Source organism: Malaclemys terrapin, chromosome 12 (assembly GCF_027887155.1).
Source record: "Malaclemys terrapin pileata isolate rMalTer1 chromosome 12, rMalTer1.hap1, whole genome shotgun sequence".
Lineage (NCBI taxonomy): Eukaryota > Metazoa > Chordata > Testudines > Emydidae > Malaclemys > Malaclemys terrapin.
Genome location: NC_071516.1, coordinates 35,832,133 through 35,904,221, shown reverse-complemented (window position 1 = coordinate 35,904,221; position 72,089 = coordinate 35,832,133). Strand labels below are relative to the sequence as shown.

The 72,089-nt window shown below is 42.4% G+C and overlaps 3 protein-coding genes and 1 pseudogene across 3 annotated transcripts; 1 reads left to right on the top strand and 3 right to left on the bottom strand.

Moving 5' to 3' along the window:
• Positions 1-3,061: 3,061 nt before the first annotated feature.
• On the bottom strand, positions 3,062-3,967 carry LOC128846803 (olfactory receptor 14A16-like; the record flags this gene model as incomplete). Its single annotated transcript, XM_054046039.1, has 1 exon — positions 3,062-3,967. A coding segment is annotated over exon 1 (906 nt), but the record flags the coding sequence as incomplete, so codon positions are not given.
• Positions 3,968-36,648: 32,681 nt separating this feature from the next.
• LOC128846635 (olfactory receptor 10A7-like) lies at positions 36,649-37,608 on the bottom strand. Its single transcript, XM_054045869.1, has one exon. It carries the CDS (start codon positions 37,606-37,608, stop codon positions 36,649-36,651), a length of 960 nt encoding a protein of 319 aa, XP_053901844.1.
• Positions 37,609-48,006: 10,398 nt separating this feature from the next.
• Positions 48,007-48,929, top strand: LOC128846834 (olfactory receptor 10A7-like; annotated as a pseudogene).
• A 16,582-nt stretch (positions 48,930-65,511) lies between these two features.
• LOC128846802 (olfactory receptor 6C74-like) lies at positions 65,512-66,465 on the bottom strand. Its single transcript, XM_054046038.1, has one exon. It carries the CDS (start codon positions 66,463-66,465, stop codon positions 65,512-65,514), a length of 954 nt encoding a protein of 317 aa, XP_053902013.1.
• Between the last annotated feature and the right edge of the window lie 5,624 nt (positions 66,466-72,089).

Below are 72,089 nucleotides of genomic sequence, written 5' to 3'. Positions count from 1 at the left end.
GTCTGTAGACCTTTGAAGCTGCTGTGGTTTGTAAAACTCTGTAGATGTCACCTCTAAGGATTTTGGAGCATAAGTCAACCTGCAGCCCCTACTCATTTTCTACTCACCCGAAACATGCATTATCTTCTATGGGAGTTTCGCCTGGGGAGTAATGCATAGCTGCACCCTGGTACACAGATAATGGACTGACAGTTGCGGTTAATGAAGCTGATAGAGGAACTTGAATGGCCATCTGATGCCTGGGCTTTTCAAAGAGACCTATGAGAGCTGAGTCCTCAGCTCCTATTATCTTCACTGGGAACTTACCCTCCAACTAAGTCCCTGTAGGAATCTTTGAAAATTCTATCCTAGAGCAATGAACTTTCCCCTCTATTCTTCTTTTTCTCCCCTTCTCTCCTCCTCCTCCTCACCATTTCCACAGTGAAATTAAATTCAAAGTACTGTTTCCCTTTCTTCTGACACCAGTGTCTAATACTACCATTTCCCATCCACCCCGCTGCTGCCAAGTGGTTGTAGGTGCCTGGAGCTTTACAAATTGGTTTCCAGTGGGGGAGAAACTAGTGATATATTCTCAGTGTGATTTACTTTTACACATATGCTCAAGTCCTGAAATAAGAGGGCCAACGAGCATGCAGGGGAATCTCCTTTTCCAGGAATCTCATCCCAACTCAAATGCCCATTTCCCAGGGAGAAAATTTGTCTCAAGCACTGACAATCAGAACCCAAGGCAAGACAGCAAACACTCCTGCAGCATTTTCCCCTAAAACAAATGGTATGCAAAGCTGAGTGGGATGAATAATTCACTCCCTTTACTCTCTGCCAAACTTTAGACTGTTTCTTCTTCCCAGGGTCACAGCCACTTCTGAGGATGTAGTAAAATAAGGGCAACAACTCTAGTGAAGTGGGGATGTTGATGTATGACAATCTATCTGACAAACAACTAAATTAAAACTTTTTCTTGCTCTCTTTTTAATTTGTTTTTGTTTGTTTTGTTTTTTTGAAAGGTGCTGGGTTGACAGCCCTGGAGAATGAACATGCTCTCAGTATCCACGCATCAGATGTAACACAGACCATGGCAGCTCCACCAGATGACCCTGCCTAAGACCACCAAACTCCCTTATGGAGACATCACTTCCAGTGCTGAAAGAGAGATATAGTCTCTTCCAGGGCAGTCTGTCCTGCACTGTGTGGTGTTTGAGTTTCTAGAAAAATGACTGGTAAAGGCCAGCCAGTATGGCTGATTGGCCATCATTTTCATTTCTATGAGAATACCTCCTGAGTTCATATCAGGGCTGAGACATCAGACCCATTGAACTGCTCTCAGATGGAAATTACTTAGGGCCATATTTTTAAGTCTTTAGGTGCCTAGTGGGATTTCCAAAAATATCTAAGCATCTAACTGCAATTTAAATCAATGGGAATTAGGCGTCTAAATGCTCTTAAATGTCCCACTCGGTTCCTAAATACCGGCAACTATCTAGCCTTTAGTGCTTAGTTATCCCATGGTAACAGACTGGAGCCACTTGGGTTACTCCATACAAGCTATATCTTTCTTTATCCTTTCTTAGAGAGACAAGGTGGGTGAGGCAATATCATTTATTGGACCTACTTCTACTGGTGAAAGACTAGCTTTTGAGTTTACACAGAGCTCTTCTTCCTGTTAATCCTGATCCATGCTCACTGCACTGTGAAATATGAAAAATTAATCCTATCCTCCTAGGAAAGATGGCACCCAAAGAAACACTAGGAGTCCTGAAATCTCCTCATGGAGACAATTAGAGTCAATAGATGTTGCGAGAACTAGGGTAGGTTTGGACAGAAAAGACCCATATTTTGAATTCCAAGAAGAAATTGAATTCCAAGTTAAAGACCTCACGGGGGCGGGGGGGGCAGGTAAGGTCAGAACTAGCCCAGGCAGTCCAGGAATTTGGCAGTATTTTCTATAAAGACAACCTCAGTTGTGGACTCACTGTGGTCCACATTGTAGATATCCTCTGTCTTCCCATGACATCATACAAGAGATTATAGAGTCTCTCTCTGAATCATTATCTGGGAATGTAATTCTACTTGTAACTCTTCCATGTGGCCTCTCCCAAAGTCTACAGGCAATTGCCATCTCACTGTTGGTTATTCTTACACTGTTCACTAAATCTCTTTTTTCTGAACCTGTGGCTCCTCAAACTAAGATGGGCTTAGTTCCCAAGAATCAGAGGGGTAGCCGTGTTAGTCTGAATCTGTAAAAAAGCAACAGAGGATCCTGTGGCACCTTTAAGACTAACAGAAGTATTGGGAGCATAAGCTTTCGTCGATAAGAACCTCACTTCTTCTTCTTGCATCTGAAGAAGTGAGGTTCTTACCCATGAAAGCTTATGCTCCCAATACTTCTGTTAGTCTTAAAGGTGCCACAGGACCCTCTGTTGCTTTTAGTTCCCAAGAGTTATTAAAAATAATCTTGTCTTCATGTCTCCTATTTTCCTTAGAGCCTCTTTAATTTCCTTAAAAAGAAGAACAGGAGTACTTGTGGCACCTTAGAGACTAACAAATTTATTAGAGCATAAGCTTTCGTGGACTACAGCCCACTTCTTCGGATGCATATAGAATGGAACATATAATGAGGAGATATATATACACACATACAGAGAGCATAAACAGGTGGGAGTTGTCTTACTAACTCTGAGAGGCCAATTAATTAAGAGAAAAAAAAAAAAAAAAAAAAAAAAACTTTTGAAGTGATAATCAAGCTAGCCGAGTACAGACACTGTCTGTACTCGGCTAGCTTGATTATCACTTCAAAAGTTTTTTTTTTTTTTTTTTTTTTTTTCTCTTAATTAATTGGCCTCTCAGAGTTAGTAAGACAACTCCCACCTGTTTATGCTCTCTGTATGTGTGTATATATATCTCCTCATTATATGTTCCATTCTATATGCATCCGAAGAAGTGGGCTGTAGTCCACGAAAGCTTATGCTCTAATAAATTTGTTAGTCTCTAAGGTGCCACAAGTACTCCTGTTCTTCTTTTTGCGGATACAGACTAACACGGCTGTTACTCTGAAACTTTTAATTTCCTTGTTTCTCAGGCTGTAGATGAGAGGGTCCATGGCCGGAGGAAGCACTGTATAGAGAATAGTGGCGAGCAGCTCATAGTATGTAGAAGATCCTGAGTTTGGTTTCATGTATGTAAACATTCCAGTGCCAAGAAACAAACCAACTACAGTCATGTGGGGCAGACAGGTTGAGAAGGCTTTAGACTTACCCTGCGCTGAGGGGATCATTAGCATAGTGGAGAAGATGCGAGTGTAAGACACGATAACTAAACCAAAGCAAATGAAACACAAGAATATAACACAGGCAAGAAGCAAAGTTTCATTAGGGTGAGTATCGGCGCAAGAGATCTTCAGTAACTGTGGGATATCACAGAAGGACTGATCAATTGCATTGGACTGGCAAAAGGGCAACCTAAAGGTGTTACCAGTGTGAAAGGCAGCATAGATCGCACTGCCAATCCAAGAACCAGCTGCCATCTGGACACAGGTGCCTGTATTCATGATGACCCTGTAATGAAGAGGATGGCAGATTGCAATGTACCAGTTGTATGCTATGATCAGGAGCAGTGTCATCTCAGTAATAACAAAGGTGACCATCAAGAAGACTTGGGCAACACATCCAGAGAAAGAGATTTGTCTGTCATTGGTTAGGGAATTGGCCATGGACTTGGGGACGGTGACGGAGATGTAGCAGAGGTCTAGGTCTAGGAAGGATAAGTTGCCCAAGAAGAAGTACATGGGGGTGTGCAGGTGGCAGTCCACAGCTACAGCTATGAGGATGAGAAGATTCCCAATCAGAGCTGTCAGATAAATCACTAGAAACACCACAAAATGTAAAATCTGCAACTCTCGGATGTCGGAGAAACCCAGGAGAAGGAACTCAGTCAGGATGGTTTGGTTGGCTGTTTCCTGTCTCAGGTACATTCTGCGGTGGGAAGAACAAGGCGAATGGCAAGGTAAATGGTTACAAAGAAGAGGGAAACTGGTGTGGAGAGAGTCAATAAGGAAGTGTTATTTACTCCTTCCCATAACACAAGAACTAGGGGTCACCAAATGAAATTATTAGGCAGCAGATTTAAAACAAACAAAAGGAAGTATTTCTTCTCACAATGCACAGTCAACCTGGGGAAATCTTTGCCAGAGGATGTTGTGAAAACCAAGACTATAACAAGGTTCAAGAATAATGAGATATATTAATGGAGGATAGGTCCATCAATGCTTATTAGCCAGGATGGGCAGGAATGGTGTCCCTAGTCTTTGTTTGCCAGAAGCTGTGAATGGGCAACAGGGGATGGATCACTTAATAATTACCTGTTCTATTCATTCCCTCTGAAGCATCTAGCATTGGCCACTGCTGGAAAACAAGATACTGGGTTAGATGGACTTTTGGTCTGACCCAGTATGGTTATTCTTATGTTCTTTTACTTTTATCTGCCTCAGAAAAGACACTGGAACTTTACAAAGCCAAAGTGGCCACCATCTTTCTACACCTAGATACAAGTTGTCTTTAATTTCTGCACTATCATGAGCACAATCCTGTTGTCTCTATTTCAAGTTTCATTGCACTGTGCGTCCCCAGCTCCTTCTCACCCTGCCCTCAGTGACACCTGTACAGCCCTGTTTTCTTCATCTTCTGCCCCTGGACTAAGTTCAGAGAAGAGCAATGAAAATTTTATTCAAAGGCTGGATTTGTTGACTATTAAAGAGAGATTTGAAGAGTAAATTATGTTGTTTGGTTTAACAGTAACATATGTGCTCAATGTGAACACCAAATGTATAGCTGAAGTATTTAACATAAAGAAAGGAGATACAACTAATGCTGCTGAAGTGGGATAATGACAGAAAAATGTACCTGTAATATCAGAAAATGTTCCTGATATTGAGCTTGATGAGCCTGTTTAATAGACTTAGAGCATCACTTGCCATATGCAAAGCCTCAGTAGAATAACTGCTAGTAAATATACAGTATAATTCAATATGTACGTCACATAGTGCCTACATTGTATATGGAAATATAGAGATACTTTGGTTATCTGGGCATTGCTGTAGATAGAATAATAAACAAAATATTTGATTTTGGAAGACTGCATTGATTTATCTTGTTGTTTGGAGTAAGTGCTTACTAAACAGTTCCATTAAATATAATTGTTCAATATTGGTCACAATTTAAGTATTGCTAGAGCATCTGTGTAAATTTAATTAGTCATTTTTGGTGGTCTTAATGCTTCACACTCACAAAAATACTGCTCTAAAAATGTGTTTATGGTTTCTTTGTTACATTAATTATTGGAGATAATTAGACTTAAGGGGAAAGTCTAACCTGTACCTTCATGCAACCCCCCACCCCCAAATTATTCCCTGTGAATGTGACACTGTGTTGTACCTCAACACATCCCTATGCCCTTCATTTCGCAGAGTTACAGCCAAACACAATTCTGTGCATATTCATTTAATTGATGTTGCAAAACAAGTCCTTCTCTTCAAGCTAAGCCTTAGCAATGTGTGTTCTTGGAAACAGGCAGAGCTGAGTTTGTGAGGGGAGATGTGAAAATCTGCCAGGGAAAAGAGGAGGTGGGAGTTAATTATGGGGAAAAGACAGCTTGGAGATGTCCTGCTTTCCATTCCCCATACTGTGTCTGATCACTGGAGCCAGAACAGGGCAGATGAACTGTGATGAGCTACAGCTGAGACACTACTTGGTATTTGAGAAGTGGGTGATTTTTTTTTTGAGCAGTTATTATTTAGTGTGGCTCAATGTCTTATACTTCAAATCTCCTGTGGAAATGTGATTGGCGTTGTGCATTCTAGGGGTAGGGACAGACTTTGAAAGGCATTAAGATGCCTAGTGGGATTTTCAAAAACATCTCGTCACCAAAACTCATTGACTTAATTGTGAGTTAGGAACTCAGATGCTTTGGGAAATCCCACTAGGTGCCCAAATGCCTTTTGAAATCTGGCCCTAATTAGTGTCTTAGATAATCACATGGACACAAGAGACAGAGAGAGACATAACCCTGGTGGGCTGAAAACCTTTGCTATGTTTTTTTTTTTTTTTTTTTTTTTACCACTGCAGCAAAGACACAGAATTTGAGGGCAACCTGTTTGTCATCCCTAACCTGTTTAAGCTTTGTAGAGAGTAACAAATGAGTCCATAAGTTAAAAAAAAATAAAAGAATGATCACAACATTTCAAATATGTTCTAGTTTCAATAGTTTCATGATGAATTCAAAGGAAATATGACTGAACAGTAAAATCAAGTTGTTTGTAAAATGGAGACCTGTAGGCTGGATTAGTGATGAGAAGGAAAAGCTTAAATTTGGAAGATAAATGCACTTGCTCCACATACAGAACAGAGACTGGGTTTGTTTATTCCATTAGAGATTTATCATTCTCCATTCTTGCGAAGTGTCTCTGAGTTCTCATCACTCTAAGCACAAGTGGCTCAATTTTTCCCATTTATTGTTTCCTGTTTCCCACATTGTATTTACAAAATCCCAATAAACTGACTGCAAACCCAGTAATGTTTCTGTTGATATAGCAGTCTTGCTCCCAGGATATGAAGGAGACAATCATCTCCTCCACCTTATCTTTTATGATCCAGCCTCGGTTGGTGGAAAGTTTGTCTCTGTCTCTTCCAACAGCAGCAGTTGCACCAATAAAATATTATCTCATCTACCTTGTTTCTCAGTGGAATTTACCCACAATTAGCATGTACATTACTTTTCCCAATGGCAGTCTTCAGTATCATATTGGGACTATATTCTAAAACCCTTCATCATACTGAGTAGTAACTTATTCTGCAAATAGTTCCAATAGGGTTCTTCAGAGTAAACCAGTACTTTTTGTGAGTAAATGTGTCAGAACTTTTTATTTTTTATTATTATTCTAGCAGTGCCTAGGAGCCCTAGTCAAGGACCAGGACCCCGTTGTGCTAGGCACTGTGCAAACACAGAATGAAAAGACAGCACTTGCTCTAAAGAGCTTGCAATCTAAGTATAAGACAAGAGACAACAGACGGATACAGACATGGTAGGTTTCAGAGTAGCAGCCATGTTAGTCTGTATCCACAAAAAGAACAGGAGTACTTGTGGCACCTTAGAGACTAACAAATTTATTAGAGCTACAGCCCACTTCTTTGGATGCATATAGAGTGGAACATATATTGAGGAGATATATATACACACATACAGAGAGCATGAACAGGTGGGAGTTGTCTTACCAACTCTGAGGGGCCAATTAAGTAAGAGAAAAAAACTTTTGAAGTGATAATCAAGATAGACCAGTACAGACAGTTTGATAAGAAGTATGAGAATACTTACAAGGGGAGATAGATTCAATGTTTGTAATGGCTCAGCCATTCCCAGTCCTTATTCAATCCTGAATTGATCGTATCTAGTTTGCATATCAATTCCAGCTCAGCAGTCTCTGTCTGGCCATTCAATGACAGACCTGTGGGTGGCTATCTTACAACAGAAAAACTTCAGAAACAGACTCCAACGAAAGACTGCTGAGCTGGAATTGATATGCAAACTTTGCTAGGGCCTGGAAAGGCTGCAAATAGGATTACCTTCTGGCCATTATTTGATCGGCCTGCCCAATTTTTTATGGATTTGCCAGTTGCCAGAAAAATAATTTAATCTGCTAGGTTTTTTTATGTGGGTCTAAAGATTTGCATTATTATCACAAAAAGCAACAGAGAGTCCTGTGGCATCTTTAAGACTACAGATGTATTGGAGCATAAACTTTCATGGGTGAATACCCACTTCGTCAAACGCATGTCATTATTATCACACTTCACTTGGACAGCTAACTTTTAAAGTTTCTGTGTCCAGCTAAAGATGCTGCAGTGTTCCAACTTCCACAATTTAAGTGATAACAGATAAAAACTATTGAAAATACAGCAGCTGTCTGCCCACCAACACACAAGTTGCACCGTGTGTGTGTCTGTGTGTGTGTGTGTGTGTGAGAGAGAGAGAGAGAGAGAGAGAGAGAGAGAGAGAGTTTGACCATGCAAGAGTGAGGAATTGTGGGATGTTATGAATCTTATTTATGTGTTAGCTCTCTAGATACTATAAGTGACTGTTGAAGGGGAAGGGTTCCAGAGTTGCCTTGTGGTTGGGGGTTGGGGTTGTGGCAGGCTTGTTTTGTGGTGGGGGTTCATTTCAAATGTGGTAATGCTAGATGCAGACCCTGATTAGCCTATATAATGGTTGCATGCCTTATTAGGCCTTAGAATGGATGCAGGCCTGGTTAGGTATCAGAATAGCTGCAGGCTTTGGTTAGGCCTTGGATTGGGTATAGGCCATAGTTAGAACTTGGAAGGCTATAGACACTGATTAGGCTTTGAAATGGCTATAGATCTTGGCTGGGTCTTGAATTTTATGCCAGCCCTGGTAAGGCCTTGGAACAGCTGCAGACATTGATTAGGCCTTAGATTGGCTTAGTTATACCTTGGGATGGCTGTAGGCTTTGGTTAGGCTTTGAAATGGCTGCAGGCATTAATTAGCCCATGGAATAGTTGTATGTCCTGGTTAGGTCTTGGAATAGCTGCAGGCCTTGATAGGCCATGGACTGGCTGCAGGTGTTGGATCAACTTTGCAGTCATAGATTGAGCCTTCGAATGGCTGCCAGACAAACAAACAAGCTCCCTCCCCCCACAATTTTCAGCTAAAACTCAAACTTTCAGCTGAAAATGTAAATGTCTATATGGAAATGCCACTGTGGTATCTCATGGCCACATTTTCCCCCGTGGTTAGGCTTGAAAAGATTAGATTTTTATCAATAGGTGTCAGTAAATGTCAATTTCGGACGACACACACGCGCAAACCAAAGAAAAATATTTCAATTGACAATCATCAACATTTATGGAAAGGCAAAGTAAGAAAAACGCTTGTTGAAAACTTGTTAGAATTTGATTTATGGGTATTTACTGTGTATGTGCGTTTTGATATGTTATGTTTACAATTTCTGTTTTAATAGTTATAAAGTTTTTAACTTTTTACATTTCAGTGGCTACTGTCATTAAACTGCTTTGTCAGAACTGCCCTTTATCTTAAGTTCCCATAATTTTGGGCAACTGTGAAAATTTAAATCAATAAAAATAGAAAATCATTTAAAAATAATAAGCATTGATATTATCCATTGAAATTATTAAAATATTAAAATCAAATTCAGCCAAGCCTATCTATAGGACAGACTCCCTTACCGGACAACATCTGCACCATGGGGTTCCTTCTTCCTAAGCAACTGCGGTGCATCATGGGAGTCCTATGGCTGCAGTGCATCGGGGGGATGTAGTCTGGATAGGGAGTCCAGCCTGTAGAGGAGAATGGGACCATGAGGGAAAGCAGACAGGTTTTCAAAAAACCAACCAACCATGCATTTAGTCAAGAAACAGAATTTGGTTTCGCTGGTTCCTGCACCAGTAATCACAGCAAACGGCAAACAGTCCATCCCGGCTGGCACTACTTGTCCCATTTGGGCAGGCTCAGCTTTGAACTCTATGAGCCACTTTCAAAGTGGGCAGGGGAATTCATATGCCAGGTCCTATTCACTCCTGGCCTCTCTGTGGACTCTGCTAAGGGGTCATTAGCCAGTTAAAGTGATTTTAGTAGAGATGGGTCATATCCACATACCCAGACCCATAGCACCCATGGAAAAAAAAATAGTGTGTGCTCAGCACCCACCAGCTCCCCACCAATCAGATCCTTCCCCTCCCCACCAACGCTTCCTGCTCACTGTCGATCAGCTGTTAGGTGGTGGGCAGGAGGCACTTGAAAGAGGGAGAGGATCAGGGGTGGGAAGAGCCTCGTGGGCGGGGGTGGGAAGAGGTGGTGTGAGGGTCGGGCTTTGAGGGAGGGGGTTGGAGTTGGGGTGGGGCCGAGCGGGGGTGGAGCACCCCTGGAGAAAGCTGAAAGTCAGCACCTGTGCCCAGACCCTCATTTATCCCTCTCGCCCCATCATCTCCTGATATTAGGGGAAGTTAGACTCCTAATGCAGATTGAGATCTTGACTCTAATGTCTTGGTCTGGGCTGATCACTGCTGTGTGGATGCATTCCAGTCAGGAATATCCGTCTTACTTAAGTTTGTCCATGTCCATCTCTAACCAGGAAGGTGCCACTTGAGTCAAAGGGCAAATTCCCAGTAACTTCAGTGGGACCAGGATAAGATCCAAAGGAACTAACTCCCTTGGTTACCTTTGAAAATCTTAGCCCAAACATAGTCTGTTTTGTATGAGTTTGCTTGTGAATTTACGTTACTCAGCGGTGGGGGAGGGCGAGTGAGCATGCACATTATTATATGCAGGTGTCTTTGTTAGTTATTGTAATTTTTCTATTTGACAAAGACTTTGCTGTCGCTTTAGGCTAGTGAAATTGCAGAAAAATGAGAGGTGGCATTACATTTTTGCTTCTGGATGTTAAGCACTTAGAATAGGAGTTAGGGACATTGATTTCTAGTGTGTTAGGCACCAAGTTGCTTTTGAAAATCCCACTAGGCACATAAATACCTTTTAAAAATCCGGCCCTTGGGTGCTTTTTAAAATTCCACTAGGTGTCTATCTGCACCTCTATCCACTTCAATACCTGTGAAAATCTGGCCCTGAACCTAGCACTGCTAAATGGAGCAATGCAGCCATACCTTCGAAAATCTGGGCCTAAGAGTGTGTGCACACATTACTAGAAGCGTATTTGTTAATGTGTATTATGGCATGTGAACAGATTAAGATGAGTGTGCTGGTGCCATCTGTTAATGTCTATGTGTGTGTGTGTGTGTGTCTATGTGTGTGTATGCGTACACGTGTGCGTGCGTGCACTTTTGGAAATTCAGGGCTCCTCGCAGAGTACAATGGCTGTTAACTAACTTCAAGCCAGTGTCTACAAAGGTCCCAAATCTTGTTCTGAGTGAGGCAGGTGAGCCCAGTTCAGGGAAAGAGACTGTCTGCAAATGGATGGAGTTTCACATATGGTTAAAAAGAGCTTTGCTGAAAGGAAACACTGGGATTCGCGATCCTGCATTAGCAAGAGGCTGCTGTACGTGTCCCTACTTTGGCTGAGCCGCAGGAATGAGACCTAGGAGAGGGGCCCGGGGATAGCAGCTACCTCATTATTGTGATGAAGTACAGGTTCATGCATATGTCTCCATTCCCCATCCCCAACCAACCCCTTCTTGGTGAGGGATGTCGGGGGCTTGACTGTCTGTGACCTGGACTCACTTTAAATCAGGAATGAGCACAGAATATAACTTAAATATTAGTAAATAGTAAATATGGCCGGTGACCAGCTTGTCTTAAGAGTGAAATCCTTGCTGATCTTAAACACAAAAAAGCTTACAAGAAGTGGAAGATTGGACAAATGACCAGGGAGGAGTATAAAAATATTGCTCAGGCATGCAGGCGTGAAATCAGGAAGGCCAAATCACACTTGGAGTTGCAGCTAGCAAGGAATGCTAAGAGTAACAAGAAGGGTTTCTACAGATATATTAGCAACAAGAAGAAGGTCAGGGAAAGTGTGGGCCCTGTGGAAGCTGAGAAAGAAGATAGGGTTTAAGTGCAGCCATTTAACAGGAGAGACAGAACAACTGTTGAGCTAAGTCTTAGCCTAATATCGCGAGACCTGTAGAAGCAGGGCCCAAGTCAGAAGTGAGTGAAAAACAGCAGAATAGTCAGAGTGACCTAGCCTTGAGATAAAAATATTTAGAGAAGAGAAAGTGAAAAAATACTGGAATAGATAGCACATAGTCTAAATAAATTGCAGATGTTTTAATTAGGGCATGTCACAAGGGGTATAAATGCTTGTGTGATTTTGTTCGTACTTTGGAGAAACTGAGGCAGAGATGCTCTCTGCCAGCTGTATTCTTCCCTTACAATTGCTTGAATAAAGCTGTCTCTGATTTTGTTGCTTCCAACTTGAGAGTGGATATTGTTTCTTCCACAATGCTTGGTGCGTGTGACTCGGATGGCTATGCCTGGCTGAAACAGTAACCGCTACAGACCGTACCCCTTCGAATCCCAGGCGCCAACTCAGAGGTAAGAGACCTTTTGAAATCTCTATTGGCTTATCAGAGGAGGACTGACCATTTGGGCTCACGCCATGCAAACTTTTGTTTATGCAATAGGATCAGACACAGAGTGGTGTTGGGGAACTGGTTGCCCCATGTAAGGTTAGTTGTATGCGTACACAGGGCTGGGAAATGTGTTGTTGTCCCAGGGTAAGCCAATGTGTGGCTTAGGTCAGACCTATTGAGTTGAGGGGTTGTGGTAACGCCCTCAGAGAAGAACACAAGTGTGTTCAGTCTGGACAGAGGGGTTATGGTGACACCGTCAGGTTAAAAAAAAAAGTAATGGGGAAAAAAAGGTGAGAAAAAGGAAAAAAGATGCATTGTGGTATGAAGGAATAAAGGCCTTGGTGTGTGTGTGTGTGCCAATGTGAATGAGGGTCATTGAAAGACGCTCAGAGCTCCCTGTGAAGCCAAAGGCTCGTGACCGGGGATATCGCTAATGCAAGCTCGGTGCCTGCACCAAGTGGTAAAGAAAAAAAAAAGACCCAATTGAGCTGTCGCTGAAGTGCCACCGAAGACGAAGAAAGGGAGTGAAGGACCTGCCACCAAATTGCCTTCGAAGACTGAAGTGGAATGATTAGGTTGCCGCTGCCGAATTGCTGCCACAGACCCGGACATGCCGCCCCAACAATGGATGGACTGCCGCCCCTTTCTATTGGCCGCCCCAGGTACTTGCTTCCTTCGCTGGTGCCTTGAGCTGGCCCTGTGCCTGGATCTAGGGCTGTGTGCCCCCGTTGTGTACCTCTATCTTTTTTTTTCTTTTCTTTTCTCCCCCTCTCCTCCCCGTTTGAGCCACTGACTGGTCTAATCACCTTACCGGAGGCAATTAGAGTACGCGGCACCATCTCTCTGAGACTAGCCGACACTCTTTGCTAGAAGGAGGGTGTAGGAGGGTCGTGGACATCCCCGATAAATCTTTCCTGTGTGAGTGCCTGAGGAGCGGTGTGGTAATTTTAGCTTTATGAGCCGCTGATTCAGCAGACAGGATAGAAATGTGTTTTAGATTTATGAGCTGCTGCAGCAGACAGGGCACCCCCACACATGTAGAGAATGGGTGGAAAACAGTCCAAGATTACTCCCGCTCCGCCGAAGGGCATGCCAGCTCATTTTATGTATGTGCATTATAGTCCTGGGAATTGTAAGTACTTAGAGAATTTGGAATTTTTACACATGTGATGATTTATCTAAACAATTGCCTCTAGAAGGTTCCTTCGATTTAAATAAGCTTATCCACCTCAGAGGCGCTCTTGTGTCACCTAAAGTCCCTGATGGGCAGTGGGAACAGTTTGTTTATTAGTGGTAGGAAGCTACCAAGAGGCTCCATGAGTCTTGGGTGCGAAGTTTAAAACATTCCCAGGAGAAATTAAAAACTCAGATGCAGGAGTTAAAAACCAGGTGTAAGGCATCTGGTGCTTTCCAGCCAGAGCAATCTCATTACCTCCCTCAGCTCCTTTGTATCCCCAATTAGTTAAGACTGAGGCTAGGTCGACACTAGGAGGGATTGATTTAAGATATGCAAATTCAGCTACGCCAATAGCGTAGCTGAATTCAACGTATCCGAGTCGACTTACCCCGCTGTGAGGACGGCAGCAAATCGACCGCCGTGGCTCCCCCGTTGACGACGCTTACTCCTACCTGCGCTGGTGGAGTACGCACATTGATTCAGGGATCGATTGTTGCGTCCCGATGAGCCGCGATAATTCGATCCCTGAGAGATCGATTTCTACCCACCGATCCAGGCGGGTAGTAAAGACACGCCCTGAGAGTGAAGAGGAAGCAGCTGAAGACATTGTTGACTTTTTCAGTGTTGCTCGGCAGCCTGCAGTGTCGCCCCCCCGTTCCTCCCCCTTTACAGGCTGTGCCACTTGGTAATTTTCCAGCAGCAGCAGCAGACTCACCAGTAAATATGTCTGCTGCAGAGATCATTCCTATTAAAGAGGAAACCCATCCACTATCCTATCTTCTTCAACGGTCGGGGGTTGTTCCTGATTCCACCAGCACCTCATTTGGTTCTGAGAATACTAGCCCGCCATCCAAACATACTAGGAGCCATAAGTCATTAGTATTCCAGGCTCCCTGAAGACAATTGCCTGGTCAAGGAGATAATTTGGTCACAGTGCATGCCCCTTGGACACCAGGGGATCTTAGAAATCTGGTAAAGGAGTTCCTGAATATTAGAGAGGAGCCAGAGAAGTTTAGAGAAGAACTCCAGACAGTGATTCAGTGTTATAATTCATCATGGGCTGACATTAACCAACTTTTGTGAGCAGTTATACCATCTGAAGTACAACAGCGATTAATTGCTAAAACCCAGTGGCCCCCTACCAATCCAGGACAGGGGAAGCCCTGACTCAAGCTAGAGAACATCTAGAGACTGCCATTCCAGAAATTTGTCCTAGAAAGACAAATTGGACAAACATTAACAACTGTAAACAGAATAAGGGCGAGTCCCCTGCCGATTATTTAGACAGACTAACAAAGGGGTTTGAACAGCATTCGGGAATTGCTCGACCAGTTGATAATGCTAAGGAAGGAGTGGGAGCTGTTTATGTACAAGGACTCTTGCCAAAGGTTCAGCAGCAGTTAAAATTAATTTGCATTGGCTGCCAAACTAAGCCTCTTTCTGAATTGGCTGCCAACCACTGTACTGCCTGTATAGAACAGAAAAAGGAAAACTCTCAAACAAAACTTTTGGCTCTACAGCTGCAAACTCATCAGCCTAGAGGCTGTGGGAAACTGAGGGGTGGGCAAGGATGAGGAAGCAGAAGAGGGAGAGATCACTCATATCTTCCCCCATCTTCCACTGCATGCCACTTCTGTGGGCAGGAGGGGCATTGGAGAAATGAATCCCTTAACTGACCACTCCTGTGGTCTCAGGAGGCAGAACAAGCCTTCATAAATATTAAACAAGCTTTATCTCATGTGCCTGCTCTGGGACTCCCTGATTATGCTAAACCATTTCTTCTTTTTTGTCATGAACGGAATGGATTTGCTTTAGCTGTGCTAACACAGAAACATGGAGATAAACACCGTCCGCTGGCTTATTATAGCACTGCATTGGATCCAGTAGCAACTGGCTTTCCACCATGCCTTCGGGCAGTAGCAGCAGCCACGTTGGCTGTACAATTATCCGAATCTATTGTTTTAGGTTCACCTTTAACTGTTTCAGTACCTTATGCTGTACCAAATCTTTCACGCAAATCTAGAACACAGCATTTGTCTACCTCTCGACTTACCAAATATGAGCTTATTCTGTTATCTTCATCTCATATTACTTTGGCTCGTTGCCCCATTCTGAATCCTGCTTCCCTGTTACCCGGGCCCCTTGATGGAGAGCCTCATGATTGTGTGTCTGTTACTTCTATTCTTACCCACCCAAGGGAAGATCTTACTTATGTGCCTTTACAGAATCCTGATCTTATTTATTTTGTAGATGGTTCTTGTTTGCGAAACTCTGAGGGAAAATTGGTTGCTGGTTATGCTATCTGTTCTTTACATTCTGTTATTGAAAGTGTTTTCCTTCCCTCTGTCTCTTCAGCTCAGGTTGCTGAGCTCGTGGCCTTAACACAGGCATGTATTCTAGCACAGGATCAACCTGTTACTATTTACACTGACTCTCACTATGCTTTTGGAGTGGCTCATGATTATGGTGTACTTTGGAAACACAGCGGTTTCCTTACTTCTTCTGGTTCCCCTATTAAGAATAGTTAGTATGTTTCTGCTCTTTTGGATGCTCTCTTGTTGCCTAAAGTTGTTGCTATTGTAAAATGCCTTGCTCATCGAACCCTTCATGATGAAGTTACTTGTGGAAATGTTTTGGCTGATTCAGCAGCCAAGGATGCGGCCCTTTCTGACCCTCAGGCTGCTTTTATTTTTGCCTTAATTAAGCAACCTCCACTGGCTTCCCTCAATGACCTTGCTAAGATCCAGGAGATGGAGCCAGAGACTGAGAAACGTTCTTGGAGTGTTGCTGGGTGCACCTTGCACCCCGATCACCTTTGGCGCTGCAGGGACGACCGCATGGTTGCGCCGATGGTGCTTCTGCCCTATTTTGCTCGTGCACACCATAGGGTGGCGCATGTGAGCAAAGAGGGGATGCTTGCTGCAGTGGGACATGATTGATATGCCCCAGATTTTCCTTCTGTGGCCCAGCAATACTGCCAACAATATTCAATCTGCCTGCAACACAATGTTGGTAAAGCTGTTAAAACCAGACAAGCAGCCCGTGGTCCCCTCCGTGGGGACGTTTGTAAATATTCAGATTGATTTTATTCAAATGTCTAAATGTTGTAATTATGAATATGTATTAGTATTAGTTGCTGTTTTTTCAAGCTGGGTTGAGGCCTTCCCCTGCAGGAGATGCCAAGTCTGTTGTGAAAATTTTGCTCAAAGACTTTGTACCAAGATTTGGTATACATGTGTGTATCAACAGTGACCATGGCACTCGTTTTATTGGACAGATTGTAAAAGAATTATGTGCAGATACAACACAATCTCCACTGCCCTCACCATCCACAATCTGCTGGGACAGTGGAACGTCACAATGGGATTCTGAAAAACAAACTGGCTAAAATTTGTGCAGAGACAAACCTCAAATGGCCAGATGCTTTGCCATTAGCATTGATGACCATGAGGGCCACTCCCAACTGAAAGACTGGACTCAGCCCACATGAGATTTTGACAGGGCGCCCAATGTGAATTCCAGTAGTGCCCCCACTGGCCCTTGCTCAGATGGACATTCATTTGATGGATGATATGATGATTAATTATTGCCAGGCACTAATGAAATGTGTTAAGTCATTTTACTCACAGGTGAAAGAAGTATTACCCAAGGACCCTGAACAGCCCTACCACTCCTTCAAACCAGGAGATTGGGTCTACATAAAGGTCCACCAGCGGAAGACTGCTTTGGCTTCATGCTGATAAGGCCCTCACCAAGTCCTTCTGACTACCAACACCGTTGTGAAGTGCCAAGGACTGACTGCCTGGACCCATGCTTCTCACTGCAAAAAGACCCCTCTGCCTTGTGATGATTCTACATCAACTGCTGATCAGCTTGTTTCTACTTCTGGTACTTCTGTTCCTCCTCCTGAACGACAGGAGAAAAGGACAAGGTGAAGTGCTAATAACCTCTCTCTTGTCTGCTGATGTAATCATTGTGTTGTCAGCATTTGCTACAGAAACCATAGCATACAGGGTGAAGTGCTGGTAATCTCTCCCCTGTATGATGCTAGACCACGACTGTTCCAGGAAAGAAGAAAAAGTAATGCTCACTCCGCCGAATCTGCCAAGGCCCAGGAGTTCCTGACTACAAAGGACATTGAGAACTGGACCTGGTGGAAGAGACGGAATATTATACACTGGCAAGGAGGAAGTTGTGGACTCATTGCTTGGGTATGTGGTACTACTTGGTATTTGGGGTTTCTCCCAAGTGCTGCACAGTGCGCTGTTGGACAAGTACCTTGGGAATGTACTGCTCTCCCTAATTGGCTTTCAGATGAGGAATACCAAAAATGCCTTATCACCACAACCACTGTCCCTGCCATTACCTCCATTATCCCAACCATTTCTACTTCTGTAACATACCCAAATACAGATAATACTATGTATTCTGATGAAACCAATGGCCCAGGCCTTCACATGTTAGTGATTTATTTAAGTATTGTCTGGTAAATTTATTTTTTAAGATCCAGAACATGTCATATGAGCAAACAATTGGATGGAGAACAAATGGATCAGTACAAATAGAAGTATATAATATTACCACAAATGACAGTAGGGAATTTGAATTTGAGATTAATGGGTTTTATGAAGGGATTGATATGATGGCCATCCCAGGGATTTGTAGTGTACTGGGAGAAAGGGGCCCTTGTTGTTATTTAGTTACCCAATTAGTAAATAATCAGACTCATACTAAGAGAGTGTGTTCTGCCACTGGAAATTTTACTGGTACTGAAATGATCCCAGTAACTAATAATCTAACCTGTACCATATTACAGTATACCCTTCTTATTCTATTGATGTTAATTCTTTTCAAAAGTATTTGAGAACAGTTAAACAACAGATGTGGTATAATGCTATCTCCGAGAGAGACGTACTAGGTCATTGAATAACAATAATTAATGCCACATTAGGGATTGTGAAATTCACCCTGCCCTTATCCAGTTTCCAAATCACTTCCATGTATCCAAATTGCTCCAAGGGGGCTGCTATTTGGCTAGGGCAGCAAAGAGCATGGGTCTCCTCTAGGAAGAAAAGAGATTTAGCTGGACACCTATGGGATGGTGCAAATAGTGCAGCAGCAACTTGGAATATTCTTAAAGGCCAACAACATGATGAGAAATTAGGACAACTAGAGAAAGCCACTGGTCTTATTACTGGAGCACAACTGACCCAGGTGCAAGCTGGAGTTGGTGAATTACATGTTATTTCTGCAGTTAGTTCGATGACCCAGGAGCTGTTGACAGAGATAGTATTGAATATCACTAAGGCGGAAAAGGAATTGCAGTGGGATCTAGCATGTTCAGAGATGCAGGATTTCCTGAATGACCAGCTGATGGCCATTCGGAGTGATCTGGAGCATCAGGCATGGCCTACTGCCCTTACTAGAGCTTCAAGAGTACCATTTGATTTGTGGCCATTGAGACATACTTGGAGATTTTCAGGATGGAGTTGCAGGTACTCGCAGTGCTCCTTCCAAGCATATGGACCGGTAGGAGGGATGTGGGCTCCCACATACCGAATCCTGCTGGGTCCATGGGGAGGATGAATGTGGGACTGGATTATTCACTGTGATGTCTGGGAGATTACACCACCTAGTATGCCTAGCCAATTTGTTGTTAGTGCTCCTGGAATAACACCTGATATTTGGATTGGAATAGGGAATCAGTGGACATCATGGCCCTAAGAACCCCCACAACTTCAGTGCGTAAGGAAATTAAAGCAAGGGGAAGTTGTCACAGTATTTGACAAAGTTTGTTGGGAAGGTATGGGACAAGGAACTACCCTGACAGGACAGTTGTTGTTCAAAGCAAATGATAGTTGTATATATGTTAAAGCCACCACTTCGCTAGACATGCATTTTAATCCTACTACGACTGCAGGAAATCACGTTATTTCTTGGCCTGCAGACAAAGCCCTACAATTAGACCTTAGGTATCAGATTTCTTTTAATTGGACCACTTTGATACCCGACCAGTTTCAAAATTTACACTCACTCCTACCAGAGGTTCAGAAAATTTCTGACTTACAGAGTCAAATCCACGTGCTTCAGAATATATATCAAATTGAAAAAACATGCTTTTCATACAGCCTATAGAGTGTCTATTGATACAGACTAACACGGCTGCTCCTCTGAAAAGTGTCTATTCTGTGTACTAATTATGATGTAATGTGCAAAGTAACTAAGGCAATGAAACAACCCCAGCATATTATTACAATGGGGACATTAATGCTTATATTGCTTTTGTTTAGTCTAGGAATACATTATTGTTGTTGTAAGGGATGTACTAACAAAAATGCCTTTCATGTTCACACTAATCACGCATTATCATTATAGCCAGTTAAAACTTATAGGGTTGATTCTGATCCTCCTGAGCTAAAAACAGAAATACAAGACTTGATGCAATTAGTGGTTTAAGAATCTTAGTTGTGGTAAAGGAAGCACAAAAGGGGGGAGTGTGGAAGCTGAGAAAGAAGGGAGGGTTTAAGTGCAGCCATTTAACAGCAGAGACAGAGCTACTGTTGAGCTAAGTCTTAGCCTAATATCGTGAGACCTGTAGAAGCAGGGCCCACATCAGAAGCAAGTGAATAGTCAGAGTGAGCAGAATAGTCAGAGTGACCTAGCCTTGAGATAACGATGTTTAGAGAAGAGAAAGTGAGAAAATACTGGAATAGATAGCACATAGCCTACATAAATTGCAGATGTTTTAATTAATGCACATCACAAGGGGTGTAAATGCTTGTGTGATTTTGTTTGTACTTTGGAGAAACTGAGGCAGAGATACTCTGCCAGCTGTATTCTTCCCTTGCAATTGCTTGAATAAAGCTGTCTCTGATTTTGTTGCTTCCAACCTGAGAGTGGATATTGTTTCTTCCACAGCCCCTTACTGAATGGGGGAGGCAACCTAGTGACAGAGAATGTGGAAAAAACTAATGTACTCAATGCTTTTTTTGCCTCTGTCTTCAAGAACAAGGTCAGCTCCCAGACTACTGCACTGGGCAGCACAGTATGGGGAGGAGATTACCAGCCCACTGTGGAGAAAGAAGTGGTTCAGGAGTATTTAGAAAAGCTGAATGAGCACAGCATCTGGATGAGCATATGGGTCCGGAAGCGATGCATCCGAGGGTGCTAGAGGAGTTGGCGGATGTGATTGCAGAGCCATTGGCCATTATATTTGAAAACTCATGGCGATCGGGCAAGGTCCCGGATGAAAGGAAAAAGGCTAATGTAGTGCCCATCTTTAAAAAAGGGAAGAAGTAGGATCCAGGGAACTACAGGCCAGTCAACCTCACCTCAGTCCCTGGAAAAATCATGGAGCAGGTCCTCAAGGAATCAATTTTGAAGCACTTTGAGGAGAGGAAAGTGATCAGGAACAGTCATCATGGATTCACCAAGGGCAAGTCATGCTTGACTAGCCTAATTGCCTTCTATGATGAGATCACTGGCTCTGTGGATGAGGGAAAGCAGTGGACATGTTATTCCTTGACTTTAGCAAAACTTTTGATATGGTCTCCCACAGTATTCTTGCCAGAAAGTTAAAGACGTATGGCCTGGATGAATGTACAATAAGGTGAATAGAAAGCTGGCTAGATCATCAGGCTCAATGGGTAGTGATCAATGGGTCCGTGTCTAGTTGGCTGCCGGTATCAAGCGGAGTGCCCCAGGGGTCGGTCTGAGGCTGGTTTTGTTCAATATCTTCATTAATAATCTGGAGGATGGCGTGGATTGCACCCTCAGCAAGTTTGCAGATGACACTAAACTGGGAGGAGTGGTAGATACGCTGGAAGGTAGGGATAGGATTCAGAGGGACCTAGATGAATTAGAGGATTGGGCCAAAAGAAATCTGATGCGGTTCAACAAGGACAAGTGCAGAGTCCTGCACTTAGGACGGAAGAATCCCATGCACTGCTACAGACTAGGGACCGGGTGGCTAGGCAGCGGTTCTGCAGAAAAGGACCCTGGGGTTACAGTGGTCAGGAAGCTGGATATGATTCGATGGTGTGCATTGTTGCCAAGAAGGCTAACGGCATTAGCTGCCGAATAGAGGAGCATTGCCGGAAGATCAAGGGACATCATCATTCCCCTTTATTCAGCATTGGTGAAGCCTCATCTGGAATACTGTGTCCAGTTTTGGGCCCCACACTACAAGAAGGATGTGGAAAAATTGGAAAGAGTCCAACGGAGTGCAACAAAAATTATTAGGGGGCTGGAACACATGACTTATGAGGAGAGGCTGAGGGAACTGGGATTATTTAGTCTGCAGAAGAGAAGAATGAGTGGGGATTTGATAGCTGCTTTCAACTACTTGAAGTGGGGTTCCAAAAAAAATGGATCTAGACTGTTCTCTGTGGTGGTAGTTGACAGAACAAGGAGTAATGGTCTCAAGCTGCAGCGGGGGAGGTTTAGGTTGGATATTAGGGGGGAAGCACTGGAATGGGTTACCTAGGGAGGTGGTGGAATCTCCTTCCTTAGAGGTGTTTAAGGTCAGGCTTGACAAAGCCCTGGCTGGGATAATTTAGTTGGTGATTAGTCCTGCTTTGAACAGGGGGTTGGACTAGATGACCTCCTGAGGTCCCTTCCATCCCTGATATTCTATGATTAACCAGACAGGGAACATACATTGAGAATGGACAGGGAACAGTTATACGTCCTCTCTGCACACTTAGGATTTGAATTCAAGAACTCCTGGCTCTGCCCTCAGATCACTAAGCCCTGATCTCATCTGGTATTTGCTCTTGATTTAGTTTGGTGAAAATGCATCAACGCTCATGAGCAGCAGAGCAGATGTTTGCTTCTCGGCCTCCACTTCTGAGCTGTGCAGGGCTCCAGGGAGTGAGTCCCTGAAAGGCCTTAGGGAACAGACTTGGATAAATCATGTTCCCACAGCACCAATCTGTTTGTGTCTGTGAAGCCCAAAGTCAGCTACACACAGTTCATCTGAAGAGAGCAATAGGACTAAGTGTACATTCATCCTTTGTAAAGGATGTAAGGGCTATAGGATAGCTGTGCCTTTGGCATGTAGATTCTATGGACAAAGATGTGATAGATTAGATAGATATACAGCATCCTCCATCCATCTGTCTAAGTAAACAGGTAAATTTCCATGGATAGTTTAGATAAGAAGTTGGTCTAATAAAAGATATTACCTGGCCCACCTTGTCTCACTAATATCCTAGCACTGACTCGACTTTGACTACACTACATACAGGTTACATCATACCTATAAGCTCTTGGAATTGGAAGAAGAAAGTGCACAGTAAGTGTCCAGCTCTTATTTAATATTTGTGGTTCTGAAAAGAGCAAATTTAGTAGCAAAAATTTGAATAACCAGTAAAGTCTCTTCCCCAATGTTCTTGCCCATATATGTCAGCTTCTTGAATGATTCCTCAAGTCATAGTGGAGTGAATTCTTTTTTTTTTTTTTTTGTCTGTTTCAGATAAGGAAGATACTGTAACCCAGTTGGTAGGGCGCATGGCCAGGAGAGAAGAGATTTAGGGCATGTTAACACAGCAGCTGGGAGGTCTATTGCCTAAAAATAGGTCTGTTCCTGGGCCACACTGCTATTTTTAGGCACTAACTTCAGCAGAGCTAGAATAGGTCCGTTTGTCAGAGCCGGGAATCACACCTCCCAGCTGCAATGTAGATGTACTCTAAGGGAGAGGAGACATTCAAATTGTCAGTGGGAGTTAAGTGCCAAACCCTCATTTATACATATGGCAATCTCCCACTTCATGCCTGTAAATTGCACATTGAGTGCCTTGGAGGAGTTTGTGAAATCACACTCTCTGCTTTCAAATGCAAACCAGAAGTGACTGTTTTGAAGTCAGATAAAGACAACAAAAATGGAACAATTGTGTGACTGGAGAAAAAATTGAGGCAATCTCCATTTAATTCACTGATAAGAAACTAGCCCCAACACAGAGAGATGTTTTGTTAGCTGAGAAAGGATCTCGGTAACCCTGGTGCTATAAGACTTCCATTTCTCAGACATCCACAATTGATGTGCCCTGTAGCCCAACCAGAGACACCTCATCTACCTAGGTAATACTGAGGTGTCTCTGCTGCCATTCTTGGGTGGGACTCCATGTCACTGGTCCTGCCTCTCTAGGGTAGGAAAAAGGCCCCTTGCCACCAGTACCCCAAATGTGGTTTGGGGGCACTGGATTGCTTTGCTTTGGGTTTGTCTGCACAGGACATCCAGGAAAATTAACCCAGATTGACTAAAGGAGGGAATTTGATGTGAACTTGTTATACCACATTAAATTCCTGTGCAAATATCCTCATTCACAATTGAATAGCCTTAATTCGGTTTATTTTAATTGACTTCCAATGTGACTTAAGGTACACTGAATTAGGCTGCTTTAATTCTGAATAATGGCGTCTACACACAGAGTTAGTGCAGTTTAACAAATCCACTTCAGACTGATGTTAGTTAATTTGGATTAATTTTCCTGGATGTCCAAGTGTAGACAAGCCCTTAAAATCAATCAGCACTGCCCCAAATGTTTCTGTAGCTTTTTGGAAAGCAAACGATCATTCAGTATTCAGCACTCCAGACATGCAGTAAGAAAAATTCTGCTTTCACTGCTACCTATTCCAAGCAAACAATCAGAAAAGACAGGTTATGAAGTTCTGTACTTCCAAGCATTGCCCTGCAAAATCAATGACAATTCAGATTCCGGAGCATTTCATAGTCCAGTCATGTATTAGTCTTCATTGCCAGTTGCAGAAAGAACAGGCTCAATTTAGGACGAAGTGACTTATAATGTCACTCAAGTGAGATGCTGACATCTAAAAGTTACTCTGTCTTTTCCCTGCAGGCTGCTGCAGGGGCTTTCCAATAATAGCTTTGGAATCTGTGTATCTGAAAAGGATTCTTAGCTGGATATTAAGGGGTAAAGCAGATGTTACTCCAGGTAAGCTGATAATACCCAAGGGGTGTGGGATAGCTGGAGCATAACTGGCTGGAGATGTAGAACAGGATCCTTCAATTGTGTGGTTTGGATTAACTTGTTTCTATTGAAATAAATGGGAGTTTTGTCATTGACTTGTCAGAGGCCAAAATTTCATCCCTGGACTCTACAGAAATTGGTAGCCACTCATGTGTCCTTTATTATCCCCTTAAGATACAGGGATGCCTTTCTCTGCCCTAGGAGTAATTCTGACTCTCATTAGAGTTGTTAGTCCAAGGGGCTGGTCAGCCGTCTTGCTGGAAGGAGGTGTGATTGTTGTCAGATGCTCCCGGTGTGGTGCTCTGCTTTGTTCAATGTTGATATCAATCGGCTGCGTGTGTGGGTTCCCTCTGTGTGCTGTCCCAGCTCTGCGCAGATAGCTGACACAGCAGACCCTGAGAGAACCCCCAATGACCACAGACTCTAGTAAGGTATGAAGGCACGTCGGCCAGGTTTATGGCCAAACGAAGCACAGTAAAAGTTCCCTCTAGACTTTACTATACAGGACATACTACGAATATGTGCCCCCTGGCAATGGACTCAGCTCAGTCAGTGGCGCGACTTTCCACTGCCCCCTAGGCTGGACAAAGACTCCACCCCAGGGATGCATTCTTATACATAAGTACAAAGAAGTTACACATCACTTCTGACATATTGTGGTGCAACCCCTCTACGTAGTACATGTTGGTTTGAACAAAACAACTCTATCCATCATATTACCCTTTTGGCCCTCTCATTGGGATGGGTCAGCTTGTTCCTTGTTGTGTGTGGAATGTACAAGTATGCAAATGTTCTGATATCTGGTGTCCAGTACCTTATAGATATGTCTCTTTTTGCAGCATCAGCCCTTTCCTTGCCAGCTTCTGTGAGCAGGGCCTGCCTCTGGCTCACAGCCTAACTTTGCTTTATGTTAGCAAAGTCTTGACGATTACTTTAGTGCAGGCCTCAGGCCTCATACTGGGCCTCTGATAAGGGTTTATGTTTCAGGGTCTCATCTTACTACAGTGATAAGTCTCTGACCTTGAGCCAATACTGTCATTTTGTTAAGCCTTAATCACTATTTCACTTGTATCTGCTTGTAACCCTTTCTGACTCTATCGCTTACACTTGAACTCATCTAAAACCTCTCTCTCTTTTTGATTAAATAAACTTGATTTACTTTTATTCTAAACCAACCCAGTGCTGGGTTTGACTTGAAGTGACTATCAACTCCAGTTAAATCAACAAGCTGCTGTGGTTTTGTCTCTTTAAAGGAGCAACGAAACTGATTACTCCTCCAAATGCTCCACGAGAGGGCTGGGTGGTTCAGGGCAGACCATTTTGTGGAAATTCAGCACTGGGTAGTGCGTTGGGGTCACTTGGGGTAACCAAGGGCTGTGGTATAACAGGCAAGCTGCTGGAGTCAGAGTTGCTGAACCAAGACTGCTCGATACACAGACACTTATAAGACCTGGTAAAAATATCACAAATGCTCTGAAACCAATAGGCCAGGTTCACCACAGTGTTACTACACTTTCAGTCAATATTTAATCATTTGGATTTAAACTGAGTCATAAAGGAGCCACTAAGAGCCAGATCAGAGGTGCAAACAGAATTCATTTCATAGCAGGACCCCAAACCAATTTCCCCTCTCAACTTGTAAATGACGCCAGCTACCAATGATCTTTTTTTATCTCAAAAGAAGGGTGATGGGTTTATCCACCTTTTCAATTTCAGAATTTCTTTACAGATTTCTGCAGAATGTCAGTGAATATAGCCGTGGGAGGGTGGAGTTGGGTCTGTTTCATTCAATATACCATCAGGACAAATGTTAGTTAAGTTTTAATTGTAGGGGAAAACTCTGGGTTATTAATGGTGCAAATAATGGTAGAGCAGAAGGACAACATGGAAGCAAATGTTTGTTTCAGGTCAGGTGAAAGTCACTGGGCCAGGCTCACAACTAGTGTAAATTGATGTTGCTCCATGGACTTTGATGGTGCTATGCCAGCTAACATCAGCTGAATTGTTAGCCTAGTAGACCTGAACTGGTATCAGTGAAGGTAGAATGGCAAATGGCAGCAGAGTCTGAACGCAGCAGGAATGCACAAGAGTAAGTGAGGGCAGAAATAGGGCATGACATTAAATATTTGTCCAGAGTTGTGCTGAAGACGCTCACGTCAGAATAGCATCCAGAGACTGTGCTGGGCTCTGCAGGACTCAGGGGGGTGAAAACTAGTTAGAATCTGGTTTTGTTAAAATTTTAAGAAGCCATTTCCCTTTTTCTTCCCTCTGCAGAGGGCAGCACAGGGACCGATTTTTGTTTTTGTTGGTGGGTTCTCCTCTCTGCTGCCTCCCCCCGTGGGAGTGGCAGACGGGCCTTTGGGGTACAGTGGCGGATGAACCTCAGGGGGAAGAGGCTGAGTGGAGGAGGAGCCACAATCTGGGCACCGGGGCCCACAAAAGATTAATCCAGTCCTGCAGGAGCTGAGCAGCCCCTATTATTTTTTTCTGGGTGCTTGGGCACCGGAGCACCCATGGAGTGCTCCTATGAAGGGCAGGACATGTCCAACCAAATTACTGTGACTGAGTTCCTTCTCCTGGGATGCTCTGACAGTCAATAGCTGCAGATTCTACCCTTCGTAAGGCGAGTGGCATTGCCCACTCCTGGAATAGTAGGTTATTGCTAACTCCTTAGATCTTATTGTGTGTGAGTCTTGTGATATTTGGTGTTTTTTCTTGTTAGGATATAGATATTCCCTGGTGGGGAATCTAGTCATCATCACAGTCATAATCTTTGACTGCCACCTTCAAGCCTCCATGTTTTTTTTTCTAGTCATCTTGTCCTTTCTAAACCTCTGCTGTCCCTGTCCCCAAATCCCTGGCTAACTCCATAACCAATACCAGACTCATTCCTGGATGCGTTGTTCAAGTCTTTCTGGTTCCCACCTTGGCAGCTACAGAGCTGGGCTTTCTCACAGTGATGGCATCTGACCATTATGTTGCAATCTACCAACCTCCTCATTACAGGGTGATCATGCACAAGGGTTCATGTGCCCAGAGTTCATGGCTGGTGGCTCAGCAATATTATCTATTCATTGTTACACACCAGGCCTTTACATTGCTCTTCCGCAGATCCAATATTAATGACCAGTTCTTTTGCAATATCCCCCCAGCTGCTAAAGATCTCTTGCGCAGATATAGATGCTAAAGATATTTTGATGATTGCCCGAGCAGCAATTATATGCATGAGCCACTTTGCTTTAATAGTTTTTTCCTACAGTCACATCCTCTCCTCTGTGCTGAGAATCCCTTCTAGACAGGGTAGGCGAAAAGTCTTCTCCACCTCCGTGCCCCACCTCATTGTGTTCAGTTTGTTCCTTGGCACCACGACATTTACATACACACAACCAAGGTCTGCTTCTTCCTTGCATCAGGACCTGCTGGCTGCAGTTCTCTGTTCTGTGGAACCACCAATAATTAACCCCATCACTTACAGCCTGAGAAACAAGGAGCTAAAGGAGGCTCTGGGCAAACTATTTGGGAGGTCATTTTTACCAAAATAATTGAATTCCTCACTATGATATTCTAGTATAGTTGGATTGGACTCTATTTGAATGATCCCACATGGAATAAAACTGTTCTCATGTTGGAATGACTTTGAGTTCTCCAACCTCTCATTCCGATGATGGGCCTAGTCTCCCTCTCATTTCACTCAAGGTATTTCAACTGAGTTACTCCTGATTTACACTTCAGTGCCATTACTCCTGGTTTGTGCCTAGGTGAGTGAGTGGGGAGTTAGGATCTGCATTCATTTTTTCTGGACAGTGCCCCTTTTAGGTATGAGAAGAACTATTTGAAACATTTTGAATTTCAAGATTTTTAAATGAGAACGGGACAATTATTTTGATGAATATTTTCATTTAAAATATTACCCCTTTTTTGACCAGGTTATGGGTCTTCTAATTCAGAGAAGAGACGCTGAATGTATCAAATTATTATTTTATCTGAGAATATTTCCAAATCACCCTTTTGGACACAGTGATTAAAATAAATAACATCAGTTACAATGCCATTGATTGCAAGTTAATGGTGAAATTCACCCATGTTCAGAGGTAAAACACAAGGCATAAATATCACTTTAGTACCACTTCAACTTTAATTTCATGATTTGCATGTGAAAGTGCTGAAATGGTGCCTTGACCTTGGACATTTCAACAGTGAATTCCACCGGAGGAGGTGTTTGCTCATACATAGAAGTGTGTTACATTAGGGTGACAGTGGTGAAACATTGGTATAAGGCGAGTGGCATTGCCCACTCCTGGAATAGTAGGTTATTGCTAACTCCTTAGATCTTATTGTGTGTGAGTCTTGTGATATTTGGTGTTTTTTCTTGTTAGGATATAGATATTCAGGCCTGTCTGAAACGGCCTATCCTTTAAAAATTTAGGGATATGTTTATCATTTAGCTAGTTATAGAGGTATAAAAGAAAGAATCTGTGTAAGGGTCTTCTCTCACTGTGACAGTCTGAGGCCTTGTTCTTAGGCTAATGTCTTTGGCTAAGCAGCAGAGGGGCTGTGTTACCTGTACCCTGCAACCTCAAAATGCGTACCATAAACTGGGCAGCGTACGGTCACATCCTTACATTCCAAACTAGTCACATTGAAATAAGGTGCTATTGGGCTGTTAGAAATGCAATCCTGTCCTGATAATGCCTATCACCTCCAGAGAAAGAGAAAAGTCTAGAAGATGTAAAAGGAAACTGAGTTTGACAGCATCCTGTCTGGCAAGAACTCACTTATCAATAGCTGGGATGTGAAATCCTCATTGCTTTGATGTTCTATCACTGTAGTCTCCATTTCTCTATTGTTTGTCTGTATACTCTCTGTCTGATTCTGTGATTGTTTCTGTCTGCTGTATAATTAATTTTGCTGGGTGTAAACTAATTAAGGTGGCTATAATTGGTTAGATAATCATGTTACAATATGTTAGGATTGGTTAGTTAAATTTCAGTAAAATGATTGGTTAAGGTATAGCTAAGCAGAACTCAAGTTTTACTATATAGTCTGCAGTCAATAAGGAAGTAAGGGGGTGGGATGGGGGTGGGGGAATTGGAATTATGTTTAGCTAAAGGGGGAATGGGAACAAGGACAGAGGCAAGGCTCTGTGGTGTCAGAGCTGGAAAGGGGGACACTAAGGAAGGAAATTCACCCCAAAAAACATTGAATTGTTTGCACCTTCGGCCTTTGGGTATTGTTGCTCTCTGTTCATGCGAGAAGGACCAGGGAAGTGAGTGGGTGAAGGAATAATGGCCCTAACATTTCTTAAAACCTGTCTGCTTGGAATTGGGTTATTACCTGAGAGCCTTAACTTTCCTTTAATAAAAAAGTAAGTTTCTAGCCTTCATGGTTTTGGAGAAAAGCTTGATAAAGCGAATCCTAAACACTCCAAAACCAGCAGGTAAATTTAAAAATAAACAACCCAAATTTATCATTTTAAAAATCTCATCATTTTTAAGCCAAACTCAGCATTTTCCACAGCCTGACACGTGCTTTTTGAATACTTGGGGTTGGCTACAGTGATAGCCCTGTCTGACAGAATGCACCCCTGTATTCACACCCTACACACCATTGTAATAATCTTTGTACTAAATATGCCTCTTATGGTATCCTCTGAAAACTAATAACTCACTGGTGAATAATTGTATGGATAAATTTGTATAGCAACATTATATATAAAGTTATGGACATAAGCTGAAATCATGACTGAAGTGTGTTTACCGGACATGCCTGGGCATGGGTAAAACTGTTTCTTAAAGACAAAGTGTCATCCAAGCAGATGGGCCATCACCTGTCAAGTGGTCGTTCTTTGGTAAGGAAGCGGGCAGGAACAAACAGATCTGCAGCTTAGCAAACAACAGCTTGACACCTCTTTCACCACCAGAGTCCTTGACTCCAACATCACAGTGGAAATTAATTTTATCTAGAGGTAACCCGCAGGAAAGTGCATTTCAGAGGGTGACTGCACTATAAATATGAGGAGCAAAACACCCCAAGTTACCTCTCCCTAGCCATCTCTTGTTCTTTCACCTAAGAAGACAAAAGAAACCAGCCCATTTGACATTGGGAGCAGTTCCTGACCTGAAGATGGAAGCATGGGATAAGAATTTTACCTTCAACCAAATCTAGCTTATGTTTTAGTACTAGGAAGCATTTTATATTTATTTCTCTTGTAACCATTTCTGACTTTAATGCCTCATGCTTGTACTCTCTTAAAATCTAACTCCTTGTAGTTAAATAAAGGTGTTTTATTTTATAATTAAAACTAATCCAGTGTTATGAATTGTTTGGGTAACTTCATTTAACGAAGCCTGCTATTCTATATTGATCCCCTTAGAGGAGCCACAGACTTAATATATCTGGATTGTCCAAGAGGGGGCTGGATAGTGCAGAACACACATGTTTTTTGGAAGTGGGGAATTCAAGACTTGGAGTGTGTTCGGGTCACCCTGCAAAGAGGAACCAAGGTGGCTGGAAGCCAGAGTGTGGCTGGTGTTTGCTGACAGGCTGCTGGGGTTAGAGTTGCTGGACCAGGGCTCTGGCTATACAAGACTCTCGGGGTGTGACCTGAAGGCTGGCAGGCTGTTTGTGAGTAGCCCACATGGGAGCTACAGCAGTGAAGCATTTTGAGGTTGCAGGGTACAGGTAACACAGCCCCTCTCTGGTCTGGATTACACCCCAGAATGTCAGATCCTGACACAACTTTACAAGTACCAGCAAAAATCAGTTCTTGGGAGATTAATATGACTGGTAAGCAAGTTTCCTAGGTGTTATGTTTTTAAGGGATGATTCATTATTTCACTTCACATAGTTCTAGAAAGAGAATTTCAAAGGCACAAAATGGCATTAGGCACCGAGGTCCCGTAGAAATTCAATGTGAATTGGGCATCTAACCTCCATATCGGCCTTTGAAAAATCTTTCCTATAGAAACAACATGCATTCTGCCCTGCAAAGTGAATACATTGACTAGTGCTGAGTTCCTGTCAAAGAGACACATTCCCTCTCTACAGGAACAAATGGCATTTTAACATTCCAGGCCCATGCATTCAGAGCTCACTGGCTTTGTTCATGCTTGGAAAGATTAGATTTTTATGGGTTAAATGTTGGTAAACATCAATTTCACTGCATACACACAAACCAAAAACAAATATTTCCATCGATAATAAGCAATATGTACAAACAGGCAAATGCTGCTGGAGAACTTATCTGAGTTAGATTGAAGGATATTTGCTGTGTTTCTTTTGACAGGTGATTTTAACAATTTGTGTTGTAACAGTTCTAAAGCTTTAACTTTTTGAATCTCAGCATCTACTGTCTGACACCTCCCCAAAATTTTCCTATCACTGTGAAAATTTAAATTGATAAAAATACTTAAAACCCATAATTACATGAAATTGTGAAAATTTAAATCATTCGGAATCTAAAAAATATGCTTTCATAGAATCATAGAAGATTAGCATTGGAAGAGACCTCAGGAGGTCCTCTAGTCCGACCTCCTCCTCAAAGTAGAACCAACACCAACTAAATCATCCCAGCCAGGGCTTTGTTAAGCTGGGCCTTAAAAACCTCTAAGGATGGAGATTCCACCACTTCCCTAGGTAACGCATTTCAGTGCTTCACCACCCTCCTAGTGAAATAGTGTTTCCTTATATCCAACCTAGACCTCCCCCACTGCAACTTGAGACCATTGCTTCTTGTTCTGTCATCTGCCATCACTGAGAACAGCCAAGCTCCATCCTCTTTGGACCTCCCCTTCATATAATTGAAGGCTGCTATCAAATCCCCTCTTACTCTTCTCTTCTGCAAACTAAACACCACCCAGTTCCCTCATCCTCTCCTCGTAAGTCATGTGCCCCTGATCACTTTCGTTGCCCTCCGCTGAAATCTCTCCAATTTGTCCACATCCTTTTTGCAGTGGGGGGACCAAAACTGGATGCAATACTCCAGATGTGGCCTCACCAGTGCCGTACAGAGAGGAATAATCACTTCCCTTGATCTGCTGGCAATGCTCCTACTAATTTAGCCCAATATGCCGTTTGCCTTCTTGACAACAAGGGCACACTGCTGACTCATATCAAGCTTCTTAATCCCTATAATGCCCAGGTCCTTTTCTGCAGAACTGTTGCTTAGCCAGTTGGTCCCCAGCCTCTAGCAGTGCAAGGGATTCTTCTGTCCTAAGTGCAGGACTCTGCACTTGTCCTTGTTGAACTTCATCAGATTTCTTTTGGCCCAATCCTCCAATTTGTCTAGGTCACTCTGGACCCTATCCCTACCCTCCCACATATCTACCTCTCACCACCAGCTTAGGGGGAGGGATAGCTCAGTGGCTTAAGCATTGGTTTGTTAAACTCAGGGTTGTGAGTTCAATCCTTGAGAGAGCCATTTGGGGCAAAAATCTGTCTGGGGAGTGGTCCTGCTTTGAGCAGGGGGTTGGACTAGATGACCTCCTGAGGTCCCTTCCAACCCTTATATTCTATGTTTCCCTTTTTTCCTTAGTGTCATCTGACAACTTGCTCAGGGTGAAATTAATCCCATCATCCAGATCATTGAAGAAAACTAGCCCCAGTACCGACCCCTGGGGCACTCTGCTTGATACTGGCTGCCAACTAGACATGGAGCAATTGATCACTACCTGTTGAGCCCGACAATCTAGCTAGCTTTCTATCCACCTTATAGTCCATTCATCCAATCCATACTTTTAAAACTTGCTGACAAGAATACTGTGGGAGACTGTATCAAAAGCTTTGCTAAAGTCCAGATATATCACATCCACTGCTTTCCCCATATCCATAGAGCCAGTTATCTCATCATAGAAGGCAATCAGGTTGGTCAGGCATGACTTGCCTTGGTGAATCCATGTTGGCTGTTCCTGATCACCTTCCTCTCCTACAAGTGCTTCAAAATGGTTTTCTTGAGGACCTGCTCCATGATTTTTCCAGGGACTGAGGTGAGGCTGACCTGTATTTAGTTCCCCAGGTTCTCTTTCTTCCCTTTTTTTAAAGATGGGCACTATATTTGCCTTTTTCCAATCGTCCGGGACCTCCCCCGATCTCCACGAGTTTTGAAAGATAAGGGCCAATGGGTCTGCAATCACATCAGCCAATTCCCTCAGCACCCTCATATGCATTAGATCTGGACCCATGGAGATGTGCATGTCCAGCTTTTCTAAATAGTCCTTAACCTGTTCTTTCACCACTGAGGGCTGCTCACCTCCTCCCCATACTGTGTTGCCCAGGACAGCTGTGAGGGAGCTGACCTTGTCTGTGAAGACTGAGGCAAAAAAAGCATTGAGTACTTCAGCTTTTTCCACATCATCTGCACTACGTTGCCTCCCCCATTCATTAAGGGTCCCACACTTTCCCTGACCTTTTTCTTGTTGCTAACATATCTGTAGAAAATCTTCTTGTTACCCTTCACATCCCTTGCTAGCTGCAACTCCAGTTGTGTTTCGGCCTTCCTGATTACACTCCTGCATGCTCAATTAATATTTTTATACTCCACCTTAGTCATCTGTCCAAGTTTCCCCTTTTTGTAAACTTCCTTTTTGTGTTTAAGCTCACCAAAGATTTCATTGTTAAGCCAAGCTGGTCGCCTGCCATATTTGCTATTCTTTCTGCACATCAGGATGTTTTATTCCTGCACCGTCAATATGGCTTCTTTAAAATACAGCCAGCTTTCCTGGATTCCTTTCCCCCTCATATTAGCCTCCCAGGGGATCCTGCCCATCAGTTCCCTCAGAGAGTCAAAATCTGCTTTTCTGAAGTCTAGGGTCCGTATTTTGCTACTCTCCTTTCTTCTTTTTGTGAGGATCCCGAACTCAACCATCTCATGGTCACTGCTGCCCAGGTTGCCACCCACTTTTACTTCCTCTACCAATTTTTACCTGTTTGTAAGCAGCAGGTCAAGAGGAGAACAGCCCCTGTTTGGTTCCTACAGTAGTTGTACCAGGAAGTTGTCCCCAACACTCTCCATATGTTCCTAGATTGTCTGAGCACTGCTGTATTGCTCTCCCAGCAGCTGTCAGGGTGATTGAAGTCCCCCATTTGAACCAGGGCCTGTATTCTGGAAACTTCAGTTAATTGTCTGAAGAAAACCTCTGTCTACCTCAACCTCCTGGTGGTTTGCAGCACATGCCTACCATGACAGCACCCTTGTTGCTCTTGCTTCTAAACTTAACCCAAAGACTTTCAACAGGCTCTTCTCCAGTTTCATACTGGAGCTATGAGCAATCATACCGCTCTCTTACATACAGTGCAACTCCTCCACCTTTCCTCCTCTGCCTGTCCTTGCTGAACAGTTTATACCCATCCATGACAGTGTTTCAGTCATGTGAGCTACCCCACCAAGTCTCTGTTATTTGACTGTGCTAGGACTTCCAATTCTTCCTGCTTGTTTCCCAGGCTTCTTGCATTTGTGTACATGTACCTAAGATAGACACATAGGCACTGTTGACTGCATATTTCTGAATAAAAGACAGATGATTCAGATAAAAGTCTCACTTCTATTGATCACAGGACACTGTCTCCCATAAATAAAATGAATAATATGATGTGCATGGGACTTTTTCTGGGTTTCCCCCAGGATTTCTCCCATACTTACCTACCTCAGCCCACATAGCTTTTGAGATCTTTCATCATCCAACCACCAGGTGATTTGTTTAGTATCAATTCTTCACAGAGCTAAAGGCCAGTGAGAAACCACACACCCACTGCCAAGCCCTGTTGTGTTCTCAGATTCTTTCTCTGTAGAAGAACAGTGCTTAATGGGAATGGCAGTCAATCCTAGGCAGAGGGACAATGCTCATAAGGGGGCATAGAGTTCTGTTGGCCCCTCTGAATTTCATCTAATGTGGATATCCCATTCGCCCTGTTCTCCTCCAAGCATTCTACTCTTATCTCAAGGATTTGCCTTCCTCGCCTAGAAAGACTCTTTGCCCAATAGTATGAGGTACCTAGATTGACATCAACAGCTACAGAGGACAATCAGCACTTGACTGGATCAGGTCCCTCCAAATATTTTAATAACAACCTATGCATTTTTATTAGAACTGGTGGAAAAACATAATTTCTGTTCCATGGGAAATCATGATATTTTTGTTGGAAAAAAAAGTCTTGAATTTCAATTTTGAAACTTCCTGCATAACAGAAATTTTGGAAATGTTCAACTCAGAAACACCAAAACTTTTCATTTTGAAAAGTTAAACCCATTCTGTTTGAATCATGTCATCATTATTATATTCTCGATGATGATGATTGATGTCTAGGAACACTAGCTATGAACCGTTGTGATAGGTGCTGTGCATATTATAATAAAAATATGATATAAAAATCAAAATGAAATGAAAGCAAATGAGAAAGTCAGAATAAATCATTTTGAAATTTTGCCAACAAAACATTAGTTGAAATCTACATCGGCCTGTGAAAAATTTTCAATTTCAATAAAATTGTTGTTTCTGATTCCCATTGACTTTTTTTGACCAGCTCTGCTTCTAACTCTTGGGCAGTGTCTTTGGACTTAGCTCAGTACTGTATGGCACATGTTATTGTACAAGGCTGGTCAAAACCATTTGGTGAATAACTGAATTTTCATCAAATCATAGACTTTCATGGGAATGCATGTTTTCCTTTATTTTTTTTTTTCCATTGAAAAACTGAAAATCAAAGATTTCTTGTGCAGAAACCAAAAGTTTGCAGCTATTTCTGGCCAAAGGTTTTCAGCAATTTTTAGCTGAAATTTTTTGGCATATTTCAGGTGAAAATATTAAGCAGTCATTCCCCCCGCCAAAAAAAAAAAAAATCTGAAAACTACCAAAAAATGTGGAACATTTTTAGCCAAATACTGCTAAAAATACCCAGTTTTAAGCCAAAAAATTACAATTTGGGGGGTCTCAGTTTTCTGGGGGAAAATCTGTTTTTTTCACAGAAGCCACTGTAATTTCTGATCCACTCTGTCACTGTAGAGTAATTAAAGATGTGAAAGTGAGGGGTGGAGACTTGAATTTTCAATGAGGCCTAATGGAATTAGATGCTCAAGTCCTATGGAAAATCAATGGGGTTTGGGCACTGATTTTCCTTAGAAAATCTCAGTCTAAGTAGAATTGAGATTCTGTGATATAGCCAGGATTTGAAGCCCGGTCTACAGAGTTCCATTCCACATCCTTTACAATAAGAACCATCTTGCTTCCAACTGCTAGACTATCATTACTATAACTGAGCTTTTGTCCCTTCATCGGCTCCCCTCTCAGACTTCAATGTCCCTTCTTCCGGGTGTTTATGGGGATTGCAGGATATCAGTCAAAATCCTCCATGCTGACACAACGTCTAATCAAATCACATACTAATTCTGCAAAAACAATTTCCACCCTATCATTCTTCTCAGAGCCCCTTTCACGTCACTGTTCCTCAGGCTGTAGATGATGGGGTTCAACATGGGTGTGAGGATCGTGTAGAACAGAGAAAGGAGCTTCTTGATATCTGGGGAGTAGCTAGACTTGGGCCTTAGATACACCAGGCTGCCGCTCCCATAGAACAAGGTTACCACGATGAGGTGGGAGGAGCAGGTGGAGAAGGTCTTGCGCCTGCTTTCAGCTGATGGCATCCTCAGGATGGTGGTAAGGATGCAGATGTAGGAGACCAGGATCAGCATGAAGGGGAACATGAGGAACAGGAACGTGGAGGCGACAGCCTGCATCTCATACAGGTAGGTGTCGGCACAGACCAGCTTCAGCACTGGAGGAGCATCACAGAAGAAATGATTGACCTTGTTGGTGCCACAGAAGGGCAAGTTGAAGATCCAGGCTGCTTGCAGCAGAGAGACAGGAACTCCGATCACCCAGGCACCGCCCACCATCTTGCGGCAGACCCGTTGGTTCATGAGGATGTTGTAGCGCAACGGGTGGCAGATGGCTATGTAGCGGTCGTATGCCATGGCTGCTAGAAGGAAGCACTCTGCACAGCCAAAAAAGAAAAAGAAGTACATCTGCACTGCGCAGCCAGCAAATGAGATGCTCTTGTCCTCAGCCAGGAGGTTCACCAGCATCTTGGGCACCGTGTCCAAGGTGAAACAGATCTCGATGAAGGCCAGGTTCCCGAGGAAGAAGTACATAGGGGAGTGGAGAGTGGGGTCAACTGTGATGACAAGGATGATGAGGGTGTTTCCCATTACTGTCACCATGTACATGAACAGGACCATGCAGAACAGCAGACCCTGAAGGTGCAGGAGGTTGGGGAACCCCAGCAGGATGAATTCAGTTATGAGGGTTTGATTCCTCCATTGCGCTTCCTCAGTGGGTGTCATCTGCAGAGGCAATGAAGGCAGTGAAGGGTTATCTGGATGCACTGTTGAAAATTCATAGATTCCAAGGCAAAAATATATCATTGTGATCATCTAATCTTACCTCCTTTATAACACAGGCCAGAGAACTGCCCCAAAATAATTCCTAGAGCAGACTTTTTAGGGGGAAAGAACATGCAATCTTGATTTAAAAATAGAGATGGAGAATCCAACAAAATCTTTGGTAAGTTGTTCCAATGGTTTAGGATTCTTACTGTTAAAAATTAACTCCTTATTTCTAGTCTGTATTTGTCTGACTCCAACTTCCAGGCATCAGATCTTTTTCTACCTTTGTATGCTAGACTGAAGAGCCTCTATCAGATAGTTGTTCCCCAAGTAGGTATTTATAGACTGTGATCAAGTCATCCCTTAACCTTCTCTTAGCTAAATCTATTTAGCTGAGCACACTTTAGGGCATGTTTTCTAATCCTCCAATTATTCTCAAAAGTGACCCAGGTATTTTTGTTGTGTCAATTTTTGGTTGCCCAACTTGAGACAGTTGAAGGGGCATGACATTCAGATGGTGGATGCTTATGTCACACTACTGGGTAACTAATCCGTAGTCCAAGCAGGAGCCTTTTCTTCAAAGAATAAAATAACTCTTTGTGTTCAGTTACAAAGAGGATGAACATTAAAATTCTGGAAGAAGCGTCTTTTATATTTATGGTTATCCCATACCTGGTGAATGTGTGTGTGTGTGTGTAGGTTACACCTTCAGTGGTTTAAGTAAGTTACTGGAAAAATGAGTGTCAGATAGCTTGCTACTGACTGATCCTCTGGAAGATAAAAGCCTATCACTGCTGATAGGAGACTAAGTTATACAAGTGGTAGCAATCTGCAGTGGTGCTGAGGATTTGGAATTCCAAACTTTGCTGGGAGTCATTATACTGACAGAGCTGGAGAATTTAGGCTGAGATTTCCAAATGTCTGTCTATCTATCTTTCCTGTGCTTAAAAACCTCCAAAGATGAGGATTCCACAACTTCTCTAGGCAACCTGTTCGACTGCTTAATTACTCACATAGTTAGAAAGATTTTTTCCTAATATCTAACCTAAACTTTCCTTGCTGCAAATTAAGCCAATTACTTCTCATCCTACCCTCAATGGACATGGAGAACAATTGATCACCATCCTCTTTATAACTTCCCTTAACTTATGTGAAGGCTGTCAAATATCAGGGGATAGCCGTGTTAGTCTGTATCCACAAAAACAACAAGGAGTCCGGTGGCACCTTAAAGACTAACAGATTTATTTGGACATAAGCTTTCATGGGTAATGCATCTGAAGAACTGGTTTTTTACCCACGAAAGCTTATGCCCAAATAAATCTGTTAGTCTTTAAGGTGCCACCTGACTCCTTGTTGTTTATGTGCAGATTGTTATTGTGTCCCCACTCCATCTTCTCTTCTCTAGATAAACATACCAAGTTCTTTCAATGTGTCCTCATAGATCAGGTTTTCTAAACCTCTGATCATATTTGGTGCTCTCCTCTGGACTATCTCCAATTTGTTCCCAGGTTTTTTAAAATCTGGCACCGAAACTGGACATAGTACTCCAGCTAAGGCAACCCCTGTACTTTACCCTTGTCTTTATTGTATTTCATCGTGTTGATTTCAGAACAATTCCCCAGTTTATCAATATCACTTTGAATTCTAAATGACTGAATCTAATCGAATGGCTATAGATTCAGATAGACACCTAGTAGGCTTTTAAAAAGTCTGGGCAGTTTAGACACCTACCTAACTCCAACTGATGTTAATGGGACTTAGCCTCCTAACCTGCCTAAATATCTTTGACAATCTGGCCCTGTTTGCCTCTCTTTAACTGGGGCTTTAGACAGAAAAGGGCCAAGAAATTTTCTAGGACAACTCTGGTGAATTCATTGCAATCACATCAAAAATGAGGTTGGCTCCTTTTGTTCAGAGTGGTATTTTCCAAATCACCTAACTGAGTTAGGAGCACAAATCCAATGGACACCTAGGAACTCTGGAAAACACCAGCCAATGGGAAGACTTGCTTCATATCTTATTATTATGTATTTATTTAGACTTCCAGTAAAATATACCAAAAACTGTCCATCTATTACTTAAGATGCCTTAACTGTAAGAAGCAAAAAACAAACAAACACCAATCAAACCAAAACTACACTTGTAAAATCCCATAGAATAGAAGAAAAAAGTATATCTCTGCTATATAAGTCTAGATGATGGTATCAAAATACTGTAGAATTGTTATTATCATCTATGGGAAGGCCTGTCTATCTATCTACATTTCTTTCTTTCTTTCTTTCTTTCTTTCTTTCTTTCTTTCTTTCTTTCTTTCTTTCTTTCTTTTTTCCTTCATTGACTGCATAGAATCTGCACACCACGTACCACTACCTGTAAATGCTGTAGGAAATTCTTTACCGACCTCTTGAAGTTGGAAAGGTTTTTCACTGACTCCAAAGAATCCATGTGTTAATGAAGTTACGCTATCTCTGTTGCCTTTTCAGTAGTGAGCACAGGGATAACATCTCTGAACCATACTCCAGTATTTATTAGGTTAAAACAGTTGACTGAAATCATTAAGAGTCTTTTGTTGCTTCCAGTGAGATCAATGGCAAATTTCCAATTCACTTCTCAAGGGTTCCCCTAAGTAGAGTTGGATCAAACTCTCAGCCTCTTTGTATTATTTGGTTCCTAGTGTTGTAGAAGAAATCTGGCCCATGTGTCTGTTCAATGCTAGAAAGCTGACCAGTGTTAGTGGAAGAGATTAAATTTCTTGCCCCCTGATCTTTCACCAATGAGGCCATTAGGATTACAGTTCAGGTTAGGGTGAGTTTAAGAACAGTTTTACAACTGACTACAATGAGAACAGGATCTGGGTTTCAGTTCTGCTTCTTCTTGAAATGTGTCTGTCATAACTATAAAGGGAAGGGTAATAGCTGTCCTGTGTACAGTAGTATAAATCCCTCCTGGCCAGAGACTCCAAAATCCTTTTCCCTGTAAAGGGTTAAGAAGCTCAGGTAACCTGGCTGGCATCTGACCTAAAGGACCAATAAGGGGACAAGATACTTTCAAATCTTGGGGGGGGGGAGGCTTTTGTTTGTGTTCTTTGTTTGGGAGTGTGTTCGTTCTCGGGACTGAGAGGGACCAGACATCAATCCAGGTTCTCCACATCTTTCTAAACAAGTCTCTCCTATTTCAAACTTGTAAGTAAATAGCCAGGCAAGGCGTGTTAGTTTTCCTTTGTTTTTCTCAACCTTTTACTAGAGTGTTTATCTTTGTTTGCTGTACTTTGAACCTGAGACTAGAGGGGAGTCCTCTGAGCTCTTTAAGTTTGATTACCCTGTAAGGTTAATTTCCATACTGATTTTACAGAGATGATTTTTACCTTTTTCTTTAATTAAAAGCCTTCTTTTTAAGAACCTGATTGATTTTTCCTTGTTTTAAGATCCAAGGGTTTTGGATCTTGATTTACCAGGAGTTGGTGGGAGGAAGGAGGGGGGATGGTTAATTTCTCCCTGTTGTAGATCCAAGGGGTTTGGATTTGTTTTCACCAGGGATTTGGTGAAGGTTTTTCAAGGCTTCCCAGGAAGGGAATCCATTGAAATGGTGGCAGCCGAACCAGAGCTAAGCTGGTAGTTAAGCTTAGAAGTTTTTCATGCAGGCCCCTACATTTGTACCCTAAAGTTCAAAGTGGGGATCCAGCCTTGACAGTGTCTGTGAAATATATTCTGTAACTGTAAGAGTTGGGTCGCTGAAGTTGTCTTGATCCTCAGAGTCCTTGGTCTCCTGGGAGCATAGTGTTTTTTAGTGCAATAGTTACAGTGTGTGGGGTTCGCATTCATTTCACATTCCAACATTGTCTCTTTCTCTCTGTGATTGTCTCTTGCTGTCTCTTCTGGTCTGATCCTTTTCCCACTGAAGGCAATGAGAAAATTCACTCTCTCTCTCTTACTCTCTCCCTCTACTTCTTTTTTTCTATAAGAAGGTTTCAGTTTCTCCATCCAAACCAAGGTGGGTTTTCCCCTTAATTAAGGTCATATATCTGCAGAATGGAAGTGCATTTGTCATGCAAACATGAAGCAAAAATAAAATAACATGCAATAAAATAATGGACCAGAGCCTGAAGTGCCTACTCAATTTTTACTCATTACGAACTCAGTGCTTACTTAGGCCTCAATTCACTTTTCAGTGCCTAGAAAATCACAGGAGCAATTCTGTGATTCACAAAAACCTGAGTTAGGTGCCTAGACTCCCTGTAAATTAATGGGGAAAGCTAGGTACCTTAGACTGCGAGTCACAAAAGCTGGCATGCAAGGTGGGGAGCCACTAAGATAGCCAGTTCGAGATGCTGATGAAAGGCATGTGTCCTACATCCTGCCCCCCTCACAGAGTTATGTGACTCCCTCTGCTTGTAATTCTCAGTGGTGAAACCCTCTTTATAGAGTTAGGCACCATGATGGTTTAAGTCCATGAGTAAAATGTACTCACATGAGGAAATCTTATGGCTAAGTTGAACTGGTATTGTACGTGTGATGTCATGATATGATCAACATTATTCACCTGAGGACATGGAACAACTCTTTTGAGGAAAGTAAGTGTGAGACTATGTGTGTCAATACCCACAGTGATTACTTGTGCCACTAAGCTTGGAGAAAGGTACCTGTGTGTGTGTAAGTACAGTATATTTGTGACAGTAAATAGGTCTATTTATCTGAGAAAGGCAGAATAAGAGCCAATGGTTACAAACTGAAGCCAGACAAAATCAAATTACAAATAAAGCTCACATTTTTACCAGTGGTGGTGATTAACCTTTGGCACAAACTACTGAGGGAAGGGGTGGATTCTTCATCTGTTGATGTCTTCAGATTAAGTCTGTATTCCTTGCTGGAAGATGTGCTTTAGAGAAACACAAGTCATGCTCTAGGGCTTGTCTACCTGGTGGGGCAATGCACACTTATAAGTGTGCGATACCTGAAGCTCACTAGGGTGTTGCATTTTAATTAATTCATGTAGACCCTGCTGGCACACGCTAAAGGTTCCCTAATGCACTTTAACTTAGTCCTCTTTCAAACAACACTGTGTTAAAGCACACCAGGGAGCACACCAGCAGGGTCTATGCAGACTAATTAATGTGAGCGTTAGAAATCACACCACTGTAAGTGAGCATTATCCACCATGTAGACCTGACCTCACTCCAACACAAGTTATTAGGCTCAATAAAGGAGTAACTCAATGAAATGTAATGTTCTGTGTACTGCAGGAGCTCAGACTAGTTGGTCAAATGGTCCCTTCTGGCCTGATACTCTGTGACTCTATGAATACAGTCATGAGGAACTGAGACTGCAGCACTCATGTGAACAGGGCCTGGGGCTTGGACTGATAATGTGAGCAAGCTCTAGTCATGTGTGATTGTTCATGTGAATGGGTTTGCTCTGGGCATTAGTAGTGCTGCTCATGTGAGTGGGGCTCATTGGGGCAGGGGGATGTCTATCCATCCATTTAAATAATCCATCCATCCACCTACTATAACTATCCACCTGCTTTATGTATCAGTCCCTCTAGCTACTGTAACTTTCCATCCATCCACATAATTATACAATAACTTCCTCTTCCTATCCATCTACCTATCCACTCCTCAGTTCTTCATTTGCATGTTTCAAGGGAACCCAAGGGAGTTAGATGCGCCAATAGGATGCCTTAGTTTAGCTAATTTTACAACCCTAGCCTTCATTGACGTAGGGGTACTTGAATAGGATTCAGGACATTTGGAAACCATTGTCAGCTCTGGCACTGACCTACTTTGTGAACTTGGACAAGTCACTTCATTTCTCCTTCAGGTTTCTGCTTTCCCTCCTGACATTTCTCTCTTGTCTATTTAGACCTTGAGCTCTTCCAGGAAAGAACTGATCCGCACTGTGTGTTTGTCCAGTGCCTGGCACAATGGAACCTGATCTCCACTGAGCCCTCAAGCCACTGATGTAATATAAGTCATAGAATTATAGAATCAAAAGACTGGAAGGGACCTCGAGAGGTCATCTAATCCAATCCCCTGCACTCATGGCACAACTATCATCTAGACTAGTGTTCCCCAAACCTTTTACTTCACACACACCCTTGCCCCTATCCCCCCACCCAATCCAGAGCCAGAACCAGGAGCGGGGCCTCAATTCTGGGAAGGGGGATGAGACAGGGGTAAGGAGGCTGAGGCTGGAGCCACAGCTGGGGGCAAGGCTGGGAGCAGTGTCTCCACCAGGCCAGGACCAGGCCAGGATCTGGGGCCCCGGCATGGGGCTGGCGGCAGGGACCTCAGGTGTTGGGCTAGCATGTCCCCAGGAACAGGGCTGGCAACTAGGGCCAGCAGCCAGGGCCAGGACCAGGAGCAGAGCTGGGTGGTGCTCCCTCCCCACCCCCTGTGGGGGTTGTCCTGGGCCCCAGCCGTGCACCCCTGAACATTTCTCCAGTTTGGGAACCCCTGATCTAGACCATCCCTGATAGGTGATATTTCAACAGCTTCTTTTTCTTCTTCTTCTTCTTCATCATCATCATCATCATCATCAAAATCATCATCATCAGGTTTTGAGTTCCAAACTCTCTCAAATGTAGGAGCACTCTATCCTGCAGGGTTGGCTCAGGCCCATCACCATTCAGAACACCCCACCAATAAATGAGGTAATAGTTATCAAGCCAACTGTATGTGTATAGTTGCACTAGGCAATAATGAGTTCCCAGGAAACAAGGTCCTTGGGGAGAAGGCCACATAAACATCTCATGATGCCATAAATATGTTACCAGACACCTCAGAGAAGGACAGCATCGGGGAATGAAACATTGCCTGATCACATCAACTCACTTAACCGCAATGCTAAAGCTATATTAGCAGGTTTTATGGTATGATTAAGGTAATGTGTAAACAGCCAATTTGCCTGTAGTTGCTATCGTGGGATGTCTCTGTTGAAGTGTCCCAGTGCTGATGAGTAAATCCAGATAAGAAGACTAAACCAACCGTGTTTTGCTGTCCGTAGGAAACCCTCACTCTGGCAGAGGAAGGTAAAGATTGTCATGAGATGAGTTTAGCAGTATTCTCTCCCTCCAGATGTTGACATTCTTTCACCTATTTCTGTGTTGCTCCAAAAGGCAAACTTTACACACCATTGTCGGTGATTTACCTTCTTAAACAGATGAAATAACTAGCAGGTTCATATTTCCAGAGATGTGAAACCTGCTTCATTATTAATCCTGGTTACTGTTCTATCTATCTATCTATCTATCTATCTATCTATTATATTTTTGTAGTGCACCGTTGAAAGATTAAGAGAAACTTTTAACACTTTTGATGTCCCATGCACTCTTCATTCTTGTTCTCTTGTCTTCCTTCCCACCGCATTGGTTGCCTCAACAGTGAGTTCTCCTCCCTTCACTCCCCCTGAAACTATCCTTTACCAAAGGACTCTGATGAACACTTTTCCAGCTTCATCCAAGAGGTGTTTCTTTAGGCTTACTCTTCCTGATTCGTCAACAGCCTTCCACATAGGCATCACTAGCTCTTCAATGCTTTCCTCTGGCCTCCTGTATAAGTAGGTTTGGTAAAAATGCATTTTTTTTTAATAATGTAAAGGACAAATGCAAAGTACTCCATTTAGGAAGGAACAATCAGTTGCACACATACAAATTGGGAAATGATTGCCTAGGAAGGAGTACTGCAGAAAGGGATCTGGGAGTTACATATAGTGGATCACAAGCAAAATATGAGTCAACAGTGTAACACTGTTGCAAAAAGATGAACATCATTCTGGGATGTATTAGCAGGAGCACTAAACAAGACATGAGAAGTAATTCTCCCACTCTACTTAGTGATGATTAGGCCTCAACTGAAGTGTTGTGTCCAGTTCTGGGCGCCACATTTTAGGAAAGATGTGGACAAATATGAGAAAGTCCAGAGCAGAGCAACAAAAATTATTAAACATCTAGAAAACATGACCTATAAGGAAAGATTGAAAGAACTGGATTTGTTTAGTCTTGAGAAGAGAAGACAGAGGGGGGACATGATAACAGTTTTCAAGTAAATAAAAGGTTGTTACAAGGAGGAGGGAGAAGAATTGTTCTTAACCTCTGAGGATAAGACAAGTAATGGGATTCAATTGCAGCAAGGGTGATTTAGGCTGGGCATTAGGAAAGATTTCATAACTGTCAGGGTGGTTAAGAACTGGAACAAATTGCCTAGGGAGGGTGTGGAATCTCCATCATTGGAGGTTTTTAAGAACAGGTCAGACAAACACTCATCAGGGATGGTCTAGTAAAGACGTAGCCTTGCCCTGAGTGCAAGGAATTGGACTAAATGACCTCTCGAGGTCCCTTCCTCTCCTATGATTCTATGAGTCTATGAGTCACAAAGGGGATAATCAATTAATTCTCCTTTTTGCCTTTGAAACTCTCCCCTCAGTATCACAAGATGTTATGAATAGCAAGGAACTATAACATCTAGAATGTTCAGACCTCTGTGATAAAACAGAGACAAATGGATCACAATTTATCTGATTTGGAGGTCATGTGGGAAATGGATAAAGACGTTTGACAAGTTCTGGTCTTAATTATACCAGCGGACAACCCATTGGAATAGAGTTCTCTGAGAATTTTTCTACAAAATATTTTTTGCTGAAAAATGCTGATTCATGTAAACTGAATGCATACATGGGAAAATGAATGAATTTCTGATGAGTTTCAATGAAATTCTCTGCTCAAAAAATGGACATCTTCTAAACAAAACATTTCAGTTGAAAATGACTTTTTTATTTCAAAATTAAACTTTATTTAGAAAGAATAAAAAGGTTAAAATTCAAATGAAGCATTTTTCAAAATTAACAAAACAAAACATTTTCATTGCCTCAAATTGAGTGACTGCTTGATTGGTTGATTGATTCATTCATCAGTTGAATTATTTGGTTTGTTGGTTCACAAAAGATTTTTTGGCCTGATTCAAGATGGGAATATTTTTTCTGAAATCTCAAAAATTCTTGCTGGATGGGAAAACCATTTCACACCCCGCCCCAGTTAGAGGCTGTGAAAACCACAGTCCAAACAATTTCCTAGTTACTTTTCTGTTTTGTTTTGTTTTTCATTCTTGTTTGTTTTGCAGATCACAGACTTCTATTGGCTTCCACTTGTACTCTGACACTGGCTTGAAATAACAGAGCATTTCCATCACACTATATTACTCAGAGATTTTAATATCTTGCTCATAGTCAGTGGCTGCCTCAGGAACAGAAGGTGGATCATAAATGGGGTAGTCCAGAAGGTGACACTTCTGACCACTTTCCATGACAATCAGAGAGAGAGGAAATACTACCTTGCCTGCAGCGTGAATTCCACTGAACATAACTAAACTTACCAAAGAGGACGGGAAATCTGAAGGCTTCAGGAGAAATGGATTACTCTCTTCGTAACCTCATTCAGACTCAGATTAAGAATGTTTAGAAGAATGTGTTGCCGATATGGCAATTTCCTGCAATATCCTTGAAAAACCTTATTGAATTAAGTTTAAGTATCTTTGGAGTCCATTGTATTAAATTAATGGTTTATAATTTATTGTGGGCCAGGATTATCTGTAACCTGTCCAGAATGGGAGAGGGGTGGTGAACCCTTGGCAGTCATATGAGCTTCAAAGGATTGTACTAAGGAATGGGCCAGACAAGAATATACATTTAGAACATACACTGATTGGTGGCTTTCCTGGGAAGCTCTAGGTTGAGGTGAATGTAAATGTCACACATTCGGTTATGCAACAACCCAGCCATTTGAAGCTATGCCCTGAGGAGAGAGCTATTCTCGGCTGATTACCTGTTCCTGGAATCTGAAAAACAAAGGTCCAGGCTGTATAAAGGAGGGGCAAAAGTTTTCATGCATGTGTGAGTTCTGAGCTAATGCTGCTATGAACTTGTAACCTCAGAAAAACCCTTTGGTGGGTTTGGAAGGAACAACTCCTAGCAGAGCCCTTGCTGGAGTTGAGGTGATCTCTGGTTATCTTATGAGCATGCATATAGGTTCTTTTATTATTTTAATATGTTTTCTCTGTAATGCTTTCACCTTAAGAGTAAACGTTCTTGCTTAGAAAGAATTGCATGGTAGCATATAGCTGGGGGGAATTAATCCGTTTGTAGGCTTGGAAGAGAAAGGAAAGCACAGATGTAGGCCTGCTAAGGCAGTCTGGCTTACTGGGGAAATTAGAATGTAGGCAGGGCTCGAAGCGCTCTGGTAAAGAGGGAGAGACATGAGTCTCTACCCCAGAGAGGTGACAGCTGCGGAGCTCAGAGCGTAGAGTGGGTGCCCTTGGTGGAACATTAGGGGGGAAATATAAATGAAATTACCCTGAATGGTGACAGAATGACCTGGGCCAACCAGACCATGGTCACTGAGTTCATTCTCCTAGGGTTCTCCAATCTCCCCCAGCTCCAGTGCCTGCTCTTTGTGGTATTCCTGGCTGCTTACGTGATAACTCTGATGGGTAACATTCTCATCATCCTCATCACAACAGTGGAGCCTGCTCTACAAAGCCCGATGTACTTCTTCCTCCAGAACTTGTCCTGCCTGGAGATCTGCTTCACCTCAGTCATTGTCCCTAAGATGCTGGCGAACCTCCTGTCTGCCAATCAAACCATCTTCTTCCATGGCTGCATCTTGCAGATGTATTTCTTCTTCTTCTTTGGCAGCACAGAGTGCTTCCTCCTGGCCGCCATGGCCTACGACCGCTGTGCTATACAGTCGTCATGAACAGGAGGATTTGCGTCCAGCTGGCAGTGACTTCATGGGTCTCACGGATTCCTGTAGGTACAGTGCAGACGACTTGGCTGTTCAGTTTTCCCTTCTGTGGTCCCACTGAAATCAACCACTTCTTCTGTGACAGCCCCCCGGTGTTGAAACTGGTGTGTGGGGACACCTACCTATTCGAGATGTATGCTGTGACTGGCACCATTGTAATTGTATTGTTCCCCTTCATCCTCATCCTGGTCTCCTACATCTGCATCATCTCCACCATCCTGAGGATACCCTCGGCTGAAGGCAGACTCAAGACCTTCTCCACCTGCTCCTCTCACCTCATGGTGGTGACTCTGTTCTACAGCACAGCTGGCTTGACCTATTTCCGACCTAAATCTGGCTACTCCCCAGACACCAAGAAGCTCATCTCTCTCTCCTACACGGTCTTCACACCCATGTTAAACCCCATCATCTACAGCCTGAGGAACAAAGAGGTGAAGGGAGCCCTCAGGAAAATGCTGGGCTGGCAAATATATTCAAGGCAACTGTGATTTTTTTTTCTCCCCAGGCAGGTAAATGTTTCAGTTAACTCAAAGGCTGTTACCATGTAGCCTTTGGTATCATACACGGAGAGAATATAAATCTCAAACTGTATTGTTTTTGTTGGGACTTTCAAAAGGGCAATGGGGGTCAACAGGAGATAGGTCCCCAAATTCCTTACATCCATTGCAAATCCTACACCTAGTTTTAATATAAATACATTGTGCATCATGGGCCCAATTTGAATGGAAATTTGGGTGCCCAAGTCTCTTAGTTCCCTTTAAAAACCTCAACTTATATTTTAAACAAGGACCATGAATTGGAGTCTGAGCTCAGATATACCTCTGAATATCTAGAGTAACTCCAGATTTATACCACTCAAAATGAGATGAGAATAAAACCTCTTCTTTCCTGGTGTACCTGTAAAGTGTCCATGCAATGTTTCTTCCCATGACCATATCTTATATCTCTCTTCTGCATGAGCTCGCTGCTGGCTTCCAGGCTGATTCTAATATGACCGTTTTGACATGTGGGCTGAAAGTTAGGCATACAGCTCTGACTGAGTTCCAAGGATATTTAGGCACCTTACTCCTTTAACCAACTTGGATTCTCTGCCATAAAACTCTATCTAATGGATCCACAGGTCACCCTCTGCCACAGTTAAAGTCAGTGGAAGTAACAGAGCTGGAGCCTCATTGGTCTATGGGAGGAGGCTTTTTGTCAGGTTGTTATACATGAGAGTCCCACATCTTTGGAATTCATAGCCCCTGTGCTCCAACTTTTCATGAGTTTGTCAACCTTCAGGGCACGGAGCAAGTGTTATCTTCTTTCTCTGCTGCACACAGGGAGATATGGGATTGGCTAGGGCTGGGTAGTCATGCTGTGGGACACTGGTGAGAGATTCTGGGAGCTGGATGTGGGGGGGATGAGGGCTCAGTTTCTGTCATATCTATGTTGCTGCTGGGTTGTTTGACCTTGTGGTATTTGACTGGGTTTAATTGTTGAAAAGTACCTTTTGAAAAGATTTTCAAGGCCACACAGAGTTTTGATTGGCTGTTATTTTATTGTAGAGCAGAAAGTATTTAAATGACTAAATAAATAAATAGGGTTTGGCTGGAATAAAATGAGAACCAGCAATAAATATATTCATCCATGTCTGATTAATTATTATTCTTACACAGAAGTCCCAGTGAGCATGAAGAAATGTTTGTGGAAACAATAAAAACTGAAGAACATGACACTGGATCGTTCCCCTCTCTGCAGTCGGGCAAAATAACACTATTTATTAATTCTTTTCTAACAAACCGCTCTCACCACTAGATTTTATTCAGGTTTCTCTCATGATCTAGGCAGTAAAATAACTGCACACCATAAGTGGAGCAATGTTAGGCTACAGCAGCTGGCAATCTGGCCCAATGGCTATAGTGGAGCTCTGATAATTTTCACCACATGTGAAAGGGGCCCATCACTAGTAGTTCACACAGGGTTGCATTTACATGGTTCGATACAACATTTCCTTGAGAACAGCTATTAGAGAGAAGGTGAAGCTAGGATAGCATAGTCCCATTAATGCATTAAAAATTGTGTTCTGTCAAGCACGGAAGCAGGCAGGCAAACACCTCTGACAACAACCATTGATTTAAAATCAATATTAGGGAGAGAAGGAAACCAGGGGAAATTATCAAAAGCACAAGGTGTGGTTTGGTGCACCACTATCACTAAAATTTTCCCCCAGTTATATAGGCACAGGAATCATGGGAACATATCTATGAATTTGAGTAAAGAAGTTTAATGAGTCATTCCCTAAACAAAAAGAGAAGATGACACAGAAGCAGCTGTCCCAGCTGTGGTTTAAGGGGATTTATCAAAGGTAACTAAAGTGGCTCTGCTGTGGAGGAGCCACCATTAATTCCAGACATGGGTGAGGATGTCCATGGGCTGCAATAAAGGGAGTTCTTGTCTAGAGATATTTAAATCCTTCCAATGAAGTAGGATTCATTTGTTATGGATCCTGCCATGTTACTCAGACAAGAAACGGATACCCACCACTACCAGTGATTTACCTCATTAGACACGTAAAATCGTCCAGCTTCCTCCAGGTTCATAAGGGCAGAGAGCTGAAACTGACCTCACCTGTCTCATTACTATTTATGAAATTGATACTCCCCAGCTGTTGTGCTCTATTGAAACAGGAATAACAGCTCTTTTATTCCCTTACCTTTAACTGACTTTCTCCAGTTTGAACCCGGTTTCTTCTCACTGAAGACTCTAATAACCTCTTTATAGCTAAATACATTTGATGCTTCCTTTACTCTCATCCTTCCTGATGTGCCAGCTGCCCTGAGCAATATAGACACTTTGCTCGCTGCTCTATCTCTTCTTTTGGCTTCCCTGCCACTGCACATTCCTTCTAAGCCTTTATCTTCTTCTTTACTTGAATTATTATTATTAATCATAATAATTCATGTCTGCAATGATCATACATGTCTGTGCCTAATCCAGTGAGTAATTCTCGTTCAAATGAATGATTTTTCCCATCAAGGATTAATTATTTTTTTTTGAGTGCCATAAACTCCAACTTTGAAAGATAAGGCTTTAAGCCTCTGACACTGAAGAACTATATCTGAGAGCAGAAATTCTTTAGCGATTGATCCTGCAAATTTTGCCACTCATTTGGTAGCATGAGTGGTCACATTTCATTCTATGAGGCTACTGTAGTAAAGTGGATGGCTGGAATTCTGAAAGGATCCTGATGGGTTTATGTGCCCAGATCCCATTGGTTGGTCAGTACAGAACAATGCGTACAAAAATAGTGTGTATAGACCAAATCTGTTGTGACACATGTCTAGATGAGAATGAAAGTGAGGACTTTTAAACAAGTTAAAAAAAAAGATTACATAAATTTATTTTAACTCTAAATTGCTTTATCTGACTATTCTCCAGCTGTTTCCCCAAACTGTCCTCCAGACGAAGATAAGAACATTAGAGTGGTCATACTGGTTCAGACCATCTAGCCCAGTATTCTGTCTTCCGACAGTGGTCAATGCCAGGTGCCCCAGAGGGAATGAACAGAATAGGTAATCATCAAGTAATCTATCCCCTGTTGCCCATTCCCAGCTTCTGGCAAACAGAGGCTAGGGACACCATACCTGTCCATCCTGGCCAATAGCCATTGATGCACCTATCCTCCATGAACTTATCTAGTTCTTTTTTGAACCTTATTATAGTCTTGGCCTTCACAACATCCTCTAGCAAGGGGTTCCACAGGTTGACTATGCATTGTGTGAAAAAATACTTCCCTTTGTTTGTTTTAAACCCATTGCCTAACAGTAAGCATGACAACTTTTAGGTGGACAGGAATGTTTATCCCCCACCCCCTCTGAAAATGGCAGCATGTGATCTCAATCTCCAGCTGATGGGAACTGAAAATAAGTGGAGCTGCCCTGAGCTACACAGCTAAGAATTCGGCTCCTTGTACATTTAGACAGAGATTTTCACAGGCACCGGATGGAGTCAGGCAACAAGGTCTCATTGACTTTCAATGGGAGTTGGGTGACACACTGCTGTGTCTGATGGTTTATCTGGACCAGTGGAGAGTGTCCTGGATGGGAGTCAGGGGCCCTGAGTTATTCCCTCCTGTTTAAAATTCATTATAGCTCTTTCCTGCCCTGAACCATTTTCCATCAGGAAATGCTGATTTGACAGAATCAGATTGTTCTACAGGAATATATTGATTCTTTCTAAGGTTTCAATAGTAATAAGGCAGGCTTGCTCTGAATCTGCTTCTCTGGTTTCCCACCAGTCTGTCCACCTCACAAGAATTTCAAAACAGAAATTTCAGGTCCTGCACAGCTCTTTGTGTAGCTGTTAAGTTAGGGTAGCAAATTTACCCTGAACTGGTCATTTCTTTCTTGTTAAGGGATTATGTTGGCTGCATGTCGAACCTATAACAACTCCCACATCCCGCCTCACTTGTTGTTATTGTTATTTCTTTGTATCACCATAATAGGTAGAGGCCCTAGCCCATGACCATGACCCCATTGTGATAGGTATTGTACAAACTCAGAACAAAAAAGATCTTACAATATAAGACAAGAGACAACAGATGGAGACAGACAAAAGGGGGAGTACAAGGAAGCAATGAGACAATGAGACTTGTTCCATCAGCTGGGCTCTTTTAATTTTTTTTTAAATTATTCATTTGATGGGGGGGAAATTGTCTATTTTGTGTTTTATTTCATGTTTTCATTTTTACTGCTCTTCATTATGATTAGTCCTTGGTCTTCATTGTCATTCTCTTTATTTTTGTGTGTTTCATGTTCTTCATAAGGCTCTTGTCTTCCCGCTGAGTATGTGGGTGTGCGTTGGTGTGGGTGGGGAATGGGCGGTGTGGGGGTGTGCATGTTTCTGTGTGTGCTGTAACACTGAACCTCTTTCCCCCTTTTTCTTTTTTGTTTCACTGTTTTCTTTGTATTTTATGTTTTTTTTTTCAGACTCCAGTCATTGTTGGGTTAAGTGGGCAGGTGATGGCTGGTGTTGCAGGCCTGTGATAGAGAGGAGTTCTCACTAGATGATCCAGTGGGCCCTTCAGGCCATGAACTCTATTGCTCTATGGCTGTATCATTCATTATTTTTTGATTTTTTTCACCAGCCTGGTTTTCTGGGGAGGGGGGGGGCAGGGAGGGGTGTTGTTTGTTTTTTCTTTCTAGGGCCTGACACCGGCAATCCTGACTTGTCAACCTAGTAGCATGTTGTAATTTTTGAAAACAAATAAAGAAGAGTATTTAATTTCTACATGTGCCTCTGCCAGTCAGCAGTTGTAGACTCTTTTCCATTTAAGTGGAGCAAGTGAGGCAGGGATACAAAGATGTGTGGTACACATTTAAGCAACATCAACAGAATTAAGTTTGCTGGTGGGAATCATATGAAAGCTACAGTTCCCCCCCCCCCCCATTTCTGTGTTTGTTTCTCTCATGCAGAACACATACTTCTGGGTGGTATCTGCTCCTTTCTTCCATCATTACCCTGATGAGGTGTAAAAGGGAACGAGCATCACACTGCATTTTGATGATGTTTTGAGACACTGTGGATCTTTGCCAAATCTTAGCCATACCAACTGTTGTCTAACTTGAACCGGGAACTGGAGAAAAACATTTCTGAAGAGGAATTGAAAAAATCTATCCTTATACTAGAATCCTGGAGGCAGCAAACCCCACCTCCCCAGCAGATCGAATTCAAGAAGACCCAGGCTATGCTCTCAGTTACATATATACAGAAGCTCTGATGTTGTTCAAGAAAAAACACAGGGCAGAATTTATTCCTAGATCTTACTTTACCATGACTCCAGATTATAAATGCTTTTTTAAAAAAATGTCATGAGACCTTGGTCACTGAGTTCATTCTCCTGGGGTTCTCCGATCTGCCCCAGATCCAGCTTCTGCTTTTTTGTGGCATTTCTGGTTATTTATCTGCTAACACTGATGGCAAACATTCTCATCATCCTTATCACCCTAGTGGACCCTGCCCTTCACTGCCCCATGTATTTCTTCCTCCAGAACTTGTCCTTTGTGGACATCTTATTCAATTTAGTCACTGTACCAAAGATGCTGATGAACCTCCTCTCTAAGAATAAAGACATCCACTTCTCTGGTGACATGACACATATGTATTTCTTCTTCTTCTTTGGCATCACAGAGTTCTTCCTCCTGTCCGCCATGGCTATGTGGCTATATGTGACCCACTGCAGTACACCACCATCATGAACAAGAAATTTTGTAAAAACCTGGCAGTGACTTCTTGGACCTCAGAGATTCCTGCAAACAACATGGTTGTTTAGTTTCCCATTTTGCAGGTCCAATTAATTGAACCGCTTCTTCTGTGATGCACCCATCAGTTCTAGAGTTCATCTGTGCAGATTCCTACCTTTTTGTATGTATGCATTAATTGCCTCCACTATACTTACCTCTCCACCCTTTCTGATTATCCTCTTTTCCTATGTCCATATCATCTCCACTATCCTAAAAATGCCAACAGCCATAGGCAGGCCCAAAATCTTTTCCACCTGCTCCTCTCACTTCATTGTGGTGACTCTATTCTACGACACCGCCAGTTTGACCTACCTCCGACCCAAATCTATCTACTCCACAAATACCAAGAAGCTGCTCTCTCTTTCCTACACAGTCTTCACACCCATGTTAAATCCCATTATCTATAGCCTGAGGAACAATGAAGTGAAATGGGCTTTCCAGAGAATTTTGGACCAAAGAAATGTGTTTTGATAAGGAGGTGAATATTTTAGGTAGCTGAAACTCTGATATTATGACTCCTCATAGGTGTGCGCACGGGGTGTGCAGGGTGTGCCCAGGCACACCCTAAAGCAGCGGTGGGCAAACTACGTCCCGCATCCGGCCCCTCAGGGCTTTGGATCTGGCCTGTGGGACTTGCCCCCTGTGGTGCTGCAGGCCCCACGCCGCTCTCAGAAGCGGCCATCACCACGTCCCTGGGGTCCCCGTGGAGGGGGCGGAGCAGAGGGCTCCATGCATTGCTCCAGGCACTGCCCCCTGCAGCTCCCATTGGCCAGGAACAGGGAACCACGGCCAATGGGAGCTTCAGGGGAGGTAACTGGAGGTGTGGCAAGGGCAGTGCATGGAGCCCTGTGCCCCCCCCCTCCCCCATGGGCTGCACAGGGACATGGTGAGTGGCATGGCGTGGAGCCAGGGCAGGCAGCCAGGGATGCACCGCTGCCACCCCAAGCCACTTTAGGTAAGCGGCGCTGGGCCGGACCGCAAACCCCTCCTGCACCCTGCCCCCCAACTCCTGACCCTGAGCACCCTGTCTGCACCTCGCACCCCTCCTGCACTGCGACCCCTGCCCTGAGCCCCCTACCTGCACCTCGTACCCCTCCTGCACCCCAACTCCCTGCCCTAAGCCCCCTACCTGCACTCCACACCCCTCCTGCATCCCAACTCCCTTTCCTAAGCCCCCTGCCTGCACCCCACACCCCAACCCTCTGCCCTGAGCCCCCTGCTGCACCCTGCACCCCAACTCGTGCCCTGAGCCCCATGCCACACCCAGCACCCCTTCTGCACCCCAACCTCTTGCCCTAAGCCCCTGCCTGCACTTCACACCCCTCCTGCACCCCAACCCCCTTCCCTGAGCCCCCTCATACACCCCGCACCCCTCCTCTGCCCCAATCCCTTGCTCTGAGCCCATTCCCGCACACCACACCCTCTCCCACACCCCACACTCCCTCCCGCACCCCAACCCCCTGCCCCGGCCCTGCATACAATTTCCCCACCCCAATGTGGTCCTCGGCCCAAAAAGTCTCAAAAAATAGTGTCTTTGTGTTTTAATTTAATCACATGATACACTCTTTTAGTTTTAAATTATGTATTGTTGTATTATTCAATAAGTGCTGAATTGCGTAATATTGTTGTAGAAATGTATAGAAAGCCCACATTCGCTCGCAGCATGCATCCCCACTACTGCGGTGTCATATTACCATTGGTCCAGTGGTCCTCCCCTCCCCTCCCCTTCCAACTACTATTCTAGAAAATACTTTGACCTATATAAGCGGCAGCATCAGGCATGCCCAACGCAGTGTCTACAGTGTTTGTAATCTTTGTCGTGTGTACTCTACTGAAATAGCATAAGAAGCCCGTTGCTTTACGTTTTAATTCAATCGTATGATACCCCCTTTTAATTTTAAAATATGGATCAGTTTGTTGTTAAGATAAGAAAAGGCGCAGACAAACTGAATTATAATGAATGTGCTGATAGTAATTCAAATACTTCGGACTCCTCGGTTAAGAACTTACATGAAGGTAACGCCACCAGTTCCAGTGCATGCAATAAACTGAGTAATGACCAACAGAAACAGACTTTGTCTCTTAGTTCAGGTCAGTGTAGTTCCTATTCAAAGCCATCAAACATTCCATCTGATGACCCCAGTCTGTGATATTCCAAAAAATAGATTAGAACGCCGGTCTTGATTATCTAGAGGTCCTTATCAGCCTAGATTGAGCATGTTTCCTAGAAGTAAAATAGGGAATAAACAAAAAAGTTTTCAGTCTGATTGGTATGAAAAGTACAGGTTTTAAAAACCACCAACTGTCAAAATCTCATGTGTTGAGCTGTTCTTCATGGTCAAGTTTTAATGAAGGGAAACCTATTGATGTATTGTTGGATGAGGGCAAGCAGGCTTATCTGTCTAAACAAGAAGAAAAACGATGCCATAACTGAAGTGTAATGGAGCGACTGATTGACATTGTTCTGTGTTTGGTGAAAGGTGGGAGACCACTCAGGGGTCACAATGAAAAAGCTGACAGTTTTGAGAAAGGTTTATTTCTAAATCTTGTCAATCTGCTCCAAAAATATGATCCCGTAATGGCAAAGCATGTGCAACAATCTCCTCGAAACACTACCTATCTGAGTAATCGCATCCAAAATTATTTAATTGTGGCCTTGCACAACGTTGTGCAACAAAAGATTGTGTCTTCACTAAATGGAAAAATGGTCTCAATAATTGCTGACGACACTACTGACTGTGGACACCATGAACAGATGTCCATTGTGGTGCAGTATTTTGACAATGAAAAACATAGTCCAGTTGAACATTTTGTGTCTGTTCAGAGACTATTAACAGTTGATGCTCAGTCTATTTTTGACTAGTTAAATGACATCCTTGGCATTCTTAAAATTGACCAGTCATCAGTGATGTCTGCCTGTTTTGATGGCACATCTACTATGTCTGGATGTACTGCAGGAGTTCACATGAAATGTAAAGAAAGAAACAGCGAAATACTCTATGTACACTGCTATGCACATTGTTTGAACCTCGTCCTAATAGATGCATGCACCTCAAGTAAACAAAACAGAACTGTCTTTGATGTTTTTGGTGTTATTCAAACTCTTTATGCCTTCATGGAAGGGAGTCCTGTGTGAAATGCAGTAATGGAGAAGATTTCACAAGAAGTAGGATCCCAGTTGAAGACTTTGAAGTCACTATCAAACACAAGATGGGCATGCAGAGCAGAAGCAGTGGCTGCTGTAAAACAAAACTACTCCATCATTTTACAAGCTTTACAAGAGATGATTGAAACAACTCGCCTTGCTGACGCTAAAATAAAAGCCAGGGGCCTTATCCATGAACTAAATTCATTCAAGTTCATCTTTGCCCTTCACATGATGCACCCTATTCTCCAGATGGTGGTAAAAGTGAGTAAGGCTCTTCAAGCTCCAGATCTCAACTTACTTACTGCAATGATAGGGGTGAAAAGTTTGCGTAACTCTTTGGCTGCAATGAGAAGTGGCCCAGCATATTTTCAATCTATTTTCAATGACAGTGTGAAAATGTCTGTAGAGAATGATATATCGATTCCCCCAGTTAAGAGAAAAACATCCACTCGTATTGATGGCACATTTGAGTCCCAGCATCACTAAGATACAAAAGAGGAGCAGGAGAGTATAACTTCATTTTACCCATTCCTAGACTCAATGATTACCAGCATTGACCAGCTATTTGAACAGGAGACTTGTAAAATTGTGACTGCAATAAATTGCTGAGCTTAGACATTGACAGGTATACGATATAAGAATCATTGCCAACAAATTTAAAGTGTCCTTGGATGATTTGGAAGCTGAAGTCAGATTGCTTCGGGATTATGACGGATCTGTTCCTAAAGGTAGCACTACGAACACAACCAGAGAGTTGCTTGATTAGCTAAAGGAATCGGATCGGTCTTCCATGTTCCAGGCCTTTTATAAATCTATTCAATGCTTTGCAGTCTTACCTGTTACAAGCTGTTCATGTGAAAGAGCCTTTTCGAAACTAGCACATGTAAAAAACAAACTAAGAAGTACAATGTCCCAACAGCGCCTCAACTCACTCATGATTTTGTACATTGAACAAGAATTTAAATCCATAACACCTGGTGAGTGACGTCTCATTCTCTAGGACAGGAAGATGAAGAAACCTTAATCTGTTTTGGTCAATTTGGGTTAGCTCATTATCTGGTTAAAGATAAAGATCATGAAAATTGAGTGTATCTTTGTATATGCCTAGTAATCACTACAGCAAAAATCTGGTATTTTGTGTCTCATTTTTTAAGTAAAGTTTAGTTGTTAATTTTAAAAAAATAGTTTAGTTAAGTTTTAGTGTCTTTAGTTTGTTTGATGAATAAAAATAATGTCCTTTATGATTGAGTATTCAATTAATATCAGCCTTCAAAGAAGGGAACCGGGATCAGATTCCAGCCTCACTTACGGTGACTAACTCCTGATTTAAACTGCTGTTACCAAGATCAGAATCCGAGGGCTTGTCTAAATGAACAGTTAGTGCGCAGCAAGCTGGGATGAAAATGTACCACATGCTACCAGTCCATGTGGACCCTGGTTTTGAGTTCTAAAGGTTCCCTAGCATGTTCTGTTATACTCTTCTTTGAAACAGGAGTAGGTCAATGCACACTGGAGAAATGTTAGTGCATGGTAGCAGGTTAATACACAGCGCTTTGCATTTTCACCCCAGCTGGACACCCACTAACTGTCATCTAGACAAGTCCTGACTTCCAGTCTGCAATCATGTCTCTAAACTGCCTAGATGTCACTTCTTTTCAGGGCTGTATTGAACATGTGCCATATGAAATAATCTCCACTGGCTATATACTGGTTTCTTGGTTTGTTTTAAGATGCTGGTTTTGTCTAACAGTAAAAACAGTAAAATATTTCACAGGAAATTTTTTACTGGTTTATCAACATTTTGAAAATTTTCAAAAAAATCAATAACATTGTCTGATTCCTGAAAATGTGTATATATATATATATAATCCTTCTGCCAGGCAGAGCCAGCAGCAATCAGGGCTGGGTTCAACATCTAGGGGTTCCTTTTTATTGATACAACACACAACCGTCTCAAGCCCTCACCCAGTAACCTGGAAAAATGACATACCACCCCTGTGAGGCATTAATTCCCCACTCGCAAGCACAGAGTCTTAGTGTAGAAAAGAAACTTTTAATGAAAATAGGGAAATAAGTTGATGTTAATTTGGGTAAACACCGCAAACAGGATTCATAAACATAAACCCTAAGCAAAATACCCACCCCCAACTAAGTTGGGCAGTGTCCTTTTCCCTTCAGGTTCTTAAGTCCAGCAACGCAAATGTCCCTTTAATGTGCCTGTCCCTTCTCTGCACCCCACTCACAGTTGCTGTCCTTGGTCAGTGCAGACCCAGAGTTCATAGGTGAATCTGCAGAGTTCACCTCCCACCCTGGGTGGAAGTAAGGAGGCACCTTACTTGCTCCATGGCCCCTCTCTGCCAGCAGCCCTTCTGGCCACTTGCTGCACCTCTCCACCAGCTACCCTGCTGGCCGCTCGCTGCGCCTCTCCGCCAGCCACTCACTGTGCTGCCTGGCCACCTTGCCTGCCACTTGCTCGCTGTGCCACCTGGCCACCTCACCAGCTGTTCATTCACCAGCTGATTGTCAGTCACCTTCTGCTGCCACCTGCCTCTCTGCTGTGACCTCTGCACAACAGTCTCATGGTGATTTTCAGCTGTTTGCAGGCTGGGCAGAAACACTTCTCCAACTTTAATGATTTCAGCTCTCAGTGATTTTCAGCTCTGGTCAGAAACACAGTGTGATGGGTTGGATCACAGAAACCCCCTTGGGAACTGCCAAGTGATGTGCCAAAACTACTTCTGCCCCTGCTTTCCCTGCCAGCTCGGGACCCAAGCACCCTGTCTTGCTGAGCCAGACACGCCCGTCTACTCCAACACAGACCCAGGGTCTGAATTACTTGCCCAAAAGCTGCAGACTTAACTGAAAGCAGCTCACAGAAGTGTTCTTGTCTTTAACACTCAGATGCCCAGCTCCCAATGGGGTCTAAACCCAAATAAATCCGTTTTACCCTGTATAAGCTTTATACAGGGTAAACTCATAAATTGTTTGCCCTCTGTAACACTGATAGAGAGATATGCACAGCTGTTTCCCCCCCCCCCCCAGGTATTAATACATACTCTGGGTTAAATAAAAGTAAAAAGTGATTTTATTAAATACCAAAAGTAGGATTTAAGTGGTTCCAAGTAGTACCAGACAGAACAAAGTGAATTACCAAGCAAAATAAAATAAAACACACAAATCTAAGCCTAATACAATAATACAACTGAGTACAGATAAAATCTCATCCTGAAAGATGTTTCAATAAGTCTCTTTCACAGACTGGACACCTTCCTAGTCTGGGCACAGTCCTTTCCCCTGGTACAGCCCTTGTTCCAGCTCAGGTGGTAGCTAGGGGATTCCTCATGATGGCTCTTCCTTTTCGCTTTTCCACCCACATATATATCTTTTGCATAAGCTGGGAATCCTTTGTCCCTCTGGGTCCCCCCCCTCAATGGAAAAGCACCAGGTTAAAGATGGATTCCAGTTCAGGTGACATGATCACATGTTACTGTAAGACTTCATTACCCACTGGCCAGCACACACATATACAGGAAGACTTACAGGTAAAACAGAGCCATCTGCAGTCAATTGTCCCGGTTAATGGGAGTCATCAAGATTCCAAACCACCATTAATGGCCCACACTTTGCATAATTACAATAGGCTCTCAGAGTTATATTTCATATTTTTAGTTTCAGATACAAGAGTGGTACATTTATACAAATAGGATGATCACACTCAGTAGATTATAAGCTTTGTAATGATACATTACAAGAGACCTTTTGCATGAAGCATTTTCCTGTTACATTACTATATTTTCATAAAATCATATAGAGTGTAATGTCATACACAGTACACACAAGTGATTTCAGCTCTTAATGAGCATTTAAAATAACAAAGAGACTCCTAATGAAGCTGACTTAGCTCTTTCTTTAAACAGTGGTGAAGAACAGGTTAAACCAGTCCAGGGAGGACCCTTTGTGCAGCCTCCTAGCTAAGACACCTGTCCCCACCCCTCTTACTGTTACAGGACCCTGGCATTCAAGTCCCTGGCTTAACAAGGTTCTTTCAACTGAGGGTGACCCCTTCATTTGGGACAGGTTAAGCACAGTCCTGCTTCCCTGTATTCCTAAAATAATTACAACATTGGTAACCATATTTCACTACCCCTGCATTCATTACTAAGGTGATTTGTAACCCAACACCTGCCAAAGTTGATCACTTTGACACTGCTCTATCTGCTGAATATGTAAGCAGAGCAGGAGCAAACTGTATTTACATAAACACACCCAAAGTCTCTCCCCCTCCCAGCTAGCTGTCAGGGAAGCATTAATTCAGACCCACTAGAGAAGAAAGGAAGGAGAGAGAAAAAATTCTATCAATTGTTTTTAATTTAAACTCAAAATTGGAAATTTGGAAAATCTATTCCAACTCTAATTTTGACCAAAAAAAGTAAGGATTGTTGAAAATTTGCCAATGAAACCTGGGTTTTCAATTAAAGGTTTTCACAAAAAGAGTCTGCTCTACGCAGAAAATTTTGATTTTTTTTAATAAAAAAATTGGAAATATTTCAGCCAAAACCAAGCATATTAAACTGAAGTCTGAAATATTTAAATTTGGATATGGTTCCTCAGTGCCTTGTGGAAGTTGTAGTTCAATTGCTTCATGGGCCATTTTCCTTTATGGGCCATGCACCTAAGCTGTACTACATCTCCATGATACACCAGTGGGCAGTGGGAATCTACAAAAGGGGTGATAAGGGAGATGTAGTCCTGATCAGGAATTCTGGTCAATAAATGAGAATGGAAGTGTGAGGCACCTGAACTACAACTCCCACAAAATGTTGTGTGGTATTAAGTCAAATGCCTTACAGATTATTAAGTCAAATGCCTTACAGACTATTAAGTATAATATATCAACACTATTACTTCAGCAACAGTCCCTGTGCCCCCCATGCTGAAGCTTTTCTCAGATGTATGCCCTGATGGGCTCTATTATTATTGTCCCCCTTTATGCTTATCCTCATCTCTTACATACATATCATCTACGCCATCCTGGCCCTTACCTTTATATAGAAAATTGATTAGTGGTCCAGTCTTAGAAGGTAACAATAAAATAGTGAGACAGGAGTAGTCAAGCTTGGTTGCCTTTATTAATAAAGTTGCCTTTATTATTTAAGAATAGTGCATAACAAGGAGAGACCTGCAATATCCAATCCTTATGGAACCAAAGGCTGCAGCCCAAGGCAGTCTAATCCCAGTTCTGTCTGATCCAATTAATAACCCAAACATACACTCTTTTATAGTTAGATGTGTTGACAATCTATAACTTCTCTTTTTACACTCAAGATAATTATTCATAATCTGCTTTCTCTGATACAGATATTGCAATAGTCAAATTTCCCATACTAACATGACTAGTACATCTTGCATTCAGAAAACTTGTTCTGTTAAAGAGAATATTGTACTAAACATTAAACGACTAAACTTCTCATTCTCACTAAATTAAATGTTTCTGCTTTTAATAAAGGTGATACAATTTAGCATTATTACTACAAATTATTCTTAAATGTTGCTGGGAGTTTGGATCACTTGATAATAGGTCTTCACTGAGAAATAGGCCCTTTAGCCTAATTGTCAGGAGACAGCAGGCAAAAAGCCTTCCCTACATGCTTTCCACACTTCATTGTAGTGACTCTCTTCTACAGTAAAGGCAGCTTGACCTACTTATGACCTAAGTCCAGCTACTCCCCAGATACCAAAAAGCTGTTATCTTTCACCTACACCAAACTCACTCCCATGCTAAACCACATGATCTACAGCCTGAAGAAGAACAAGGTGAAGGCCCCCTGAGGAAAACACTGGGCAAGAAAATGTGTTGACCGCAATGTTGATTGTTTTGCTACAGAAGTGAGTATTTCAACTAACAAGAAGGCTGAAATGAGCTTCTTAAAATCTGTGTTTGACCAGAGTTCATCATCACTAGACCTGAGGTCAGAATTACAAAGGTGGGAGTTTTAAAAGCACCTAAGCTATGCAGCTATCTCCCATTGTAAACAATGAGGTGACTAACTCACTTTGGCAGTTTTGGAAATCTTCCTAAGTGCCTATCTCCCTATTTAGATCCTTTGAAAATCTTGCTGTGCATTGAAAACTTCCTGTTGAAATTTTTCCTGGAAGGAAAGAAGTTTTCAAGAAAACAGAAATTTTATTGGGGAAGAAAATCCATTTTCAACAAATTATTTGGGGGTTTTATAGAAAAAAAATAAAACAAAACAAAAATGGAAACCAAAACCTGATTTTTTTAATCTTTGCGGGCTTTTGGTATTTCTATTACAATCTGAATTATTTCAAAGAAAATATGTTTCCCTACGGAATTTTTCCCCCCGACCAGCTCTAATTATAACTGGCCTTGGAAGGATTAGATTTTTATTGGTAAATGTTGGCAAATATTGATTTCAATGTACACACACAAAGCAACAAAAAATATTTCTAGCAATAACAACCAAAATTTACAGCTAGGCAAATAAGAAAAATGCTGCTTGAGAACTTAACAGTGTTCAGTTTAAGGATACTGACTTTGTATATTTTGACATGTGATATTGACTATTCGTTTTAATGATTATAAAGCTGTAACTCTTTGAATCTCAACATTTGCTGCCATTAAACAACTATTGTCTGACATCCTCCTGTATGAATGCTCCCATGATTTCCTTCAACCCTGAAAAAGGTTTGAACAACTCATTTTATTTTTCACATGAATTACTCACTATTATTTCACTACTGTTTGAAATATCAGCAGCTCAAGCTGAGAGCTGGTTGGACTGCCCTGGAGCCACATCTCCATCCCCCTTCATGGAGAATATTTAATGTTTTGGTATTTGCTCTTAGTCAGAATGAAGCCTGGTTTTGAAATATCAAACTCCTCCATGAAATGGAATAGTTTTCTCTGCCCACCCCTATTGAGGCTGGTGTTTCTATGAGAATCTAAAATATATGGGCTTGATCACATTCCCGTGATCCTTTAATGTATCAACAGCAGCAGGCCTGAGACCTGTCATGAAAGTATGACTCTGATTCTTAGAAATGCAAATTATCTCATCAGCACTTGATGCTCAAGAGACCTAAGAGTAAAGAAATAAGTGCTCAAGGGAGATTACCCCGATCACAACTCAATATGGTGCATTACATCGAAAACTTGGCCTGGGATTTTCAAGGGAAGCTAAAAGGATTAAGTGCCAAATTCCTGTTGAATGTCAGAAGAATCTGAGTGTCTAATTACTTGTGACATCTTAAAAGAATCCCAGCCATGATCACCATGGTATTGGTTCTTTCCTCTGATGTAGCTGGTGTTGTTGGAGACAGGACTATCACGTGGACTTTCAACAAGAGTTGGGTGCCTAACTCCACTAGGCCCCTTTTAAAATCACAGCTAAGGACAGTTACAAAAACTGCTTAGGCCTTCTTTCTGCATCATTAATAAAACTGCCATCTCTTGACCATTTTAGGATCAAGATTTAAGGCAGCAACCAAAACCGTGGAAAAAGGGGTGGGGGAGAATTTGAGGCAAAGAAAGACATTGTTGGACTGTCTTACATATAAATTTCACTCCTAACTTTTCCTCCCTTATAAGTTCATTCAAAAAGAGGAACTTAGTGACAGTTACATTTTGGTGGAAGGCCACATTTTACCGATAGCTCTCCTCAAGGCATCTTTTACCTCCTGGTTCCTCAGGCTGTAGACAATGGGGTTGAACATGGGAGTCACCACCGTGTAGAGGAGGGAGAACACCTTGTTGAAGTCCAGAGACTGATTTCCTGATGGTGCCACATACATGATGATCAGAGCCCCATAGAACATTGAAACCACAATGAGGTGAGAGGAACAGGTGGAAAAGGCCTTTTTCCTGCCAGTGGTGGATGGGATTCTCAGGATGGTCAGGATGACATAGACGTAGGACGTGATGGTCAGGACAAATGGGATCATTGATATAGTAGAGGCAGAGATTAGAGCTGCTATCTCTATCAGGCTAGTATCAGTACATGGAAGCTTCAACACAGCTGTTAAATCACAGAAAAAGTGGTTGATCTCATGAGGACCGCAGAAGGGCAACAGGGATGCCATAATTACTGTGAAGGAAGGAGCCACAAAGCCTAATGCCCAAGAAGCAAAGGCCAGCAGAAAGGAAAACCTGGAGCTCATATTACTTGCATAATGCAGTGGATCACATATTGCCAAGTACCGGTCATAGGACATCCCAGTCAGGAGGAAACACTCAGTAGCACCCAGAAAGCTAAAAACAAACAACTGAAGGAAACAGCCTGAGAGAGAAATCATCTTGTCACCTGTCACAAGACTCACCAGCAGCCTGGGGATGATATTGGAGACATAGCCAGTTTCCAGGAAGGATAAATTGCTGAGGAAGAAATACATGGGGGTGTGTAGGTGGTGATCAGTCCACACGGTCAGAATGAGGAGAAGGTTCCCAGCAATGGTTGCTAGGTAGATGACAAAGAACACCACAAAGAGGGTTATCTGCAGCTTGGGAAAAGTCTCAAATCCTACAAGCAGGAACTCTGTAATGAGTGTATGGTTTCCTTTCTCTAGTCCAGCCATTGGTTATCTAAAGGGGAATAAAATAGGGTTGATAAAAATTCATCGAATTTAAGGCAAGAAGAGACCAATGTGATCATCTAGTCTGACCTCCTGCATAACACAGGTTAGAGAATTTCCCCAAATGATTCTTGCATCACGCCCATATCTTATGGTTGAATGAGAGCACATTTCTTGGAGAGAGATTCAAATTTTGATTTAGAGACTTCAAACTTGATACTTTTTTTATTTTTTGGTGAATTTACAAGCTCAGTTGATAAAGATAACTGTGTTGATATCATAAAGTTTTGTGAGGTATTTGACTTAGCACTGCATGACATTCTGATTAATTAATTAATTAATTCTAATTAATGCACAATGTCATATATCTAGAAGAAAGTAGGTCGCATATACAGGATTGAGGACTGTACCATCAAAAGCAGTTACTCTGAAAAGGGCTTGGGTGTTATGTAGATAACCAACTGAATTTGAGATCCCAGTGTGACGATGTGGCTAAGAGAGTTAATCAATCTCTGGATGTATAAAAAGTGAATATTGAGTAGAAATAGAGAGGTGGCATTACATACATATACAGCATTACTGTGTCCGTGACTGCAATACTATTTCCAGTTCTGCTGTCCACACTTCAAAAAGGATCTTGAAAAATTGGGAAGTGTTAAAAAAAGAGCTGCGAGAATGATCATGGGTTTGAAAAATCTGCCTTACAGTGAGGCACTCAAGAAGCTCAATTTATTTAGCTTACACAAGAGAATGTTAAGAAGCAACTTGATCACAGTCTGTATGTTCCTAAACAGGGAGAAGAGTTCCAACTGTAGAAATCTGTTTGATCTAGCAGATAAAGAATTAAATGGTTAGAACCTGATGCTAGACAAATTCAGATTTGAAGTAAGGGAGCACATTTAAAAAAAAATGAGAGTAAATATCATTGGAACAATTTACCCAGGGATGTGGTGGATTTTAGTCTTTAAAATGAGATTGGATGTCTCTTTCAAATGTTCAGATTTGACTAGGAGTTTTGTGCTGGATTCAGATCTGGTAAAGGTACTCCAAGTGTCACAGCTAAATGCAAGATGGAACAGATTGTTTAGCATAAGTAGTTAGCACATATCAAAAAGGCCATTCAAGGTAAAGTAGGCCATTAACCCTTTTGCAGTCATTTGGCAAAAACAGGGGGTTAGTGCATTGCATATTGTTGTAATAAGCCAAGCCATAAATCCAGTGTCTCTGTTCAGTCCAGGATTTTTAGTGTCTAGCAGAGTTATGAATTTAAGCTTCCAGGCTCATCTTTTGAAAGTGTGGTGGGCAGATACTCCACCAGAGAAGTAGATTGCATCATGGAACGGGCCACCCAAATACTCCGTGACAACCTGCTTCAATACAGAAATAAACCCACCTCTGACCGCACACCAATAGTTGTCATGGACCACTCCGCACTGGATCCATACAGGGTATCATCAAACAACTACGACCTATATTCAATGGGGACCCGATCCTGAAATAAATCTTTCCTGAACTCCCACTTCTGGCCTTCATGCAACTCCCCCCAACCCCTCCAAGCTCATCATCAGAAGCAAGCTCCCCACAGACCAGGACTTCCCAGATATAGACAGGAGGACAAGTGCTAGTAATAATAATAGGGCTCAGATTTTCCTGGATGTGATAGCTGATGGATTCCTTCACCAAGTAGTTGCTGAGTGAACAAGGGGGGATGCCATTTTAGATTTGGTTTTGGTGAGTAGTGAGGACCTTATAGAAGAAATGGTTGTAGGGGATAACCTTGGTTCGAGTGATCATGAGCTAATTCAGTTCAAACTAAATGGAAGAATAAACAAAACTAGATCTGTGACCAGGGTTTTTTATTTCAAAAGGGCTAACTTTAAAAAATTAAGGAAATTAGTTAGGGAAGTGGTTTGGAATGAAGACCTTGTGGATCTAAAGGCAGTGGAGGCCTGGAATTACTTCAAGTCAAAGTTGCAGAAACTATCAGAAGCCTGCATCCCAAGAAAGGGGGGAAAATTCATAGGCAGGAGTTGTAGACCAAGCAGGATGAGCAAGCATCTCAGAAAGGTGATTAAGAAAAAGCAGAAAGCCTACAAGGAGTGGAAGATGGGAGGGATCAGCAAGGAAAACTACCTTATTGAGGTCAGAACATGTAGGGATAAAGTGAGAAAGGCCAAAAGCCATGTAGAGTTGGACCTTGCAAAGGGAATTAAAACCAATAGTAAAAGGTTCTATAGCCATATAAATAAGAAGAAAACAAAGAAAGAAGAAGTGGGATGGAGTGGAGGTTAAGGATAATCTAGGCATGGCCCAATATCTAAACAAATACTTTGCCTCAGTTTTTAATTAGGCTAATGAGGAGCTTAGGGATAATGGTAGGATGACAAATGGGAATGAGGATATGGAGGTAGATATTACCATATCCGAGGTAGAAGCCAAACTCGAACAGCTTAATGGACTAAATCGGGTGCCCAGATAATCTTCATCCAAGAATATTAAAGGAACTGGCACATGAAATTGCAAGCCCATTAGCAAGAATTTTTAATGAATCTGTAAACTCAGGGGTTGTACCATATGACTGGAGAATTTCTAACATAGTTCCTATTTTTAAGAAAGGAAAGAAAAGTGATCCTGGTAACTACAGGCCTGTTAGTTTGACATCTGTAGTATGCAAGGTCTTGGGAAAAAAACTGAAGGAAAAAGTAGTAAAAAAAAGCTAATGCGGTCTTGGGATGCATCAGGCGAGGTATTTCCAGTAGAGATAAGAAGGTGTTAGTACGGTTATACAAGGCACTGGTGAGACCTCATCTGGAATATTGTGTGCAGTTCTGGTCTCCCATGTTTAAGAAGGATGAATTCAAACTGGAACAGGTACAGAGAAGGGCTACTAGGATGATCCAAGGAATGGAAAACTGTCTTATGAAAGGAGACTCAAAGAGTTTGGCTTGTTTAGCCTAACCAAAAGAAGGCTGAGGGGAGATATGATTGCTCTTTATAAATATATCAGAGGGATAAATATCAGGGAGGGAAAGGAATTATTTAAGCTCAGTACCAATGTGGACACAAGAACAAATGGATATAAACTGGATATCAGCAAGTTTAGACTTGAAATTAGATGACGGTTTCTAACCATCAGAAGAGTGAAGTTCTGGAACAGCCTCCCAAGGGGAGCAGTGGGGGAAAAAGACATATCTGGCTTCAAGACTAAGCTTGATAAGTTTATGGAGGGGATGGTATGATGGGATAGCCTAATTTTGGCAATTAAATGATCTTTGACTATTAGCGGTAAATATGCCCAATGGCCTGTGATGGGATGTTAGATGAGGTGGTATCTGAGTTACTACAGAGAATTCTTTCCTGGGTGCTGGCTGGTGAGTCTTGTCCACATGCTCAGCGTTTAGCTGATTGCCATATTTGGGGTCGGGAAGTAATTTTCCTCCAGGGCAGATTGGCAAAGGCCCTGGGGATTTTTCGCCTTCCTCTGCAGCATGGGACATGGGTTGCTTGCCGGAGGATTCTATGCACCTTGAGGTCTTTAATCCATGATTTGAGAACTTCAATAACTCAGACATAGGTTATGGGTTTGTTACAGAAGTGGATGGGTGAGATTCTGTGGCCTGTGTTGTGCAGGAGGTCAGATTAGACAATCATAATGGTCCCATCTGATCTTAAAGTCTATGATTCTATGATTCTATAACACACCAACACAAAAGAGCAACAGACCCTGCCATAACATGCAAAATCTGCAGACATATCTCCACTGCTACAATGATCAACACTCCCCAGAACACACCTTTCAAGATCCATCGGTCCTACACATGCCTATCCCAACATGTGGTGTACCTCATCCCATGCACTAAGTGACCCAATAACAGCTATCTGGGTGAAATCGACAGTCACTACACACTCAAATAAACTCACACAGGAAAATGATAGAAGACAAAAACACCATGTCACCTGTGAATGAACACTTTTCACAAAGCTATCACTCTATATCTGACTTTTCATCCTCATCCTGCACAACACTTTCAAAAGATAAGCCTGGGAGCTTAAATTCATAACTTTGCTAAACCCTTAAAATCCTGGACTGAACAGAGACCTTGGATTTATGGCTTATTACAAAGATGTGTAGTGTACTAACCCTTCTTTTTGTCCTGTGACTGCAGAGGTATTAATGGGCCACTCTAACTTGAATGGTCCCTTAGAATATGTGCTAACTACTTATACTAAACAATCTGTTCTACCTTGCATTTTGCGGTGACCCTTGAAATACCTTTCCCAGACTTTCAGAAGAGCTCTGTGTGGCTTGAAAGCTTGTCTCTCTCACCAACAGAAGTTGGTCCAATAAAAGATATTACCTCACCCACTTTGTCTCTCTGAAACCCAGATGGAGCTGCAGGTTGATATGTTGTTGGTACACAGGACTGTGTGGCCACATCCCCATCACCGAGAGTGGAAGACCGGCAAGAAGATTCCACCCCAAGACAGGGAAGACCAGAAAAAGGGAAATGGGGCAGCTGACCTGTCACCATGTCACTGACAAACACTGATTAGTTCATTCTCCGCACATGTAACACAGCAGAAAGGGCAGTGTTTTTTCTCTCTTTTTCATAGACGGGCAACTGGGACATGAAAGGAGGTTGGGGAAGTTGTAGGGCCTGTGGAAATTTGGGGAAGTTCTCTGGCCTGTGTTATACAGGATGTCAGAGTAGATGATCACAATGGTCCCTTCTGGCCTTGGACTCTATGAAGCTATGATTCTATAAGTTATTTTATCCAGAAATGGAAAGTTACTATTCAAGTGTCCTATTATCTGTTATTTTCAAAGGGGCAAGCTATAACTTTCAGTGGGAGCCAGAAAATTAAGCTCAGTTGAAAAGAAACTCAGCCATGATGAATAAGAATTGTGATGGAGAATAACACTGAAAATACTCCTGTGCCATTCCATCAATTAATAAGATGTCTTCTTCTGGAATATTGTGTTCTGGTACTAATCTCCCCATCTCATAATGGGATAGAGCAGAAATAGAGGGAGTTCAGATCTGGACAGGAAAAAAAAAGGATTGAAAGAATGAAAACAATATTTGTTGAAAAGATAGATGGAAACAAAAGGGACTGTTAAGTGGAGCTAGCTGGGAAGATATTTTCTACCCTATGAACAATTTTGATGAAAATGAAAAAAAACCCTAAAATATTGAAATGTTTGGAGTTTTCATTGAGAAAACACACACCCCCAATTTGGGGGGATGGGGAGATTGGTTGTCCAAAACAAACAACTAAACAAACTTAACACTTTTTTTATTTTCTTTTTTTCAACGAAACCACTTTTTTTATTAAAACAATTTATTTTGGTGAAATTTCTGTTTCCTCAAAAAGCTATTTCCCATCTAAAGAAATGTTTGCAAAAAAAAAGAATATTAATTTTTGATTAAACAAAACACAAAAAGAGAAAAAAAAATTACCTGTTGTGAAAGTTGACACTTCATCCATTCTGTCTTGAACAGTAATCAGACATATTCCATTGGCAACATCTCTCTCTCTCTCTCATATAAAACACAGCCTCCATCCATCCAGCATGCACCCAGCCATGTCTAAGACAAACACAATTATATCAGACAGAATGAGGT

What these genes read in the sequence shown, in the direction of transcription:
- LOC128846635 (XM_054045869.1), bottom strand. Translation starts at nt 37,608, where the DNA reads ATGACACCCACTGAGGAAGCGCAATGGAGGAATCAAACCCTCATAACT.
- LOC128846802 (XM_054046038.1), bottom strand. Translation starts at nt 66,465, where the DNA reads ATGGCTGGACTAGAGAAAGGAAACCATACACTCATTACAGAGTTCCTG.